Source organism: Eptatretus burgeri, chromosome 8 (genome assembly GCF_056783735.1).
Source record: "Eptatretus burgeri isolate ZD-2024b chromosome 8, Ebu_testis_v1, whole genome shotgun sequence".
NCBI classification, from domain to species: Eukaryota; Metazoa; Chordata; class Myxini; order Myxiniformes; family Myxinidae; genus Eptatretus; species Eptatretus burgeri.
In genome coordinates this window covers 97236247-97308335 of record NC_140968.1, presented here as the reverse complement: position 1 = coordinate 97308335, position 72089 = coordinate 97236247, and the positions used below count along the sequence as shown (strand labels likewise).

General features: G+C 46.7%; 2 protein-coding genes across 10 annotated transcripts in view; both read right to left on the bottom strand.

The window, feature by feature from the left end:
• The window catches only part of LOC147022342 (kinesin-like protein KIF9), a 147453-nt gene extending 135354 nt beyond the window's left edge, over positions 1-12099 (bottom strand). For 3 of the 6 annotated variants that reach the window (XR_015061196.1, XM_085893133.1, XM_085893134.1), the window contains exon 1: positions 11654-12099. Coding sequence is in view for 3 of the 6 variants with exons in the window: in XM_085893133.1 (XP_085749259.1) it covers positions 11654-11809 (156 nt within the window). In the remaining 3 variants the exon portion in view is untranslated. Of the gene's footprint in view, positions 1-10784; positions 10919-10963; positions 11594-11653 lie in introns of those variants that run through there. The other 3 variants (XM_085893132.1, XM_085893135.1, XM_085893136.1) reach the window with 3 other exon arrangements.
• A 15823-nt stretch (positions 12100-27922) lies between these two features.
• On the bottom strand, positions 27923-68769 carry MTPAP (mitochondrial poly(A) polymerase). 4 transcript variants are annotated; one of them, XM_085893128.1, is made up of 9 exons: positions 68594-68767; positions 62915-63078; positions 56383-56595; positions 44160-44384; positions 39139-39353; positions 35834-36060; positions 32400-32492; positions 29641-29714; positions 27923-29346 (listed from the first exon to the last, which is right to left on the bottom strand). In XM_085893128.1, the coding sequence occupies exons 1-9, from the start codon at positions 68733-68735 to the stop codon at positions 28963-28965; spliced, it is 1737 nt and encodes a 578-aa protein (XP_085749254.1). In that variant the 5' UTR covers positions 68736-68767; the 3' UTR covers positions 27923-28962. The 4 variants fall into 4 exon arrangements, with proteins under 4 accessions (XP_085749254.1, XP_085749257.1, XP_085749256.1 ...); XM_085893131.1 differs by lacking the exon at positions 62915-63078 and having other exon boundaries at positions 68594-68769; XM_085893130.1 differs by lacking the exon at positions 56383-56595.
• Between the last annotated feature and the right edge of the window lie 3320 nt (positions 68770-72089).

The window sequence follows — 72089 nt, the reverse complement described above, 5'->3', positions numbered from 1 at the left end:
AGACAGAGAAGAGCCCTCAGAACTGCGACAGGTCATCAGTTGTGGCCAAATTGGCAAAGGTAGCTTAACAATTCGGTGCAAGATTGCCGGCGTAGGGGTAGACGCCGTGGTGGACACAGGAGCAAGCGCCACGATCATCAGCCCTGTGGTCCTTGATTCGAGTGTAGACGGTTGGGATGAGATCCACCGTCTGCAAAACCATAGTTTGCAGCTAGCTACCGGGGCAACGGCCCCTATCATAGGACGTGGTTTCATGTCGTTTAAATTGGGCACTGTGAAAACCAAGATAGAGGTTTGGGTGGCAGAGGTGTACAACCCATGTCTAATAGGGTTGGATGTGCTGACGGCCGGTGGTTGTAAGATCGACTTGGGCCGGGGGGTCATGCAGTTGGGTGGTGAGGAGTTGCCGTTAGGAGGCGTGAGCACGGATGAGAGGGTGGAGCTGGAGGCTCCTGACTCCGTGGTCATTCCCCCGGGTGCCGAGGCGGTGGTCCCGGCCCGGTGGCGAGCACCCCCAACGTGGCAGGGCCCCTGCGGCCTAGCGGAACTACCGGCAGGGCCGTCAACCCCGGGCTTAGTCGTGGGCCGCACCCTGGTAAGTACCGACGGGCCAGTAGTGCCCGTACGGGTGATAAATGTTAGCACGGAACCACGCACTATCAGGAAGGGCACGAAGGTGGCAGATTGCATCCCAGTAAAAGAGGTCGCAGAGCTGAGGGACGATAACGTCGAGCCGGACCGGCCCCAGAAGGAGTCTCCAGACTCGATTAGGAATTGGCCCGGTCCCATTTGTGAGATGGTAAATCGGAGTAGTGTAGATTTGGAGGAGGCCCAGCGGGAGGCCTTATACAAGCTGGTCGACCGACACATCGGGATCTTCTCCTTGTCACCCGAGGATATTGGACGTACGGGCCTGGTGCAACATCAGATCCACACCAATGGGGCCCGGCCTGTCCGTCAGCCTGCTCGAAGGCTCCCATGGAGCAAAAGAGAGGAGGCTGATGAACAGGTTGAGAAGATGCTCAATGCAGGTGTCATCGAGCCCTCGGGAAGTCCTTGGATGTCACCAGTTGTGCTGGTTAAAAAGAAGGATGGGACCACGCGTTTCTGTGTGGACTATCGCCAGCTGAACAACGTGACACTCAAAGACTCCTATCCCCTGCCTAGAATTGACGATACCCTCGACGCCGTTGCAGGCTCTAAATGGTTCTCAACTCTGGACCTCAAGAGTGGGTATTGGCAGGTGGAGATGGATAAGACGGGGAAGGAGAAAACAGCATTTTCCACAGGGAAGGGACTGTATCAGTTCACTGTGATGCCGTTCGGCTTGTGTAACGCCCCCGCCACCTTTGAGAGACTGATGGAGCGTGTACTCGGCGGCATGCCGTGGCAGTCATGCCTGGTGTATCTGGATGACGTCCTGGTACACGCTAAAACATTCACCCAGGAGATAGCCAATTTGGACCAGGTGTTTGGGCACCTCAGGCAGGCAGGGCTGAAATTGAGCCCAGAGAAATGCACTTTGTTCGCGACAGAGGTGGCCTATCTCGGACACGTGATAGGCCACGAGGGGGTGAAGACCGACCCCGGAAAAATTACAGCGGTAGAGGAGTGGCCCGTACCTACAACTGTCAAACAGGTGTGGGGCGTTTTGGGACTTTGCTCCTACTACCGGCGTTTCGTGGCAAACTTTGCGGAGATAGCCAGGCCCCTTCACCGGTTGACGGAGAAGGGGTTGAGATTTAATTGGACGGAGGAGTGCCAGGAGGCCTTCCTCAAATTAAAGGGGTGTTTGACATCCGCACCTGTTTTAGCGTACCCCACCGATGACGGGATGTATACCCTGGACACGGATGCAAGCCAGGAAGGATTGGGAGCAGTCTTGTCCCAGACACAGGGGGGCGTGGAAAGAGTGATCGCGTATTACAGTCGGGCCATGAGTAGGCCCGAACGAAATTATTGCGTAACTCGCAAGGAACTATTGGCTATGCTGTCTGCCGTGGGCCATTTCCACCCGTACTTGTACGGGAGGAAATTTTTGGTTCGAACTGACCATTCCTCCTTGCAATGGCTCTTACGGTTCAAGGAACCGGAAGGCCAAATTGCAAGGTGGTTGGAAAAATTGCAGCAGTACGATTTCAGTGTGGTCCATAGAGCCGGTAAGGCTCATGGGAATGCCGATGCGCTCTCTCGACGCCCCTGTCTGAGGGAAAACTGCAAATATTGTACGAGACATGAGGAGAGGGACCAATTGGCAGACGCCTCCCCGAAACTCCCAGTCCGTGCGGCCCGGGTGGTAGGCCCAACTTTGCCACTAACCGCGGGAGAGGAATTTGGTGGATTGGCATGGAGCACGGCCCAGCGGGAAGACCCCGTGCTAGGGCCAGTGTACAAATGGGTTCAGGAAAACAGGAGGCCCAGTGGGGAGGAAATCGCCCCATTCGGGGCGCGAACAAAGGCATACTGGGCTCAGTGGAGGACCCTAGAAATGAGGGACAACATCTTGTATCGCAAGTGGGTGGAAATTCCTTCTGAACAAACTTCTTGGCTGGTGATAGTCCCTGATGGGTTTAAGACCCAAATTTTGAAACAGGTGCACGGTACCCGCGTCGGCGGCCATTTGGGCAGGACCAAAACAAAATCTCGGGCCCGCCGGCGGTTCTATTGGGTTAACATGGGGTGCGATGTACAGGACTGGTGTCGAGCATGCGACGCCTGTACTGCAAAAAAGGGACCGCCACAGAGGATGAGGGCCCCACTCCAACTACATCAGGTTGGGGCTCCCCTGGAGCGAGTGGCCATGGACATTTTGGGACCACTGCCCCCCACTCGCCAGGGTAATAAGTACGTCCTCGTAATTATGGACTATTTCACCAAATGGCCAGAAGCCTTTGCCCTTCCCAGCCAGGAAGCAGGGGTTGTGGCCAAGGCCTTCGTAGAAGGATTTACATGCCGGTATGGGATTCCGCAGGAGCTGCACACGGACCAGGGACGAAATTTTGAGAGTGAATTACTAAAAGAGGTGTGCAGGCTCCTGGAAATTCGAAAAACACGGACAACGCCCCTGAGACCACAGTCTGATGGCATGGTGGAGAGGTTCAACAGGACCCTGGTCCAACAGTTGGCCCTCTTCACCGCCACTAACCAGGAGGACTGGGACGAACACCTTCCGTACCTCCTGATGGCCTATCGCGCGTCCCAGCACGGGTCTACCGCATGTAGTCCGGCGCTGTTGATGTATGGACGGGAGCTGAGAAGCCCCGTCGATTTATTGTGCGGTCCGACGCCTAAGCGGCTTGATAGGCCCCCGGGGGAGGGCTATGCCCGTCGGTTGGAGGAGGGCTTGGAGAAGGTCCACGCCTTCGCACGACACCAGCTCCAACAGGCGGGCATAAAAATGAAGCGCAGGTACGACCACCGGAGCCAGGTGAGCAAATACCCACCGGGGGCAAAGATTTGGTTCTTTAACCCCCGGCGAAGGAAGGGCAGATGCCCGAAGCTCACCTCACCTTGGCAGGGCCCGGGGGTCGTCCTGGCGCAAGTCAGTGACGTGGTCCTAAAAATTAAAATGGGACCACGAGCCCTCCCTCGGATCGTCCACGCGGACCGCCTGAGGCCTTACAAGGGCGACCTTACGCCCTCATGGATGTGTCTTGCCGGAGGAGTCGGTGCTGGAATAGCCGCTCCCGCAGAGGCGCAGGGCTCTCAGAGTCTTGCAACGAGTTCACGAGCCCAGTAGGAAGGGAGGAAATTCCCCCCCTGGGAAATTGATTAATGGGGTATTTGGAGACAGTGACTGACAGTGAGTGTGTAGAGGGGACGTAGTTTAGCTACGTAGTGTTAAAAGGAACGTGCTGTAGTATAAGGGACGACGAGGGAGCACGAGTGAGTGAGGGGAAGTAGTCAGGAGGATGGCAGAGTTCAGTGGTGTGTGTGTTGAAGAGTAGTTGGTGAGTTGTGAGGTGAGTACTTGGCGAGTGAGTGAGGCCAGCGGGTCTGTGTGTATGGAGCGAATGGGGAATGCATGGTGCGATGAGTGATTGGGGGGAGGAGTGACTCCCGCCCAAGGGACCCCGGGGTCAGTGTAGATTGAGTTAGCTGGGTTAGTCAAATTGAAAAATGGAGGTCGTTTTGTTGTTGGTGGGAAAGTAGGCTCGAGACCCATTTGGAGGGGTGCAGGAGCCCTGTTGACGGGCTTGGGAGCGTGGCTGCGAAAGGTGAGTATCGCTGAGTGGGTACCCCGGGCACCAGGCTAGTCGGCCGCGGTAGGCCAAGGGCCCATGGGAGGCCGGGATAGCGTAGTGGGCACGGGTGCGCCTGCTTGGTGCGGGGGCCCGGGGCGCCATTAGCCGCGTGGGCAGTGTTGTGGGCACGGGTGACCCTCGGAAAGGGGCCCGGGAGGCCGGCCTGCCACGTGTGCGTTTCAGGGGAGGTGCCATGGGGGGCACTCCCCGGTGTTAGGGAGCTGGTAGGCTCGGAGGCAGTGTAGTGCCCGGGGGTGCCATAGCGGGAGATTCGGCAGAGGGTCGTGCCTGCCAAAGGGAGCCACGTGTCCCAGCCATGAGACCGTGTGAGGGCACGGAGAGAAAATTGGGGGCGAGGCCCGAAATTGTGAGGACACCAACACAGGCGACGGGAATCTGGGTTGTTAGAACCAATAGTTTAAGCGAGAGGCGCTTGTTGAAAGCCCCGGGGTAGTTTAACAGTTAAATGGTTAGGGTAGATTAGGAGATGTACCCCTCCGCACCATCCATCCCCTCGCTGTCGTTGTGGGCCGCTGGACCCACTTGGTGTTAAGATCGCTGAACTCTGGGGAGGCCATTCTGAGGCTTCGTTGGGCCTCGGCACAGGACGTTAGCTCTCCCTTGTTCCCCTCCGGGAAGGGAACGTAGGGGTTGGGAGTAGGCTAGGTGACAGGATAGGTTAGCCGAACAAGGACGATAAAGGGGGTTAGGGGACGATTTATAGTGGGGGAGTAAAAATAAAAACAACAAAAAAATTTAAGTTGGGGCTCAATTGGGGTTTGACAAATTAAGGGAGTGGGTATGTACAGTGACAGGCAAAGGCGATAGGTGGGAGGGAGACAGGTAGGTAGGTCCGAGCCCGCCCTCCAAGTGGCCAGCACCACCGCACTCCCTCCACCAACCTCCACTGAACGGCAAGAGCTGGCCAACTTCATCGGCTGGCCGTGTTTTGCTTCAAGGCGGAGGCCGGCCAACTTCATCGGCAGCTGTTGTTTTGCTGCAAGGCCTGTGCCGGCCAGTTCATCTGCCCGCTATGTTTGCCTGCAGCGGCCTTCTTCTGCGGGCTGTGTTTGCCTGCTCACCTTTGCCATGCCATGCCCACTGCCCATGTTCACCAGCCCCGTTCAATTTTGCTTTGCCCCCCCCCCCTGTTCATTGCCATGTGCGCCAGGATCGTAAAAGCAACAGTTTGCAAGCTGCGAGAACTGCCCCGTTGGCAGCTACAACACGGGCCTGCAGTGGCGGCCCGTGCACCGTGTTTGTGTTCATGCATCCATTCGTTGTGCTCATTGCGTGTGCCACTTGAGCTGGCACGGAGACTGCGTTTGTGCAGCCCATGCACCGTTGTGGTTCACTGCGTTCAGTTCAAAAGGGAAGGCCTTGGACTGCGTGTGAGCAGCCAGCCACGTTCCCTGTCACCTGCATTGTTTGAGCCAGAGACTGCATGCGGGCAGCCTGGCTCCCTGCTAACTGCTTTCTTTTTGCAGAGTTCAATGATCCTGGGCCATGGTTTAGTGTAAAATTTGTAAGTTAAGGTTAAGATGTACTGTAAATATGAGTGCGCCCCCCGGCATGTCTGTCTAGCGCCGGCAATTTTATTTAAGTCGTCCGTGTGAGTGAGTTTGTTTAGGTAGTTACGCAGCCCTCAGGTTATTTATTTTGGGGACACGAATACCATGAATGTCGCACTCAGGGATCCGTAGGTAAAATGTACTAGGGGAAAACTACACATGATGGCACACGAAAATTTGACGACTCGGGACGAGTCTGTAAAAAGGGGAGGGGGTAGTGTTGTGGTTACCAAATTCGCAAACCACCATTCAGGTCCCTTAGGTGAGGTATCTCGGTAAGTACATGTGTAGTTAGGTCCAAACCCGTTGTCTAGTGGGAATACATGTCATTCATGCGTGCTGCGACTCTTCAGGATAGCCGTTTTTCTTTTGCTATCTTTATTTTGGACCAACCGCCATGATTACCACCACAACCACAACATCAACCACCAACCACAACGCCTCTTCACCACAACTGCCACGACCTTCACGTCACACCTCGCAACCGTCGCATCGCCACCGTTCTTGCGCCGCCTGTGGGTGCCGGTGTTGGACTCGTGCAGGGCGCGCGCCGAACAGCGTGTACAAAATCACGGATTTTGTGCTTCAAAAACGGATCAAAAACGACACACGCCCACTTTTTGCCGTCCAATCGGTGAGCGAGGGGCGATTTGGCCCCGCCTCCAGGGCGTTGGAGGGCGATCGATATATGCAAATTTATGGATCAAAAAGCATTCACGCCCACTTTTTCTCGGGCCAATGGGGAGCGAGGTGAAAGGTCGAAGGGAGGGGGGTCAAAGGCGAAGCTACGGGGCTGATAAAAGCGACCGTGTTCGTCAGTCCAGTGAGTAGGAGAGTCGAGAGGGAACAGAGAGTCAAGACTTCGCGGGCGGTGGAGTTGGCAAGAAGGAGCTGGTCGTCGTGTGCGTTGGAGTCGGAACGGAGGGGACGGAGCTGTGGAGAGGCGGCGAGGGCAGACGAGGGGGTGCTCGCGTCGTGCAGGGAGCTGCACCCCAGGGAGGCCGACAGCGCGACCTGGCCGAGGTGGAGACGCTCGTCGCGGGACAATAAAAATCCTCTATACCCCGAGCATCAGCAACCCCCTCCTGTTTCCCCCCGCGCTGAGATAGTGCGACCAAGGGGGCCCCTTTCCCACCCCCTACCAGACACTGTCCGCGAGGCCCGCGGAGTTGAGGCACCATCGCCGCTCCGCGTCTCATCACCAGACGGGTAGGCCCGACCCGGTCTCGGCCTCAGGCCCGCCTCATCCTTGAGGGTATTCTTTCCTTGGTTTTGGGTATGTGTTGTCGGCGCCGTCTGTGAAGTAAAATTGTATAAGTGTTGCCGTGTGCTCGTGTAATCGGTATTAGATCTGCATTGTCGCATTTGCTTTTTGTGTAAATTGAATTGTGTTTTTCTTTTCTGTGTGCTTTTGGTGGAATTGAATATGTGTGCTTCCCGTGTGCCGCGAATAAATGTGCTTTGTGTTGAACTGTTTCCCGCTTCGCTTCGTCATTTCTTTCTTTGAATCCTCATCTTGCTTCACGTAAAGGGTTGGTAGTGGGCTGAATACGCCCGATAATTAATCGAACCGTCGAGGTCGACGATAACACCGCTCGGTTATCCCGATAGTACGGAACGGGTCGCTTAAGTGGCCCGTGTCCGAAGTCGACCTGCAGCGAGGTGCGATCGCCCGGTCTACCCTCCGCGTGGGTACTTAGGTAGGTCGAATTTGGCGAGCAACCCTATCCCACGCGGGGGCTGATTGGCTCGATCGCGGTGAGACCGAAAGGTCCACCCGTGACTGGTTCCCGGCGTTAGTCCGAGAGGGTCACGACTGGATTGTCCGTCCGGTGGGCGACGTGCCGCGATTCGAGTTACGTGGCCGTCAGCACGCCGGCGGGCGCGAATTCGCAACAATATATTGTTTGTTTGTGTTTTAAATAAAAAGAAGGTGCTTCTAACCAAAAGTAAGAAACGACATCGACTCTGCTGATTTGAGCAAAAAAGTGAGAGCAGACCTGGTCTCAGGCAACATTTCACCGGCTTCACAGCCGGTTTCATCAGGCACAAGTATTGAGTGTTGTTTTTTGCCCACCTTATCCAGCCGTTTGCACCATCCAGTTTTCGCCAATTGCATCAGATGGCGAAATTTGCATCACTGATGCAAATGGCTAAAACTGAATGGTGTAAATGGCTGGATAGTGGTTAGAAAGACATATACAGTATATATATATATATATATATATATATATATATATATATATATATATATATATATATATATATATATATATATATATATATATATATATATATATATATATATATATATATATATATATATTGTTGCGAATTCGCACCCGCCGGCGTGCAAACGGCCACATAAATCGAATCGCGGCACGTCGCCCACCGGACGGACAATTCTGTCGTGACCCTCTCGGACCAAGGCCGGAGCTAGTCACGGGTGGGCCTTTCGACCTCACCACAATCGTGCCAATTGGCCACCCGCGTAGGATAGGGTTGTTCGCCAAACTCGACCTACCGAAGTACCCACACGGATGGTAAACCGGGAGATCGTACCTCGCCGCAGGTCGACTCCGGACACGAGCCGCTTGGGCGGCCCGTTCCGTACTATTGGGATAACCGAGAGGTGTTATCGTCGACCTGGACGGTTCAGATTAATTACCGGGATGTTGCACCCACTACGAACCCCTTACGTGAAGCAGGATGGAGAGTCAATAGAGAAAAGACAAAGCGAAACGGGCACAGTTCAACAAGCAAGCATTTCATTTCCTGGCACACGGAAAGCACGTATATACAGCCATACAGAATCAAAATGCACATAAAGCAAATGTAAGAGTTAAAACCGACTACGTGCACACACGGCAACACTTATACAGTTTTACTTCACAGACGGTGCCAACACACATTTACACAAAAGCAAAGGAAAGAAGCCACCCTCACAGACAGGGAGGCAGACAGGCCCATAGGCCAAATGTGCGCGTGACCTGGAGGAGCGGCCAGGTCCGTGAGACCGGGGAAGTCTTACCCGCGTCCTCGTGAAGCATTGGCGGGCAAGCCGCAAATGTGGCCGTGCCGCTGTGCCCCGACTCCGTGCCCCTTGGCGGGTTTCGTTGGCACCACGTTTGGGGTGGGGTGGGAACGGAGCCCCCTTTTTGCACTATCTCAGCGCGGGGGAAAGGGGGAATTGTTGATGTCCTGGGGGAGGGAGTGGCTGGCTGGCTTGGGTCCCGCGACGAGACGAGCGATCCCCCACACCGCAACCTCATCGCCGACCGCCGTCCTTCCTGCCTCGGACCTGAGCTCCCTTGCTTGCAGTTCCACCGCGCGCACTCGACTCCACTCTGCCAACGCACGCTCCTTGTCCCCCAAGAGCAACCTCTCGACGACACTCTCCAAGCAACTCCAAAACCCAACTCGCTCCAATTCACCTTGCGCTCGCCTTTTTATAGGCAGCAGGAGCAGCCAATAAGCAAATTTTAGGATCAGAACGGGATTGGAGTGGGGGCCACGCCGCCCCACCCCCCCCCCTGGTCAGCCATTGGTCAGGCAAAAATGGACGTGAACCTCTCCTGATCCTAAAATTTGCATATACGGACTTCACATACACACGCTTGGAGGCGGGGCCAAGCCGCCCCGCGCTCGCCAATTGGACGGAGGAGAAGTGGGTGTGAAGCATTTCTGATCCGAATTTTCCCCTCGGAAAGGCCACCATTCGCGCTCGCGGCTCGGTGTGTTCGGCACCAATCGCCGAACGGGCCCGAGACAGCCCGACGTTCAGTGTTCACAGGTGGTGCGGGAATGGCCGTCGAAGCGATGATGTGGGATAAAGTGGTGAAGGTAAAGGCGAAGGTGGTGGAGGGTCTTATGTGGTGAGGGTTGGCGTTGTGGTTGTTGTTTGCGGGTTGGAGCGTGGTTGTAGTTGGTGACGATGGCTGGTGTGGTGGTTAAGGTGGTTGTTGTGTGATGGCGGTTGAGACGTGGTTGGTTCAAAATAACGACAGAAAAGAAAAAATGGCTAACTCAAAGCGTCGCAGCCCGGATGAATCACATAAATTCCCTCTATACAATGGGTTTGGGCTAACTCCACATGTACCTCTGAAGATATCTCACCTGAGGGCCCTTTATGGTGTAATGTGAATTTCCACAGCTGTAACAATATGTATATGTATATGTATATATATATATATATATATATATATATATATATATATATATATATATATATATATATATATATATATATATATATGGGCGTACCTCGTGGGCAGAGTCCCTTGCCTCCCTTGCCCTTGTGGGCGGAGTCGGCTCTGGATCGAGGGGTCCCACCCACGTCCGCAGCCAGAAAAACGTGCACTATGTAGTCGGTGAGCGAGGTGACGGTGTTGCTGTTGTTATAAGTGTAAAAATCCTAACTATAAAATAATTTCGCAGCACATGCACATTTAATTACCATTCGATTAGGGACGGGACCCTAACTAGAAACATGTACTTACCGATATAACTGATCTGTCGGACCTGGCTGTTGTGTGTTCATGGCTTCCAGATTCGCAACAATATTGTTTATGTTGTTGCGTATGCAGTCTGTGCCTGATGGTTGTATCATTTTTTTTTTCTGTAAGTACGATTGCGCCGCTGATGCAGTGCCCCCGTTACTCGTGAGCTTGTACTCATTTTGCGGATATCCGAATTGATGACGGACTGAGTCAACCCACCTGGTGTTACTTCAACGCCACAAAGTAAACATTTGAGATGACTTCTGAACGGCTGCAACACCACCTCGTCAATGAACGACGATCTGGGTATCTTGGTGTATTTTGTGTCACCGACAAACAGCTGGAATAACCAACGTTTTTTTACCACATTTGGTAAGAAAGAAATAAAGAAAAATTAATTAATTAATAATAATTTTTTTTAAATAATAATAAATAAATAAAATTAAAACCCGCTTTCGATTCCGACGAACCCGTTTTTCGTCACCTCCAACTTGCCACGTTCTGTGGAGATCGGAACGTGAAAAAAAATTAAATCGGTTAATAAAACATGCACGGGGAGGGAAGATGAAGTGAACGTAACTGGGAGGAAGGAAGGACAATGATAAAGGATGAAGGCCCGAGGCCTGTCGGCCCTCGGGCCTAGACTTGCCTGGTGGCGGGAAGTGCAGGCGTGCTGTTCCCCACCGTCCTGCTAGCTCGAGCAGGGTGACGTACGTCTTCAGGCCCACGACGGACCAGACTGTCCCGTCCCGTCCCGTGTAGTGGAGGGAAAAACGATTCAGGCAAATCAACTTCTGCTGCTAACTACACCGACTGCCTTCGACTCCGTGCGATGCCACGAAAACACCCAGAGGAACTTTAATGGAGACCGAGAGATCCGTTCTCTCCTCAGAAAACACGCTTACTTAGTACCGTCCAAGGCGGGAGAAACACCTCCCTGAACTAGTACTGAGGGGATATTTGATGAACCCACCACGCTTGCCAAGACCAGGGCTGCATTCGGTTACTAAATGTCTTTTGAGAGCTCGCCGGGTGGCTTAAGCACTCAACCAGACACTCTGTTCGAAACCGTTCATAAGGAACGGCTGGCTTGGCAAGCGCTAGCGAGCTGCTTGGGAGGTCAACACCCCCTGTTGATGGTGAGCGAGTCTGGGCGGCACGTGGTGTGAACTTAAAGAAGAAGATCCGACGAAATCGATGCCAATTGTGTGAAGAAAGGGAACGGAGCTCTCTATTGGAGTTCAGGTTCACTTCAGCAAATATCGGATAACATGTTGTTTCGACTTCATTCACAACACTCGGCTCCATCGCTCGTCGCGTACACGGCACCACGTCAAACCTGGCGAAGGGCAAGACGACGACGACGGCGACGACGGCGATGACGACGACGACGACGACGACGACGGCGACGACGACGACGACAATCCAACACAGGGGGAGGTCGTCCAGCCCATCGTGCCTGCGCGAACACCGAACCACACCAACCCAAGATCATTTTAATTAATGAAAGAAAAAAAATGTTATTTTTGTTTTTGTAGTTTTTTTGTTGTAATTATTTTGCTTTTTCTTTTTCTTCCCCTCGGGGAGGGGGCATGGGCATGGTTAAAAACACATCAACCACACAACCCCCCCCTAACAAGACCCCCACCAACAGCACTCCGTACACAATAACCCATCAACACCAAAACTACCGAAAAATCTTATCAACATCCCCACACCCCTCTATCTCCATAACTTCCAGGTACCTATCTAATGATAATTTAAACTTTGCTACTTTTTCTGTTGCAACTACCTTTCCAGGGAGACCATTCCATGTATGAACTACTCTCTGAGTGAAAGTCCCCTTCCTTACTACCGTCTTAACTCTCCTTTACTCTCAGTCTATGGCCCCTGGTTCTGTCACTGTCTACTCTGTTGAATATAATTCATCTTCACTTATTTTATCTCTACCTTTAATTATCTTAAACATCTCCATCATATTACCTCATAACCGCCTTTCTGCATATTCTTTCAGTATATTCATAACTATTCTTTCTCGTGTGTAAATCCCTGTCTCCTTCAACCGCTCCTCATAGCTGAGTCTGGCGAGGCCCGGAATCAATCTGGTATCCCTACACTGAACCTTCTCTATGGCATCTTTGTCCTTCTGGAACTGTGGTGATCACAGATGTGTCAGGCTTTTTGTGATGATCGAGGGTGTGTGGAAGGGCTCGTGATGATGCAGATGGAAAAGTAACACAAGCTAAGTTTCGAGGATTGTCCAAGCCCATGCACCCTCCCCTGGGGGGGAAGAAAAGGAAAAAAAAAAATATATATATATATATATATATATAAATATAATACAAAAACGACAAAAACCCCAAAAAACAAACAAACAAATAAAAACCAATGTCACCCACAAGGTGACCCGTATCTTGCCAAAAGGTGACCACGTGTGACTTCTTTAAGGTCACACTGACGTGAACAGAGCTGCAATCCACCAGGAGCGACTCCTTGAGGAATATCTGCCTATGAGAGATTCCGATGAGAATCGTTCTACAGAGTAACTATGAAAAATATGCGTTTTCCTCATAACGTCACCAAATGACGTCATAATGTCTCAAGCTTGACATATCTAGAAAGCACTCATAGAGGTGTTCAATTTGAGGTACTACACGATATGGTTCCTAAAACTTGAAAATTTGACCTTGGGGTCAAATATGTTTGACCTCAGGCGCTAACCATGAAGGTCAAGGCCAATCGCCACCAAAAATTAATCAGCTGAGTGCCAGACCATATACCACATTCCCATGAAGTTTGAAGACGATCCGATCAAAATTACTCAATAATAAGGGTTTCGTCGACTCCCCTGATTTGCGACAAAGTGACCTTGCCTTTGACCTTGACCTTCAAAATTTTATGCGCTGAAAGGGACCTCCTATAAGCCTCTGATATGCGAAGTTACAAAAATTTCCAATGACAACTGTGCTCTGCAGAGTGATTTATACGTGATTGCAGACCAAAAAAAAAAACAACACCAAAAAAAAACCATATGAAGGTCAAGGCCAATCGCCACCAAAAATTAATCAGCTGAGCGCCAGACCATGAACTATATTCCCATGAAGTTTGAAGACGATCCGATCAAAATTACTCAATAATAAGGGTTTCGTCGACTCCCCTGATTTGCGACAAAGTGACCTTGCCTTTGACCTTGACCTTCAAAATTTTATGCGCTGAAAGGGACCTCCTATAAGCCTCTGATATGCGAAGTTACAAAAATTTCCAATGATAACTGTGCTCTGCAGAGTGATTTATACGTGATTACAGACAAAAAAAACAACATATGAAGGTCAAGGCCAATCGCCACCAAAAATTAATCAGCTGAGCGCCAGACCATGAACTATATTCCCATGAAGTTTGAAGACGATCCGATCAAAATTACTCAATAATAAGGGTTTCGTCGACTCCCCTGATTTGCGACAAAGTGACCTTGACCTTTGACCTTGACCTTCAAAATTTTGTGCGCTGAAAGGGACCTCTATAGGCCTCTGATATGCAAAGTTACAAAAATTTCCAATGATAACTGTGCTCTGCAGAATTTTTTATACGTGATTACGGACAAAAATAAAAATAAAAAATAAAAAAACATACAAGCTGACTAACATATCTTGCAAAAACTTCGTTTTGGCAAGATAAAAATATTATTGCATGAATTAAAAACATTTTTTTGTATTTTCTTTCTTGGATCTTGTGTAGCTGGGTTGGTGTGGTGTTCGTGAACGCACGATGGGCTGAATAGCCTGCACCTGTGTTGGATTTCCTATATATATATATATATATATATATATATATATATATATATATATATATATATATATATATATATATATATATATATATATATGAGCCTGGTGTTGGCGCAGTGGTTTGGGCAGCGGCTTGGGATCCAAAAGGTCCTGAGTTCAAGCTCCGTTGGGCCACTGAATTAATACACCAAGGGGTTGACTCAGCCTGTCATCCTTCCGAGGTCAGAGAAATGAGTACCAGTGTACTGGGCCGGTGTATACCCCGGTTGAAATAGGTGTACCATATCCCTGTGTTGTAAGAGGCAACCAGGGTTGTGTCAGGAAGGGCATCCGGCGTAAAACATGTGCCAAATCACTATGCGGATCATACGGATGATCCGCTGTGGCGACCCCTTATGGGAGCAGCCGAAAGAAGAAGAAGAAGATATATTTATATATATATATATATATATATATATATATATATATATATATATATAATTTATATGTGTACTTATCCCCTTACCCCAACCCATCACCTTCCTCATTGTACCCTTTGGAAACACATGGTGGTTTTGACTCCAAGTTGGTCAATAAGCAATAAGCATACACAGTTTTACGATGTAATACTTTGTTTAGTTCTCGGTCAACCCATTGACGTCACAGTTTCCCCACAATTCAATCATCAATGTGCGTAATCACTGAATAATCCAGGATGGTCACGAACAAAGATCACCGAGCCAGGAAGATCCGCCAGTGCGGCTCCGTCTGTGACTCCTTGCCTTCCATTCTGTCTTCCACTTGGACTATAAAGCCCAGAAGGTTGTGCATACATTGTACGAGATTAACAGTCGATTTGTCGAAATGTGCATTGTGACATCACGTCCTGCTTTTACAGCTGAGGACAGCCACCTGAAAATTGCATTCCCCACCCTGTGAGTGGACAACAAATGGGTGTTTGACTCTTCATCAATACTGAGCTTAACATGTCCTGTAAAAAAGGCTTCTTTGCATGGATGACTTTCCTCATTGTTACAACTGGTAAAGGTCGTTGACAGCTTCATGGGGCCGAAGCATTCAGACAAGATTAAGTGCCAGAACTTCCTGGAGCATAGACATTAAATCTTCCATCATCTGTATCACACTTTAGCACATTGATGACGATATTTTTGTGCTTGCTTGGCTTGCTTGTTCTTGTCGGATCATGATCTTACCAATGCTGGGCCTTCCAACGGTGACAAAATAACAGATTGATGCTCATGACTGCAAAGGTCAACACCGAATGGAATTCTTGTGAGTCACAGTCAGGCCTCAAGCAGCTGATGAATCTTGCATAACCGTTAGCACTTTGCCCCACCTTCCTCTTACCCTTAATCCCCTCCCGTGGCTCCAATGGGCACCATCATTCTTCTGATGGCACAATATGCTGAATGCTTCACTGTCTGCTGGCTAAGGAAAACCCGAAGAGACGACAAAGGCCCCCCGTGTGCCGCTGCTTAGTGCTCAGGGCTAAACAGCTGGCTGCAGGCCTCTTACTAGTTTCCACTTCCAAGTAACTGGTTATCATTAATAGTAAATAGCCTGCCTTCACCAAGAGTGTGTACAATATATATATATATATATATATATATATATATATATATATATATATATATATATATATGTATATATGTTGTTGTGGAAATGACTTCCAGGTGAGCGACTCCATAGTGATTCGGATCACTTTTTAGCAATCCTGGAGGGGTAAAGGTTGAAAATATATCATCAAATATATATAATCAATTTAAGTAAAGGTTGAAAGACATATAAATAAATAAATTCTGGGTTTTACTGCCATTTACCCAATGTCTGTTACATCACAATGATTTAACACATTACATTAGTTCTTCATCCCTGTTGTTTGTGTCCTTTATAACATCTTTTAAAAAGAGTAAGTTTTCTGTTTGGAATAATTTTCAATTCTGGTTGACTGCCAAGCAGGCAGACGGAGTAAAAAAAATATTATCTCACTCCTCTCTGCGAGTGCACGATCGGGACAAATTCGGTTGGGTATCAGTGAGAGGAGAAGAGAACAGGAGTGGACATGAGAGAAAGCATAAGGTGACGATGGGCAGCACACTTGGAAAGATGGAGAGAGAGAGGAGCAATACACAACAATCAGAGGGAGTCGGTTCCACAGCCTAGATAATAGAGTGATAAAGGAATGGAGGTGAGTGGTCAACTTAAAATTGGGGATGCGAGCTTACCAGGTATGGGATTCTAGAGGAACGCGTACAACCTGAGCATGCTGAGGGAGGACGGACTGACAGTGTGAGGCCAGAAGTAAGACAATAGAAGATTAAGAGTCCACCAACCTGCCTGCAGTGTGTGACAAGCAGATCTTGGGTCTCAGCTTCCTGCTGAGGACACAGTTCTGTTATGACGGCATCACAAAACGACTTCAACAGTGGCGGAAATGTGTTGAGCACAGCGGTGATTATGTTGAGAAGTAAATATGCACCATGGTGGAATAAAGACAGATGTGAGTATCCGTTTTGAAATGAATTTTTTTTTTAAAAAACGACGACACATTACCTTTCAACCTGCCATTGTACTAATGAACCCTCAATGGTGAAAAAACCGCAGCATCAGCACCCAAAAGACTAGATCTGATCAAGTTTGTGGTGAGTAAGGTAGAGTGTTGGAATGGGCTTTACTTCTTCAGCTGTGCCGTAGTGTTGGTATGAGTGGGGCGGTTTTGAAGATTGGCCTCGGGTGGCAGAGAAGGTAAATTCAGCACTGGTCATGCCGACACGTGTCACGTGACTGAGTCAAATCCAGGCCGAGCAAACCTGACACACGTGACGCGGTATTACTAGCGGTGTGGACTGCATCCAATGAATCCCTTAACGGGTCAATATTAGACCACTGAAGGAAGCACGCACCACAGCCAGAATCGCTATTTTCTCATACGGATCATCACCGGGATTCCGAATCCAAACCTCTGTCGGAAACTGGTTGAAAAGCCAGACCTCGACCTTAAAAAAGCAACCGTTACATGCCGACAAGAGGAGGCAGGTAAAGAGGCTGACGTGATGGTTTCTGGGACTCATGGGACTAACCTGAAATCGGTTGCCAAGGCAGCACCCCGAACCAGCAAGCCAGCAGTATAATCGACCTACACGTGACAGCCACAGTTGTGACAGGTGTGGTGGCAATCCACATCCTAACATGACAAAGTGTCCTGCAAAAGGCAAGAAGTGTCGAAATTGCAGTATTTTGGACATTTTGGAAAAGTGTGCTGAAAATCCAGAGCCACAGGGACAACAACGTTCAAATCATCCATTCGTCACGTGGTGCTGTATTAGGCACCACTCAGGTTAACCTGGGCAGTCCACCACATATTCAGATCGATGTCTCAGATTTTGACGATGACCCCCTCGGACAAATGACTTTTCTGTCTGATACTGAAGTCATGGTTATTGGTCCTCTGCATCTAAAGCTGCTGGATATCAACATAGAGAATCTGGATGATGTACCTGGTGATGTGAGAGCTTCCAGTGCAGACGGTGCCTCAATGCAGTGCTTGGGAACAATCGACACGATCCTTCACAGGCATGATGAGTCAACGTCGGAGAAAATGTATGTGTGCAACGGTGTGCAGCCGGCATGTTTAGCTTATCAGCGCCGACATGATCTACATGGGTGTTTGTGCGAGAAGCAGACAACCGGTACAACCACGCATTCGGTATGGGTCCTGGACCTCAGCCCAGATACTGACCCATCACCCGAGCTATGGAACCAGGTCACGGCAGACCTTGTGGCTGAATTCACCGATGTGTTCGAAGCTACGGTCCTACATCCGATGAAAAGCACACCGATGATCATTTATCTCTGCAATGACATGGTGCCATTCCAGAAACGAAGGGCATGGCCAATTCCACTCACCTGGAGAGACCAGGTAAAATCCAACTTGGATAGTAGGTACAAAAAAGGCATCATTGCACCGATGGGCAGTGAACCATTGGAGTGGTGCCATCCCCTCGTCGTCACACCCAAGGCTAATGGGAATGTTCGGATGCGTGTCGATTTCCGTAATTTTAACCGTCATGTCGAGTGCCCCATACACCCGATGACACCGCCAGTAGAAGCAATATCGTGCATCTCCGCTTCCAGATTCTTTGGAATGACTGACGTGACCCACGGTTACTGACAACAACCCCTATCCCCCCCCCCCGAGGAAAACAGCCAGCTCACCACAGTCTTCAGCACACCATGGGGTAGATACAAATAACTATGGACCCACATGGGATTAAATGCAAGTGGCAACGAATATTGCTACCGTGGCGACATTGCCTTGGATGGTCTTCGCAACACTGTAAAAGTGGTCGACATCATCCTGATGTTTGAAAATTAAGTCCCCAAACACATACAGCAGGTACGGCAGTTCTTGATGCGCCGTTTCATGCAAGGAATCACAGTGAATCCTCAGAAATTCCAGATTGCTCAGGCCCAGGTGAAGTTCTGTGGACATGCTGTTGGACGGAATAGGTATCGCATCAGATCCTAATAAGCTGAACGCGATTGCAGATTTCCCTACTTCAACCGTCATAACAGATCTTCGCTCGTTTCTCGGCAATGGTTCACCAGCTGGACAATTTTTCGGTAGACATTGCCAGTGCATCGGCATCGCTACGTGGACTGCTCAAGAAAGGATCCCAGGCCGCTTCCGCTTATTCCTCCTTCTCGTCCCGGCAGGTACATTCTCGTGATGCATTGATTCTTGCAGAACATTTTGTGGATGGTGAGGAGTTTTCTTGTTTTGATATCTAGTTTTTATTGATTTCTACTTGTGGCCAGTTATTATTCTGCAGCTCGACTGGGAATACTGGTATTGTGAGTTGCTTTGTGGCTTTGATTTTGTTCCTTGGAGAAAGGGATGCGTTTCGGATCAGCCTCGTTCTACGCAGGTATTCCTTTGGTAATTGTTTTTCAGATTTGTGACATATTTGGTGGCCCTCTTCAACTCCGAGGTATTTGTATGATGCTTCATTGTCTAGCTTCTGTATTGTTGTATTTGTGTCAATGTTTATGTAGCCCGTTTTTATTGGTCTACTTCCCTTGTACGAATGTGCACTTGGCACACTTATCTAAGCCAAATTCCATTTGAATGTCGGTAGCGTACCGTTTCACTAATTTGAGTTGTTCTGCCAATTTTTCATTGTTTGGTGCAAATAGTTAAAAAAAAAATCCATGTACAGTAGACGTGTCACCTTTCTTGCCTCTGGAAGTTCTCTTATTGGACATTAGGTTTTATCCACGTCCTTGCTCATCAATGAGGTTGCTCAATTGGTCCAGGACAAGGCAAAATATGAGGGGCGAAAGGCTATCACCCTGGAAGATCCGACAACATATCTTCACTCCTGGTATTTAGACCTTTCCTTTTGAGTGCTGTAATATCAATGTGGTATTCCAGAGCTCCATTGGCTTCTCAATCAGTTTGATTATTCGGGAGTAGATCTTGTTCAATTGCATGAATTTTATCATCCATGAATGTAGAACACGATCAAAAGTCCATCGATGCTGTGAATAATTTGCTTCCTCTCGTATTGCAATTTTTGAGTACGGCATTGTTTAGTCGTGGGTGGACTTTTGTTGCATAGCATCCTCTCTTGCATCCCTTCTGTTCTGCTCCTAGACCTCGTTACTGTATTAGGTGGTGGCACATCATTTCTGTGATGACTCCCTTAAGAAGTTTGTATGTTGTTGTTGTATATGTTATTGGTCTATCCGTGTGAGGTAGTTGAGTTTCTTCAAATTTTGGGATGAGGAAGGTATTACCTACTGTGAGCCACACTCCCCTTGGATAAGTTTTTTGAATGCTCGAGCATAGTGATTGTGCAGAGCATCCAGTTGCTTTAGCCAGAAGTTTGGAATTCCATCTGGGCCTGGCCTTTTAAAGTTTGGCATTTTTGCAAGTTTTTCTTTATTTTTTCTTCATCAAATATCAGTGGACGCATTTCCTTTAGATGTTTTGTGTTATTTTACCTCCAAGTTTTGGTTCCAATCTGCATGTGTTTGACTGTACAACAGAAACTGTGTAATTTGTTGACAAGTTGCTTCCCTCCCCAGGAAAAGTCTCATGTGTTGGACTGTAAATAAATTGTTTTTGTACCTACTTTCAGTTTAAGGCTGAATAATAAAAAAAATACAGGAGTGTCGCCCGTCATTTTGACGGCCTTTTCTGCTCGTACATTACGATCCCTTGTTTGTCTGACCCCGTTTATCTTGTCCCTCGGCCCTGCTGTGCTGTGGCATTTCCCCCCTTCTCCTTTTGCTGTTCCTTTTGGTATGTTGCATCATGATCCGTTCTGTGTTCTGGCTCTTCTACGAGCCTTGACTGTTAAGGCTTGTGGAACTCTGTATACCAAACAAAAATGTCTGAGTTATCATAATACAAGCTATGATGCTAAGTATAGTGCATTTAACATTGTGTTAAGCAAAACAATATTTGCATTACAAACCTTGTTCTTGTAAAAAAAAAAAAACTATTTGTTTAGTTTCCAATCATTTTGGTTCGACACAGTACTCATGCCCCCCAAAAATGTCAGGTTTTTCAAGCTTCCCACAATATTGTTATGGATCTGGTCCGGGGAGTAAAATGGGGGAAAGATTAGAATAGTTATTCCATCGTACATGTAAGAGTGAAGTAGTGTAATTCCCATCAGTGATAAAGTGTGTCGAGCGTGTTTAGAAAGATCTCGTCCCCCTGCCCAAGTACGGTACCTGTATTTGAAGCCTGCATTTGCCCTCTCCCGACATTATTGAACCTACCCTGATTCGGACAAGGAGTTACATGCCATCTTCGACAAGGATTTCCCCGGGTTTAGCTGAAAAGCTTCATCAAATCCAAATGTCCCTTTTCAGGGCCAAAAATCCAGAAGAAATAGGTATGATACCGGTATAAATCCCTTTTCTTCCTTTTTCTAGGAACAAAAAATAATAATAACAAGCCGGGAGGTGACGATGGTTCACGAGCGGTATTTGACGATGTAGATTGTTTCAGAAGTCAAGGATGAGACAATGTGATAATTTTTGACCAAGTTATAAAAATGATCAACATGATGTGGTACGAGTGACGGGTTATTAGCTGCAAAATGTCGAAAACCCGGTTTCGTTCAACAACTTTCAAAATCTGACCTTTGTATAACCTTTAAAGGTCCCAAAACAATGTTGTGGACATTAAAATAAGGAAACAGGATACGTGCTATAGCTTATTGGAGTTAGTTTATCTAAGAAGGTCGAAAACCCGGTTCGATTCCCACAACTTTGAAAACCTTTGTGGCCTTTAAAGGTCAAAGGTCAAGGATTATGACTGTTGGTGCAAAACTTCCTCTGGAAAATTCCAGTAACAATATAACGTCATATTGGCTATATGGCATTTCGCACTCATCGGATTATCCATACTTTGATGAAATCAGCGTAAAAACAAAGTTGAAGGGGACGCCACGGGCAAGGTGTTCGAGATAGAGCAAAATGGTTTCAAGACTTTAGGTGGGGAATGACCTCAAGGTTATGCATAAAAAATATTGTCATCCGAGCTCTCAAAGTTTGGGCGGTCGCATGATTTTTATGTCAAAATTCGCAATTTTCTAAGTTTTGACCTTGGGACGAAAATGAAAAATCGGACAATGACAAGTTTTAGATTATTCATTTTGCTATTCAAATACCGAAGAACCCATTCCATTCAGTCAATTCCCCAGGAGAAGATAGATTTTTAATCCGACTACCCCCTAAAAATGGCTATTGTTTGGGCGTGGCTTCGCCCACAATGAGCGTGGCATGCGCTCATCCAGAAAAACACAACTAGACATTGATATCGAACACATAACCAAGTTTCATCAAGATCGGATCAAAGTCCATGGAGTTATGCTCTGGACAGACAGACACACAGACATAACGAATATAGTGGTCACTCTGGCTGGCGCTCGTGAACCAATAACCCCAAGGGACACGGGTACGAATCTAGATTTCAAATTCAAAGGTCGAAAGACTCCGACATTGAAATAAGATACAAATGAATGCATAATATATTATGATGTCAGTAGTCAGTTAAGCCTAGGTCACATTTGCCACGGCGGCCGTGGGGTCTCCAAAATCTACGGCCACTAGCAATTATAGGGTGGCCACAGTATTTCCACGGTCACACAATGTAGCAGTCACATATGTTTTTATTTTTCGGGGAGCCGCACGGCATATTTATAAATTGTGGAGACCGAAAACGTGGGGTTGCCGTACGGTCTTTGATTTGATGTCGCACGGTGACCTTAGGGCGTTCCTGCGGCGGCCATAGAATTTTCAAGGCAGACGCAAGGTAGCCTCAAGGTGCCCGCAAGGCGACCGACCGCAGGGGGCCCTAAGGCGAATGTGCGGCCAGACGGACGGTAACGAATGGGTTAATTTATTTTTTATTTTTTTTTACATTTCTTTTGTTTCGGCTTGTCGAATGGCTACGGCGAACATACAAATGAAAAAAGTTATAACTCCGCGTTATAATTCTACGGCGACCTTACGGCCTGTAAAATATAGCCAAACGGCGTAGGGCCACCGCAGAAACTCTGCGGCCGCCACACGTTTCTGTCAATTCAGAGGGCGTACGGCCGCCGTATCCTCGCCATAGAGCAAATGTAACTTAGGCCTTAGCTACACAATACCGAAAATCCAGTTCGATTCAGACAATTTTGAAATTTTGACCTATAGCACTTTTTTCGGCCGTTGCTAGACAACGGAGATGGCCATAGCAACGGTTGTCATGGTGTGTGGTAGAGGTCATGGTATGAACCTACCACTCGAGTTTCATCGAAATCGACAACGAATTGCGAAATCCTAAGCGTAGTTCGCCTTTTTATTTTTTGACCTTCGAGGGGACGCCACGGGCAAACTGGCGGGAATCGGGAAAAACGTAAATGATGAAAGTTGTAGTACTCGAAGAGCACGACTTGCATACCAACTTTCATTCGAAACAGTTGAAACCCTAGGAGCTCGATGCCCAATTTATTGATTTTTTTTGACATTTTCTAAGTTCATGACCTTGATCTTGGGACGAAAATGAAAAATCGAGCTCCGTGGGGCTATGCAGGTGCCATTGGGCTAACCAAATACCGAAAACCCCTGCCAGATTCGACAAACCCCCTCGGAGAGGATGTAACTTGAAACCGGCTACCCCGTAAAAACACATGTTTTTGGGGCGTGGCTCCGCCCATAATGGGCGCAGTACGCCCATTCTCTGGAAAACACAACTAGATCATGATACAAACCTCACACCCTAATTTTATCAAGATCGGATCAAAACCCACGGAGCTATGCTCGGGACATAGATACAGACAGACAGACAGACACACACCCATAACGAATATAGTGGTCACTTGCTCGTGAACCAATAAAAATCCTCTTTATAATATTAAAAAATTAGAAAGAAAAATATAAACTTCTTGGTATCATCTCCTCTCTCTTCAAATTCTTGAAAATGAGAATAAGACAAAGCTCGGAACAAGTGTGTATCTACCCTCAGGAGAGCCAGAAAACAACAACTTTCTCATCTCAAGTCTGAACTCTCAAACCTCTCTCCCTCCTCAATATCCTGGTGGCGTTTAATCAAATCTGTTTCTGGTGTATGTTCCCGCTCCATCCCCTCCCTTACCTCAAATGGCCGCACTGCTGATTCCACACGTGATAAAGCTGAATGTCTAAACTCGATGTTTGCAGCTAAATCTTGTGCCCTAAACCCATCACTATCTCTACCCACTTTACCCAGTCGCACCCAACTGTCCCTGGACTCTGTATCCTTTTCTCCTGACAAGGTGGAGAGCTTGCTTTCAAACCTCGAGTCAGATTCTGCAACCGGTCCAGACGGCATCAGCCCACGTGTCCTCAAAGCCTGCTCTTCTGCTCTTGATGTTCTATTCTCTCTCTCTGTTCTATTCACCCTCTCATTTTCCCAAGGTCATCTGCCATCTGCTTGGAAATCTGCTAACATCACTGCCCTGCATAAAAAAGGTGCAAAAACAGATCCCTGTAACTACAGACCAATCAGCCTTCTCCCAATCATCAGCAAGGTTGTGGAATCCATCATCGCTTCAGACATGAAATCCTTCCTCTTCTCTAATGGCTTGATTTCCAATCATCAATTTGGTTTCAGACCAGGTCACTCTACCCTGGATATGCTGCTTCTGCTCTCCCATCAATGGATGGAGGTCCTCAATGCCAGACAGGAAATCCGAGCCGTATCCCTGGACATATCATGTGCTTTTGACACAGTCTGGCACCCTGCCCTACTCACCAAACTCTCTTCCCATGGTATTCAAGGCCATCTCCACTCATGGCTCGCAGACTTCCTCTCCTGTCACAGTCACCGTGTGGCCCTAAATGGAGTTCTTTCATCCCCTCTTCCTGTCCAGGCTGGAGTTCCTCAAGGTAGCGTTCTGGGCCCTGTTCTTTTTCTGGTTTTCATCAATGATCTCTCCGACTCTCTGGAAAATCCTCTATTTCTCTTTGCCGACGACTCCACCCTCTGCCGTACCATCTGTCATCCTCAGACCGGCAAGCAGCAGCTTCTTCGCTCACTGCAGATCTGGATAAAATCACAAACTGGTCCAACACGTGGAACATGTCTTTCAATCCAGACAAATCTCACATTCTCACTATGTCTCTTCGAAAGGACCGTTTAGAAAACCCCCCCATCCACTTTCTCAACAATCCTCTGGAAGAAGTCTTTTCTTTCAAGCTTCTAGGTCTCACTATCAGCCATGACCTTTCCTGGGAAAGTCACATTTCCAACCTCGCCTCAAAAGCCAGTCGCCAAGTCCTTCCTCAGCCCTCTTGAGCTCCTGACCACTTACAAAGCTTTTGTCCGTAGCCTGATGGAGTACTGCTCTCCCCTCTGGGCTGGTGCTCCTGCCTCCCACCTTTCTCGGCTTCACGCTGTCGAAACCAGGGCATTTAAGATCATCGGCATCTCCCGCAATGAAGCTGAGTCTTTGGGCCTCTCACTCAATCACCGCAGGTTGGTCGGTGGTCTTTCTGTCTTCTACCGACTCCTCTCCAGCCTTGCCCCCCTGCTCTCTCTGCGATTTGTCCCCACCACATTTCCACAGGGCGCTCAAGGTCCGCCAACAACCCCCTTCTGGTAAAACTACCAAAATCACGAATCACTGCTCATCTTCACTCTTTCATTCCTCTTTTTTCCCACCTTTGGAATAAACTTCCTCACTCTATTCTTTCCCATTCTTCCCTCCAGGCTTTCAAAACAGCTGTTCACCACCACCTCTTATCTTCCCCCATCCAAATCCTCGATCTTTTCTACCCCCGATAATCCACCCAAGTCCACTTCCTTCAATTCCCCTGCTTTCCTTCCTGAAAGTCCCTGTAATGTCCATCTTCTCTTCGCCATGTTCCCCGTCCCATCCCCATCCCTTCCACAGTTCACCTAATGTGTCTGTTCCCCACTGTTTTGTCCCTTCCACTCCCGCCCCTCTTGTCTCATGCCCCCTTGCTGTGAGTTGTGTGTTAGCTCTCATACGAGCCTTGACAATGTATACAAAAAAAAAAAAGACTGTAAGACGAAATTAAGCGGACATGGGAGTAAGCATGTTAATACCTCCGTCACTTTGTTCCGTACAAAGTTAATGTACAAAAACCTATTTAGATCTCGATCAGAAAATAAAATGATCAATATATTCATTTCTTTTGAGGGTGAAAAACAGGAGTGCGGTTAATACACGGCCGTGATTGAGACAGTATCCAGTTTTTCCTTCCTGAGAATTTGCATCTTTATTCATCTTGTCCATCTATGTCCTCCCCTAAACCTTATTCTTCCCCACATCCCTTACGTCTCCAAATCTCCCAATGTTTTATACCTCCTCCCTGCTGTTAAGCGTTTCCCCCACACTCTTTCTAATGTTCCTTTTGTTCTGTTACATCCTGATCCGTTCTATGTTCCATCTCCTCCATGAGCAAGATATTACTGAAGATCATTCAACACAGAATACAAGACTTCATGAAGCGATAAATGCCTGTTGAGCGAAGCAGGTTTCAGAAGAGGAAAAGGAACGAGAGATCAAATCGCAAATCTGAGGTGGGTCATGGAAAAAGCAAGGGAATATCAAAGGAAGATGTATCTCTCTTTGACAGATTACAGCAAAGCCTTTAATTATGTTGATGATTAATTGATGTGGATTATGCTGAGAGAATGAGGATGTCGGAGCATCCGATGTGTGTGATAAGAGGCCCGTACATGAAACAAGAAGTTACAGTAAGAACAGAGTATGGAGAGACAGGATGGTTTGGAATTGGAAAGGGAGTTAGACAGGGGTGTTTCTCTCCCCTTACTTGTTCAATCTGTATAGCATGTACATCATGAGGAAAATCAAACATGGATGACAATGGCTGGAGTCAGGGTTGAAGGAAGATGTATCATCAATCAACGGTATGCTGATGACACCACTCTGTTGGCAGAAAGGAAAGAGGAGTTGTTGAAACTGCTGCAGACAGTGAAAAAGGAAAGTGAAAAGCCGATCTTTATTTAAGCCTAAAAAAAAGGAAAAGAAAATAAGAACAAAATATCGTTAACTGAGTAGATCGACGTGTTCAGGTTGGGAGATGATCATGTAAAAATTGTGGAAAGTTTCGTCTTCCTGGGTTCTAAGATTGAAGGAGTGGAGAATGCGGAGGAGAAATTCATAGACGGTTGGTGTTGGGAGGAACAGCAATGTCAGGATTGACAAAGATGTGACAAAACAAACCCAGGAGGCTGGTGTTGCTCTGGTATTTCCAGTTGCAATGTGTGGATGTGAGTCTTCGACAATGAAGAAAGAAAGAAAGAAAGAAAGAAAGACAGGAAGAAGATTGATAGTTTTGAAATGTGGAGTTGGAGAGAAATGTTAAAAATCCATGGACTGCAAGAAGAACAAACAAATCGGTGCTTGAAGAAACTAGAAGGGCACTTGGTGGAAGAGTGCATACCTCCCTCCGCCAGGCTGATTAGTTTACGTTTTGTATCGCACTGGTCGCACTTACGGATCTGCATCCGGACCTGAACTACAATGTAATCAGCTTCTTCTCGTCACCGAACCAACTCATCCACCAAGTTTCGTCTGAATCCGTCACAACTTTGAGATATTTTGTTCGCAAACAAACAGACAGACAGACGGGGGTGAAAACAACCTCCATCCATCTTCGGTGACGGAGGTAATTAGACCATAATGTACATTATAAGCGGTGATGCTTAAACAGAAACTGTCATACTTTCGCCACATCATACATGGATAAAACACAAGTGTGAAGAAATCAACCATGCTGGGTAGGGTTGAGGGAAGGAGGAGGAATATGAAGACCTTGTACGTGCTTGATAAATGAAGTAATGGGATGCATCCTAGTTGTTCCTGCCGGAGCTTTGGGAAGAAGCGCAGGATAGGGATGTTTGGAGAAATCTGATCATGAACATGAATGTTAATGAGACGTCAGCCATGACTTGATGGAACCAGATAAGTAGATGCAACAAGTTGTGTCACCCAATCAAGATTAGGTTATTCAGACTTTAGTAAACCATGAAGAAGATCGACGTTTAAAGCTGGAGCCACGCTTCCTTGTTTGAGGTCGTACAACATCGTGCAATGACGATTTACACTCGGTGTAGTCCGATGGCAACTGTGGATCCTTTGTATATTAATTTCCATTCTGCGTACAAATAATTCACCTTTGAATGCAACGCGGAAGGGCTGAGGCGGAAGCCAAACTTCACCCTTCTCCCTGCCGAGGGGTATGGATTTGTACAAGAACCGAAGAAAAGACTTTACACTAGACACAAATCGCTCATGTATATGTATTCTGCTCAAAGTCCTCCACGCACATTATGCACTATACACATTAAAGTGTAAAAATGGGGATGTAGGGAGGGTGAGGGTTTGAAAAGTAATGTATCCTCTTATCCAATTATCAGGCCTTGTAATGTGAAACAATTGGTTCGACAACACACGATAAGAAAAACTGGCTTGGCACATTTGGTGTTCCCATCTGAGCACACAGCTTATGCTGCTGGGATCCCAGGTTCAAATCCCACGTGCTGTGTTAATTTGTTTATCGTTTCCTAATGTCTTTGTCCTTCATGTGATTAATCTCCAAGCTTACACTATGAGCCGCAGCAGTTGTTTTTTTTTTAATGTAGGAAAGCTTCAAAGTTTGTCGATAAAACGAGGCAATCAAGTTGAAAACCTAATTCCAGGGAATACAAGGTCAACCTGAAGAATACACGGAGGGTCAAGCACAAGTGACGATTCGGATAGTTTTCTTCCTTCACAGCACACGCGGAGCCATTTGAACCGGAAGGATCACGAGGTTGGGCTCAGACATCAATAAAAATCCAGGAGTGTCACTCTATCGTAATCCAAGGTCAATTATGCTGTTTCCCTCCAAAAACACTTCTCTGCAAGTACGGAAAACTCAATTACCCTAAATTCGAAAAAAAAAATAATAAAGTTACTTGCAAGAGAAAATAAGAAAACAAAAAATATCAAAACTGCGACATGATAAGGCCATGAAACACGATCTGTTCAAAAACCTTTATGATGTTCGCAAAAATGAAGTTTCCATTCAAGTGTCAATGGGTGATATGACATCGGGCGTGTCGTTACTGGAATGCATGTCACATATGCAGTTTGCATGCAGACATTGCTTCCCAGAGGACGTAAAACCATATTTGTACAAAAAAAAAAGACGTTTGACATTGATAAGAACGAGTCTTTTCTGCAACCACCTGACAGCAAGGACGATCTATCTGCCGGTTTCAATCAACATGCCTTCTTGGTGTCCAATACATTTGCTGCCGCTGCGCATCGACTTCAAGACGACTCTACTCGCTCTGTCCTTTCTGCTTTGATTCTGGAGGTGAAGAGTTTCCGGTTTGCTGTTTCGCCTCAGGATTTCCCTGCTTTGTGCTCCACAACGAATGAAAAAGGTCGGTGAACCGTTCTACCTTTGGCGTGGGGTGGATGGAGGCGGCACCATCCGTCGCACGAGCCTGCTGGGTAGGCCCGTGCTGGAGCAGAGTCATCAGCCCCCAGGACTGATTGGACGACAATTGGTGCTGCTTCTCCAACTTCAACGACGCATTCTGGGAAAGCTCGACGAAGTGAAGCAGTTGTCTCTTGTTAACGTTTTTGCTCACATTTAAATTTTCTTCGAATGGGTTAATTATTTCCATTGGAGAGTCGTCACTCCTCCTCTGCACCTGGCCCTGCAAAAGAAATACACGTGTGGTCACACCTTGGAGAAAAAAAATAAAAATAAAAAACAACAACCACCAACACCACCACCAAGTAACAAAATGCTGATCTCTTACAAGCCAATGACCAGGCCAATCGTAATCTCTACCAAAAGTTGAGGAACACAGTAAACTCCCATAAAGCTGGGCACAGGTGTATCCTGAACAGGTATGAGAATGCTTCAGTTACAATGTGTCCTGTTGTATGATGACTGCTGAGTTGTTTCGCGAAGAAGACAATAGAAATAAAGTCACAAGTCCGCATACCGTCCGTATGTTAATAGATTTCTTTTGAAAAGGGAAAGATCCGTAGAAGTCGAAGAATCCGTGGAGGAGGTCTTCTGTAAAACAACGGGAAAAGAATAATCCATATTAGTTAGCTCGTACAAGATTCATTAAAGGACAGGTGAGTCGTACACCTGCACCCATTGCCTTAGTGTTACTTTAACTTCGGTGAGATGACCTGAAACTTGAGTATTCATCGATGAGTATTCATGAACCGCTTTTTCTTCGGATTTCCTCCTTCACAGAACATTCACCAGATGCTCTGTATACGTCTCACCAAATGTGAGATATCAAATGTTGAAAGTTATATTTTGCACATTATTAACTTGTACCTTTCTTTTCTTCCCTAACTCTCCACTTCACTGCTAAACTGTTAACCATAAACATTTGATTTTGGTACCAATTGTATGTTTACACTTATTTGGCTTTCTCTTGCCCATCTTACACAAGACAGTGAGTTCCAAAGCTACGGAAAGCCTCAATTTGTTCATGTCATGTTTTTTGACACAGATGCCTGATTTTTGCTTTCTTGCAGAGTCGCATTAGTGTGTCTATACAAAGAGACAAAGGGAATATTTGATCGTCTCCATTGTAGAGTCACGCTTACATACCGCTCTGAGTCTGGTAGGTCAGATGTTCAATTCTGACCCTGGTTCAGTCATATGAAGGACTCAAAAATAGTATGTGCTGCTTCCACGCTTGACGCTCAGCATTTAGGGGATAGAACACGGACAAACCCTTTGGGTTAGCATCTCCCATCGGGTTGGGATGGGAGAGGAGATGTTGGGAAATATCTAGCCTTTAAAATATGTCCTACTGACTGCAGAGAGAAAAACTGACGCCACGTAGACCGAGAATGACCGAGATAGTTACTTCCCCAAGGCCAACCGTCGTATTTGTCTCATGTTAAAAAACACAAGTCCTTGCGGTGTTTGGTGTCTCTGCCTACATGTGTGTATGTGTGACTGCTTTTCCATGATGCTAAGACCATGCAGGAAATAAACAGCATATCAAAAGATAATTTGACAAAAACAGCATATTTGGGTTCCGGCTCTTGAGCGACAGTGGCGGCTCCTCTTCAGGGTCTCTGCCGACTTTCTCAAAGATAAGTTTTCTGGTCGTTTTTACTGTTATTTTGTTACCACCGCCGAAGGTGAAGGAGGTTATGTTTTCACCCCTTTATGTCTGTTTCTTTGTCTGCAGGATTTCTCAAATAGTTGTTAATGGATTCGGATGAAACTTGGTGGACAGGTTGGGTGTGTGAAAAGGAAGAATCGATTCAATTTTGGTGAAGATCCGAATCCGGATTTGATAATTTTTTCATTGATTCTTCACCTTTGAGAGATTGGGCTTCACTGATATGTAGCATGACATCTCAAAAAGTTGTGGACGGATTCAGATGAAACTTGGTGGACTGGTGGGTGTGTGACAAGGAAGACTTGATTCAATTTTGGTGAAGATCCAAATCCGGACATGGGCGGAGTCTAGGAGTGGAAAATTTGATTGGTCGTGATGATGTTAAATGCCATAATATTTTGTCCAAGTACTGCTAAACGGGAGGGTTATAAAAGTGTCAAAAAGGCGATTTATGTTCTCCACTGTTCAAGTATATAATTCAATTGAAGAAAAATAAAGATTTTAAATGTCGCAGAAAAACTTTTTTCGGAACTTTACTGCTGTTGATGCAGCGTCTTTTACACCACCCTATCGAACGCGTTACATCAGTTCTTTGTGCCCGTTGTTTGTGTCCTTTACGACATCCTTAAAAACAGTTTCCTGTTTGGAATGATTTTGAATTTTGTTTCACTGCCAGACAGGCAGGACAAGAGTAAGAAATAAAAATTATCTCACTCCTCTCTGTTGATGTGTGATCAGGACGAAATCAGTCAAAGTACTGCTAAACTACAGGTTCCTTTATCCGATTCATGTTCTGAATGGTGGTCAAAATATAACGTTCAAGTGAAATAAAGTTGCTCCTCGATCATAATAAACTGACGTTTGTAGACACACAGAGGTGAATCGATCGCTTAATCTCGCTTTTCGCTTCTTACGATTACGTGCGGTAATTATTTGCTGATGTACATGTGCTGTACATCACAGACATCAATATAGTGTTTTAGAAACAGAATTAACAAACCAACATTTTGCAACAATACCTTTGTGTAACATTTCCGTGGGGCACAGGCAACACGAAAGCAAACTGGAAAACTGCCGCAATTTCTCCCAGGGAAAACGGCCCAGGGTCCGCAAAAATATCCCCAGGTCCCGGACGGCCTCTACCCGGGACCGGGCGGACTCCGCGTAACTGGTCCCAGTTGCCTACCGGTCAGCATGTTGTTTTACCAAAGCCCCACAAGAAACCCCCCCCCCCAAAGGGGTCCATTTTGCCCCAATGCGTCTTCTTCTTTTTCACGGGCCTCTCCCCAGGACTGGCCGGGGAATTTGATTGACTTTAATTCCACAAGCATCAACCCATCATCATCACGTCCATAATGATTTCATTTAAAACCACCATCCCTTCAAAAAATGGATCCTGGTGAGACCCTTGTAGTCACAAGAGCAACGGCTCATTTGGACTTCCACGCTCGGCCGAATGACCTGACAGAGTAATCTGAGCTTAGAACGCGTTTAAAGCTCGAAAGTTCAGGCCAATCCACCAAGCACGATTCATGATTGGAAGAAAGGTTTGAGACCCACTCAATCAGGCCTTACAGTAGGAATGAAAATAATGCTGAGCTCACCCAAAGACTGCTTATTATTTGAAGGCGTGATCTTGGAAAGGTCGCTGACAATAGTACAGTTGACCGAGTCGATGACACGATGATCTATACGATCTGCAGACATCAGACAAACAGGTACGGGCTGCATCAATGGAAGAACGTAAACAGCAGATTAAAATGGCAAAAAAAAAATTTCAAAAAATAGAAACATGCATTTTATACTATCAAATATAATTAAAATACAAATATGGCAATAACTTTTGCTCAGATGAGGAGTTCAGTGAACATTGAAACATCATTTTGGATCAAGCAAATAAATTGATTTTACGGCTGACGCATGTTGTAGGGCCATTGTTCAACGAGAAGCAGAAATGCTGAGCTGCAAAAGGAGATCATTTTATAAAATAAGAACACAAGTTACAATGTAGAGTTCAGTACCAAGAAACTGCTCATGAGAGGGTTGACAGGATGGGTCGAGAGGTACGCACAATCGTCTCTATGCTGTCGAGCCTGGGATTGAATCCTGACCCAGCTATAAACTGTTATCCTGGTGTTTCACCAATGTGTGTGGTGTCCATCGGATGGACGTTAAACAAGCCGTCCTGTCTTCCGGAATTCGTTGGTGGACGTGAAAGATCCCACGGTGTCTTTCGTGAAACGTAGGTGAATATCTGCCGACACCGAGGCCAGAAAATTCCAAATTCCTGCCCTAACCGTCCCCCGCGTCAGCCCATCATCATCACGTCCATGATTATTTATTAGCCCGTTCCCCGCACAACAGAAGACGTGTGTGTGCGTGTGTGCCCCAGGCCGTAACTTTTTGCTTTTGAGCTTTTGTCATGAAATTTTGAACAAAACTTTATTTATGAGATTGTGGAGAACACAAATTAATGAAATATCCAATTTTTATTTTTTTAATTTTTTTGTCCCCACTGTCATTTTCGTAAAATTTAGTTCGAGTACAAAACGGACGCGGACAGGGTTTGCATTTTGAGATGGTTTCTATTTAAATGGGCCGTATTAAATAAAAGCCAATGCGATTATGTTAATCACTGTGGAAAGCAAGGTACGGTTGACATTTCGAGCATTAGCCCTTCGTCAGAGGAACAGAGGATGCATAATCCTTTCGTCAAAGCAAAAGAAAAACCTTTCACCTTTCAGTTGATGGAATCCATCGTTGAACTCGATTGCCGACGGAGACTTGCGCTAGCTTTCATGGAGACTAACATTCAAACATACCAGCTTCCACACCCAAGCCATGTGTATCCGTTTATTATGATCACCTCGAGAATTCATTCATTTGTGACAACACCAGCAGTCACCTTCGGAGCCTTTATGCCACCTCGATAAGTGTCATGTCTTGAAGTTTGGGATGGGCTGCCATCTGTTGGTTAATTTGGAGAATAATGCCAAATATAATTGCCCTGTTCTCTTATTGTCTCGCAGAGGTCATATGATCTAAGGGTCACAGCGCAGATGCTCCATTATGAAAAGCTGTCTTAGTTTAGAGTTGAAGATAAATGTCAGACAGTGCAATCTTTCTCCACCTGCTCCAATTTCTGCCTTGGAAAGCTTTTTTCTTTTATCACATTATGAATTGATGAATGAATGAATGAATCAAAACAATCCCGTAAAGAAATCTACATTTACAACCTGGTTTGGGTCCTTCATTCAAGTTCTTGTTTAGCTATCTGTCTACCTGTGTAGAGCTACGTGCATACAGGGCAGAATAATAAGCCTGGTGTTGGCGTAATGGTCAAGGCGGCTGACTCAAGATCTTAAGGTCTTGAGTTTAAGCCCCTGTCGGCCGTTGAATTAACACCAGGTGCAGTTCACTCAGCCTGTCTTCCTCCTGAGGTCAGCGAAATGGGTACTGGTGTACTGGCAATAGAGGGCACTGCATCAGTGGCACTGCCGCGCCCCCCAGAAGACGATGCAACCAGCAGTCACAGGCTGCACACAATAGCTATTCCATCTTGATGAAGATAAGTACTCCTTAAACTACAATGGTACTCGGTAGAGTGCATACCTTCGCCAGGCTGAAGAACAGTAGCTGCATCCATACCGTAACCAAAATCTAATCGCCTTGTTCTTGTCACCGACCCAACTCATCCACCAAATTTCGTCCGAACCCGTCCATAACTTTTTGAGATATTGTGCGGTTTCATTTTTGGCCCTATCTCTCAATTGGTAAGAAGGACTTAAAAAAAATTCTTGTATCCGGATCTCGATCTGGATCTTCAGTAATAATGGAATCAATTCGTCCTTGTCACACACCCAATCTGCCCACCAAGTTTCGTCCAAATTTGTCCGTAATGTTTTGGCACAGACAGACACAGACGTCCAGACAGACAGGAATGAAAACACAACCTCCCATCCACCTTCGGTGGCGGAGGTAATGACGTTTGAAGGCAACTCTAGGAAAGTCATTCTGAAGATCTCTCGGTTCATCATCCAATTAGATCTATGCTCTGATGTCTCTGGACTTCCCTCAGAACATCTTCTTGGTTATAGGAGTGATTCCATCTGCTAGAATACCTTAAGACACCAAAATAACCAGATAGGGTAGCTGGTTATGGCATCTTTTAAATGGTCATTCTGTTTCCCTTCACTATACCGAGGGCAATCAGGAATGTGCTAAATTGTGCGTTTCAGACTCCTCCGCTCCCAACTTCAATGGGGAAGTAATGTGCATACCAGCCATTGCTCTCGTAGTCAGCAATCAAATCCTGAAAAATTTGCATTTATTTCTGACATGAGCATCGGCCAACACTTTCTTACAATGGGAGAGTCAGTTATATAAAGATGACATCCTTTGTGTTTCCAGAGTAGATGATTATATCTGACCTCTTGGTAGTTTCAACTATTTTCAGATGGAAGACTATCGGTCCGTGTTCATTATCTACCAAGCCAGTCCAGTTGTTATCTCTTTCCAAAATACCGGATCACCTTTATTTTTCTCGAGAATGGCAGTGCCGAATCCTTATTAACAACACCCGCAGCCGTGCAAAAAGGGATTGTGGAGACCAACACTGGCATATTTTAAACATAATTATCTCTTTTATTGACTTCCTCCACATACGGTAGTAACCCAGTTACAACAGCTTTCGGTATTCGGTCATCGCACCAGTTGTCCCACCACTTTGTGACAAGTTAGAGCCATTAAGAATATGAAAGAACGTAAAGGGATTGTGATCATATAACTGGTAAAACCTTTACCATGGGATGTTCTCGTTGTAATCACTTTTTTTTTTTTTTGCTTTCTGAAGCCTCGGCCTTCCTGAAACAGGAATACCGCGGTCGTCAATTCAATTATATTTGTTCACCAATCAACTGCACTTCCTACCACCACTCTTCCTGGCAAACAACTGTATACCAAGTATTTCAAAAGAAAATAAAAATTCCACAAAGTAACACAAGTGTCATTTTATTGAGAATTCAGAACTTGGCTGTACCTGCAAGCTTCCGAAGGTGACTTATAGTGGGAATGACTGAAGGACTGCACTGCTGCAGGAAGAACAGGACGAGTAGTGTGAGCGAAAAGTTGGTGATCCATGCTCCGGACACAGTGCTTGTCAAATTCTGAGCACGTGCCCAGCAACGAATGGCGAACACGAGAGGGCGCACACGCGCATCGACTTGAGCAAAAGCGTTGAGTGTCTCAGACATGCATAGTGCAATGCTGTAGGTGAGAGTGTTGAGGGAGAGAGAGAGAGAGAGAGACAGACAGACAGACAGACAGACAGAGAGAGAGAGAGAGAGAGAGAGAGAGAGAGAGAGAGAGAGAGAGAGAGAGAGAGAGAGAGAGAGAGAGAGAGAGAGAGAGAGAGACAGACAGACAGACAGACAGACAGACAGACAGACAGAGAGGAGTTCATTGTATCAAGATATGTTGTGAAAACAAACAAACAGACAAAAATAAAAGATTAAAAAAACAAATAAAACAAACAGAGCAAAAATCTATACTGTCTTTGTCACTGTCAAAAATATATCCCCTCTCGTCTTCAGTTGTCCTCCCCTTCCTCCCGCCCTTGGTTCACTGAAGCTTGTGGCGAGGCAGTTGTCCTGAAACAACTTGCCTTTGCCTCACGGAAAGCAAACCCAACTGAGGGCAATCTCAGTTCCTTCCATAAAGCTCGGAACAAGTGTGTATCTACCATCAGGAGAGTCAGAAAACAACATCTTTCTCATCTCAAGTCTGAACTCTCAAACCTCTCTCCCTCCTCAAAATCCTGGTGGCGTTTAATCAAATCTGTTTCTGGTGTATGTTCCCCCTCCATCCCTCCCTTACCTCAAATGGCCGCACTGCTGATACCGCACGTGAAAAAGCTGAATGTCTAAACTCGGTGTTTAGAGCTAAATATTGTGTCCAAAACCCGTCACTTTCTCTACCCACGTTACCCAGTCCCACCCAACTGTTCCTGGACTCTGTGTCCTTTTCTCCTGACAAGGTGGAGAGCTTGCTGTCAAACCTCGAGTCAGATTCTGCAACCGGTCCAGACGGCATCAGCCCACGTGTCCTCAAAGCTGCTCTTCTGCTCTTGTTCACCCTCTCTGTTCTATTCACCCTCTCATTTGCTCAAGGTAATCTGCCATCTGCTTGGAAATCTGCAAACATCACTGCCCTTCCAAAAAAGGTGCAAAAACAGATCCCTGTAACTACAGACCAATCAGCCTTCTCCCAATCATCAGCAAGGTTATGGAATCCATCATCGCTTCAGACATTAAATCCTTCCTCTTCTCCAATGGCTTGATTTACAATCATCTTGAATTGAATCATGGATTCAGACAAGGTCACTCTACCCTGGATATGCTGCTTCTGCTCTCCCAACAATGGATGGAGGTACTCAATGCCAGACATGACATCAGAGCCATCTCCCTAGACATATCGCATGCCTTGGATATGGTCTGGCACCCTGCCCTGCTCACCAAACTCTCTTCCTATGGTATCCAAGGACATCTCCACTCATGGCTCACAGACTTCCTCTCCTGTCGCAGCCAATGTGCGGCCCTAAATGGAGTTCTTTCATCCCCTCTTCCTGTCCAGGCTGGAGTTCCTCAAGGTAGCGTTCTGGGTCCTGATCTTTTTTCTGGTTTTCATTAATGATCTCTCCGACTCTCTGGAAAATCCTCTTTATCACTTTGCTGATGACTGCACCCTCTACCGTACCATCTGTCATCCCTCAGACCGGCAAGAAGCAGCCTCTCCGCTCTCTGCAGATCTTGGTAAAATCACAAATTGGTCCAACATGTGAAACATGTCTTTCAATCGTGACAAATCTCACACTCTAACTATGTCTCTCCGAAAGGACTGTCTGGAACCCCCCCTCCCCCCCATATACTCTCTCAACGATCCGCTTGAAGAAGTCATTTCATTCAAGCTTCTGGGTTTCACCATCTGCCATGATCTTTCCTGGGAAAGCCACATTTCCAAGCTGGCCTCCAATGCCAGCCGCCGACTGGGAATCCTCCGTGTTGCAAAGTCCTTCCTTGGCACACCTGAGCTCCTGATCACGTACAAAGCTTTCGTCCACAGCTTGATGGAGTACTGCTCTCCTCTCTGGGCTGGTGCTCCCGCCTCTCACTTTTCTCGGCTTCATGCTGTGGAAACCAAGGCATTTAGGATCATTGGTATCTCCCGCGATGAGCCTGAGTCTTTGAGCCTCTCACTCTCTCACCCCAGGCAGGTCGCTGGTCTTTCTGTCTTCCACAGTCTCCTCTCCGGCCTCGCCCCCCCCAACCCCCTGCTCCATCTGATATATGTCCCACCCATATTTCCGCAGGGCCCTCAAGGTCTGCCAGCAACCCCCTGCTGGTAAAACTACCAAAATCAAGAATCACTGCTCACCTTCACCCTTTCATTCCTCTATTCTTCCGCCACCTTTGGAACAAACTCCCACACTTACCCCCTACCCAAATTGGCTGATTCTTGTGTGGTGCTGATTGGCTGTTCATTGTGTGTTTCTGATTGGCTGGTGTGGTTTTTCTCATCATGGTTCATTGTCCTTGGTGTATTGCTTGCTGTGATTGTAGGTGTCAGCTTGTCAATGAGGGAGAGCCAGATGTCACACATGGGTCGCCCGTTTTCCTGGGGGTACCATGTAATGTAAATGTTATCTGCATAGCTTCTCTGATTCTCCTTGTGTTCGAGCAGTGACTAATGCATGTGAGTAGTTTGCTATCTGACCACAACATGTGATTAATATTCTGTACATGACTAACTATTGCTGATTTTTCCCATTAGCCTCGTCTATCATGTGCTTGATGTTCTTTCAATCTTTCAAATTGAACACATTGCATGAGTTCTTCACGCCTGTTTGTGTCCTTTACGACGTCCTTAAAACATCAAGTTTCCTATTTGGAATGATTTTCAATTTTGGTGAACTGCGAGGCAGGCAGACAGTGTAAAAATACACCTCTCTGCGCACGTGCGATCAGGACAAATTCAGAGCCAAAGTACAGCTAGACAACAGGTGAGTTTTCCAATTATTGTTCAAAATATAACATTCAATTGGAATCAAGTTGTTTGTCAATCATAAACTGACAGAAGTGAACAAACAGCTTAATTCCGCTTTTTGCTTCGCATGCGCGGGGTAAAAATGGAGTCAGGCAAGCATGGTTTTTGGTTTTGGCGTCGCGTTGTATTCAGAGGCGTGAATGCAACAAATGCAATGCAGTGGCATTAGTGTAAAACAGTAATGGTATATGCAACAAGGGCACACAAAACTACAACCGTAAAAATGTGCATCAAGGTCCTCACCGATTGCTTGCCGTGAGGTCACAGTTCAGGTTAGACGGCGAGTGGCAGAACCGTAAAACAGGGCAGCGAGCATTAAGCACTTTCTGAATACTGTCAAAACTCGGCGATATGTGCTGCAACAGGTTTCCCACGACAGAGAGGATTGTCTGTGTTGCCACTCGTTCACAACGAAACATCTTCACCTGGAACTCCAGTGAAGAGTCTCGCTGAACTCTCTGCTTCCACGAACAACAACAACCACCACGGTGAAGAAAAACAAGAGAAATGTGAAAGAGATCATCAAAGTAGTACAGTATTTTTTTTTTCTTCTTCTTACCAAAATGGTACGTGACACTGCAGCTTATGGCATGATGAATATAACCATTCCTTTCATGCCACTTGGCACACAGAGCTGCCGAGGCAGTTTCATTTGGTTAAGGAGTAGTCCTGGATGTGTCGCCACTCCGACGCAGGATACTCAAATGGCTTATTACCCCAGTAAGCTGGTCCTCATTTTACCGACCTTGGAAAGAGTCAACCCACCTGGTGGCATTTAACGGCAGGACAGGGGCTCAAACTCAAGACCCTAAGATCTTAAGCCTGCCACCTTAACCGTTAAGCCAACACCAGGCTGGTGATTGGCACTGAAACCTGATCATCCACTTACATTTGTAATCTCTTTCCCATTTGCATTGTCATCTTGAACAACACATTTTGGCTGAAGTTGGTGATGAAATCAAAAAGTAGAGGAAACACTACAATAGGTTCAGGCCTGATGTTCATCCGAACAATGCAATGGTGTGCAACCATTTTGTAGTTTGTGGGACTTTCCTGTATCCGAATCATATCCTGGACCCTCGACTCATGTTTGATGGGAGTTAATAAGTGAGATGTGGTGTTAATAGGTTATGGTAGTTAATAGGTGGTAGATGGTAGTGAATCAACCGCGTTGGTTGGCATCCATGGCGAGGAAAAAATTCCTCCTTAATTGCCCCGCTGAGTGTGGAGATGAAAGCGACATCATAAAGATGGTGTCGCCGGTACACACAGTGTTCTCGGAAGTGCACTTCTCACTTCCCCAAAGCTCAGTGAGACTTTGCGCGTCTGGTCGAGTCCGGTGTCATCTCGTGTAGTTTTATCTACACGTCGCATGCGATTTGTGTTGCAGCTCCTCCACGAACCAAACACCCTGTAAAAATTCCTTGCATAGTATCGCTTCATTCTATTGGATTTGTGGTCATTTTAAATCAAGCCCACAGTTACCTGCACCACCGAAGGTGGACGGAGGTAATGTTTTCACCACTGTCTCTCTGTCTAAGAGCAGGATTCTCAAAATATTACAGATAGATTCAGACGAACCTTGGTGGACAGGATGGGTGTGTAACAAGGATGAATTGATTTGATTTTGATGAAGATCCAGAGCCTGATGTGAGAATTTATTAATTTTCTAAATGAATCTTCACCACTGAAATATGGGGCCAAAAACGATAAACAAATAGCATGATATCTCAAAACATGGTGGATGAGTTGGGTAGGTGACAAGAACAAGCCGATTCGATTTTGGTTCAGGTCCGGATGCAGATCCGGCCTATAAGTTCGATACAAAATGTAAACTGTTCAGCCTGGCGGAGTTATGCGCTCTACCAAGTGCTGTTCTAATTGGCAATGAAACATACCCCACAGAACTTGCGATCAGACTTGAATAGTGTACTTGATCACCACGCCTCCCCAGACATCTTTGCCGTACCATAGAGTCGTGATGTGATGAAAAAAAAATCATCTGATCTATGACAATCCATCACAGGGTTCTCCTCACTCTCAAGGTAATTAATGATAGTCTCCCAAAATCCAGGTAAGTCTGGGTTAGTGTTGTTTGCAGTCTTCCACTTCATAAAGACATTCTCCACTGCTGATATGGTCAGGTCAGGGTCAGGTATGGGAGCATGTGCCAGAACAGCGCGTCGCTGCGTCCACTTTCCGCCGGTACTCCAGGGGCCTCCGTCTGGCCATCCCCCAGGCAGATGCCAGGCCCATCCCCATCTCCTTGAGATGATGGTCAACCTGCTGCAACCATGAGGCACGTGGTCGGCCCACTGGCCTCCTCCACTCATGAGACTCCCTCGCTGAGAGAATCTGGTGAGCAGGATCAGCGTCAGGAAAACGAGCCACATGTCCATACAGCCGCAGCTGACGCTCACGGACTATGCAGGTAACAAATCTCATCCGAGTCTCTCTCAGCAACCGCTCGTTGGACACAAAATCCGACCAGCGATAGCCAAGGATTCTCCGAAGAGACCTGGTACCAAAGGAATTAAGTCTCCGTCTCAGATCCTTGGTCAAAGTCCAAGTCTCGCACCCATAGAGCAAGACTGGAAGTACCAAGGACCTGAAGACTCGGACTTTCGTCCTCCCGCACAGGTACCGGCAGCGCCACACCCCATGATCCAGTGAATCCATGACTCCCCAGGCCCGACCCAGACGTCTATTGACCTCCGGCTCACAACCTGCGGAGACATGAATATCACTGCCAAGGTAAGTGAATCTATCCACGACCTCAACATCCTCACCACAAACAGACACAGACAGGACAGCAGCATCCAAGATGTCACCGAAAGCCTGGATCTTTGTTTTGACCCAAGAAATCCGTAATCCCAACGGCTCCGACTCCTCATTCAGCACCTCGAGGGCCCCCAAGAGGATGTCTAAAGTCTCCGCAAAGATGACTGCATCATCTGCAAAATCAAGGTCCGAGATCTTGACATTGCCAAACGATGCACCGCAACTTGATCTCTCCGACATCCTCCCAAAAATCCAGTCCATACAAGTGCTGAAAAGTGTGGGGGCAAGTACACATCCCTGACGAACTCCAGTAACAACTGGAAATAAGTCAGAGGCGGTACCACCACACTTCACAGCACTCTCAGTACCAGAGTAGAGTTCAGACATCAGATCGATCAGTTTCGGTGGCACCCCACGAAGACCAAGAATCCTCCAGAGGACATCCCGATTCACTGAATCGAACGCTTTACAGAGATCAACATAGGCTGCAAGCAGCCCCTGCCGAAACTCTCGTCTGCGTTCAGTGAGGACACGAAGTGCAAGGATACGGTCAATCGTTGACCTCTTTGGTGTAAAGCCTGACTGCTCTGGACGCTGGTGCTCAAGCAGATGGTGGCGAACCCTATCAAGAATTATCCGAGCAAAGACCTTGCCCGGCACTGAGAGCAGCGTCACCCCTCGGTAGTTGTTGCAGTCTTGGCGATCACCCTTCCCTTTCCAGAGAGGGACAACAAGGCCCCTCTTCCAGTCAGTTGGGATGATGCCTGTGTTCCAGGCAGAGCACAAAACTGCATGCAACGACGCGAGTGCAGCATTTCCACCAGCCTTGAGAAGTTCAGCATGGATGCCACAGATCCCTGGAGCTTTGCCCCGTTTCAACTGGTTCACCGCAGCCCGTGTTTCCACAAGCGATGGTGGACCACAGTTGATTCGAGGGTCAGCAACAGGGATTGTAACACCCTTGACGTCCAACTCGACAGCTGGGGGATCAGCCTGGTACAACCGCTCAAAGTAACCGGCCCAGCGGGCCTTCACTTCAGACTCCTCTGTCAAGAGCCTACCACTCTCTGCTCGAACTGCAGTGCTCCGAGGGATGGGCTTGGATGAACGTAATGCGCGAATTCCCCTGTAAGCGGGACGAGAATCACCTGTCCACAGGTGATGCTCTACCCCCTCACAGATTCCTCGCACATAGGCCTCCTTGTCCACCCTCAGTGCACGTACAGTTTTACGCCTCAGCTCCCTGAACAGCTCAGCTCTGCCATTCAGCCTGGCCCTGCGACTCTGGTCAATGGTATCCAGTGTCCCTTGAGAGACAAAATTCTTCTTTGCCCTGCGGTGAACTCCAAGGCATCCACCGGCAACATCAAGGACGGTGGTCTTGAAGGTGCTCCACAACTCTTCAGGACCCCCAAAGCACCCAGACCCCCCAAGTGTCCACTCAGCCTGTTCGCAAACTCCTCAGCTACTCTCTCATCCCTGAGCTTGGCAACATCCAGCCTAGGCTGGGATGGTACCATTCTCCAGGATTTAAGGTGCAGCTTTAGAGTTGCTACAACAAGCCTGTGGTCAGTATTGAGGAACTGAGCACTCCGGTAGACCCTGCAGTTCTGGATCATCCTCCAACGACCGTCAATGAGGACATGGTCAATCTCCTTTGCCACACCGCCAGCGTTGGAATACCAAGTCCAGCGATGAGCTTGCGGGCGCTGAAACCATGAACCAGCCACCCTAAGTCCATGACTTCTTGCAAAGTCAAGGAACTTAGTGCTATTCTGGTTCATAGTTCCTGACCCATGGGGACCAACACACACCTCATAACCATCCCTATCAGTTCCAGTCGATGCATTGAAATCCCCCAAGACTAGAAGTGTATCTCGTCTGGGGCACTGATCAACCACAGACTCGAGTGTGGCGTAGAATGCATCCTTCACGGTAAGATCACTCGCCTCAGTCGGAGCATAAATAGAGACCAGGGAAATGACACCTAAGGAGTGACGAATCCTTAATCTCATAATACGCTCGTTGACCGGTGTTACCTCAATTATCATTGGGGTCAGCTTATTGGACACAGCTACAGCAACTCCTTGGGTATGGTAACCATCAGAGCGACCAGACCAATAGTAGGTGTAACCACCCACCATTATCTCGCCGCAATCCGGTCTCCGAACCTCAGAGAGAGCTGCAATCCCGATGTCCAAACGTGATATGGGGATGACTAGCTTTGTTTAGATCATTCCAATGGAAGTGTCCTCTCTCTCAACAGTTGATTGTTTTGATTCATTGTTGAAACTCCGTCGACTCCTTCATATATTTGGGATTTGATCCTTTGAGGCTGAGCAATGAGTATGGTCCCTATTTATACAGTACTGTGTGTGTACCGACGTGACATTTTCAAAAACGCACTTTCTCGTGTTTCCACGGACATTTGACATTCCTGAATATGTTCAATCTGTTATATTGTGATGTGCATGGTCCCTCACCGTCCTCTTTCTCTCAATGTTCAGGTTACCAAGGTCCAGAAACATGTCGAGGTCACAGCCAACACGGCCAAACAGGTTTACCGAGGAGCCAAAGGGTTGTATCTGGACACTAGGCAGAATAGCAGTGCACAGGTCCTGAAGCAATGAACACACAAGGAAGCGCAGTCGAATATCTTCTTCTGTGAGCTGCATGTGTTGTACCAGTCCTTCGAGTTGGCCATCTACCTGTGGGTGTGACACAGACTTGGATGAACTTCAAAAAGGCTCGGCAAAAAATAAAAAATAAAAAATATATTTTTTTAAACCACCAATGAATTATATAATATTTACACATTGAGTACAAAAAATGCTGATAACATATATTTGAGATAAAATGATAGATCATGTCACGGGTAAGGACTATGTTAACCGTTCACCTGCAACCACAACCGCAGGTGGCATGGAGACTGAACCCAACAGAGATCCCTGATGACAAATTTAAACAGTGATCATGCCCAAGCAGTATTTAGCACGTCGCAATTTTTTTTGTAAACCACGTTGATTATCAATATTAGAAGGAACTTTAATTAAATCCTCCAGAAGTGCTCAATAAAACAAAAATCGGTGGATGCTGGAAAGATGGTATGAATGGCGCACATGCAGGCTTTAGAAATCTAATTTAATAAGCACAGGAGACAGATGGAAAACGATACGAAGACATAATAAACTGTAAGGGCACTCGTAGAGCGCATCACCCTCGCCACGCAATGCCTGATCCACGAGAACATATCAGGCCAAATACATTTTTGAAATATCATGCTATACATCATTTTTGGCCCCATCTCTCAATGGTGAAGAATCACTTTTAAAATTATCAGATCCTGATCCGGATTCGGATCTTCACCAAAAATGAATCAATTCTTCCTTGTCACACCCAGCATGTCCACCTAGTTTCATCCGAGTCCGTCCACAACTTTTTGAGATATCATGCTATGTATCATTTTAGCCCTATCTCTCAATGGTGAAGAATCACTTTAAAAATTCTAGTCCTCGGATCCGGATCTGAATGTAATCAGTCCGTCCTTGTCACACACCCAACCTGTCCACAACTTTTTGAGATATCCTGCGCACAAACAAAGACAAACAGACAGAAAGGGGTGAAAACATAACCTCCTTCACCTTTGGTGGCGGAGGAAATAAACACTATATTTAAACACCAAGCAAAGAAACGAAGCACCCAATGGGCCCACTAACAGAACCAGGTGAGTGATTAGGGCTGGCAGTTCATCGCAGAATAGTACAGCGGATAAGCTCTCATATTTTTACTAATTGTGCATTTTATGAGAAAAGCATGAAATTTCTAGCATAGTTATGTCATACCATAATGTTTATTTTCGGATGTGGAGGGAAGTCCGATTTGACCGCTGAGGGGACAGTGAGAGGTCAAATCCAAGATGGCCGCTAGTCACCCGGTCTAATGTTCAAACGTCCTTAATTTTGGAACCAGACTGCGCAGAAAAACATTTACGGTGTCATTTCCAACTAACTTGGGGATGCCCATTCATTTTGTGATACATTTGAGAATGTCAGAATTCAAGGAAATGAATTTAGGTCAAGGTCAAGGTCAAAATTTATCAAAAAATAAGCAATCAGTTGAAATTTGCAAATGAATACAGAGTGGTGTCATTGTGGCAAATTTAGTTATTTAGCCCCTCACAGGGTATGCTTGAGGTGTGCCTCTGGCTGATGCAACAATTCTTGATGGTGCAGCTGTGGTTCAAATGCTAAATCCGGGAACATCAAGAACATTTCAAGAGTATGGAGAAAGAGTGTTTGCACCATACATCTCTGCTCAACTTGAGAAAAGCAGCCGCATCGACCTTGTCTGGGATGTATACCTACCCGCCAGCCTCAAAGCCTCAACCAGACAGAAGAGGGGAAAAGGCACCAGGAAAAGAGTGGCTCCTTCTACTGTGATGCCAAAGAACTGGAAGGACTTCCTTCGATGCGATGATAACAAAACCGAATTGTTTGCTTTCCTGTCACACGTAGTTGTTCATCTTCCTCTAGCAGAGGGCAAGGAACTGCATGCAACAGATGGAAGTGGAGTCCTTTGCTCTCCGGCTGAGTCATACTTGGCCTGCCTTGCCCCCATGCTAGCAGGAGGAGGCCGACACTCGTCTACTTATGCATGTGGCAGATACTGTGCAAAATGGGTGTAAGAAGGTGACCATACGTACCGTTGATACTGATGTGGTAGTACTGGCTGTAGCTTCATTCAGGAAGACAGCTCCTAATGAGCTGTGCATTGCCCTTGGTGTCAGGTCAAGCTTTCGTTACATAGCTGTTCACGAAATGGTTGCTACAATGAATCCAACACAGTGTCCGACTCTCCCAGTCCTTCACGCTTTCACCGGGTGTGACACTGTATCTGCATTCGCTGACAGAGGAAAGAAGACTGCCTGGGAAACTTGGAAGTCTTTCCCAGAGGTGAATGACGCTTTCAATGAACTCCTATGCATGCCAAGTGAGGTCAGTGAAGGATCAATGTTGCTGCTGGAGCGATTTGTGGTGCTAATGTACGACCGAACCAGTGAGAGCACGGAAGTGAATCATGCCAGGAAACGGCTCTTCACACAGAAGTCTAGAACTCTAGAGAACATTCCTTCAACCCAGGCAGCACTCAAACAGCACATCAAGCGCACTTGCTACCAGGCCAACTGTTGGAACCAGACATTGGTCCTGGATCCAGAGATGCCAGAGCAATCTGACTGGGGCTGGACAAAGGAAACAACTGGGTGGCAGCCGCTTTGGACCACTATCCCCGAAGCATCAAAATCGTGCCATGAATTGATCTGCTGTCGCTGTGAGAAAGGATGCACTGGACGGTGCAAGTGTGCCAAAGCTGTGCTCAAGTGCACTGCACTGTGCTTCTGTTCTGGAGGCTGTTAGATTTTGATCACTACCATTACCATCATCATCATTGCTATTAATAAAGTATTAAATAGACTAGCAGCATGGGACTATTCTGTTAATTTTTTGTATTATTATCCCTATAGTGTCAAAATGGAAGCGAAGTTTCGCTATATTACATAGGTCCAATCCATTGTCTTTACCAAAAGAATGTCCAAAAGTTTTTAATATAATTTTACCTTGACGTTGATCGAAATGCATTTCCTTGGCTCCTGGCGATCTCAAAAGTATCACCAAACGAATGGCCATTCCAAACTTAGTTGGAAATGACACCTTAAATGTTTTTTTACACTGTTTAGTTCCAAAATTCAACGCGTTTGAACATTAGACCCGGTGGACTGGCGGCCATCTTGGATTTGACCTCACGGTCCTCAGATATGATGGTCCTTTGACCACGGTCCTCACGGTCCAAAATAAACCATATGGTATTCACTAACTATGTCAGAAAATTCATGCTTTTCTCATCAAACGCACAATTATTGTGCTTATCCGCTGTACGAGAATGACCATAGTGGGCTGGAGGTGAAGAGGTTCATGGCTGCAGCTTGGAAAGTGACATACCTCATGGTGAACAGACAGCAAGCCAGACAGCCAAACACCAGAATGAAGCATGCAGAAGAGCAGGAGCCCTGCCATTATTGACGTGCCCCCAAAGCAGTTCCCAGCTGGTGGCAGCCAATCATGTGCCACAACTGCGCATGACAACTGCACACAGCCTGGGTTCTTTAAAGTCCACCAACTAATGCCGGCAGATGGGATGCCCAGTTTAATGTCCATCTGAGGGACCTTCAGCGTTGGAGTGGTCCTGCAGCACCTGTAACAGATTCTGGAGCCTCTCGTTCTCAATTGATCTCTTATCTGGAAACTCAACCTTGCCAGCGACAAGTTCATTGTGCTTGGTCATCAAAAGCAACCGAAACCTGTTAGGGGAAAGGGAACCTCTTTCCTAGTCTTGGCACACTGCAGCTTTGTTGCACAGAAAGGATGCCATCCCACCTTTCAACAAACAAACATATTGATGAAGGTGCCACCACACACACAATGATGAATCACCCTGCCAGTGATACACCAGGATATGTTTATAGCTGAGCTGAGATGCAAACCCAGGATAGACAGCTTAGAGTTGAGTGCGAGGTCAAATAAATACAGAATTTGAACGGCACTCCATATGCCTCCGCAACAGCGACAGATATGCCTCTGCCCACATTATTATTAAAGGCTTTTAGGTTTTAAAAAAAATATGGCTGCCAAACCACGTGACCGATAATGTCTTCAATTTTTGTTTCCCCCTATACAATTTAGCCCGAGATAACCCTCAACATTTTTCATATTGGTCGGATAAAGCGTTTGACATCATCAAAAAAAATTAAAAATAAAAAATCACTGCCATGGGGAGTACTTGACATCTATCTATAATTCCAGCAATCTCTGTGTGTGTGTGTGTGTGTGTGTGTGTGTGTGTGTGTGTGTGTGTGTGTGACCGCTGTTTCTCGACAACCTCTGGTCCGATCTAATTGAAACTTGCCAGGTATATTGTTGGGGACCTGAGGATGTGCCTTTTCAAGGTTTGATATTAATCGGCCAAGTGCTTCCCAAGTTATGGCCATTTATTTACCAAACCAATGGGAAGACACGTTGTTGCGTGGGCGTGGCCGATGGGGAAGGGAAGCTCAGCCGCGTTCCCAATTACGGGTGACAACGTACAGGCTTCCGGAGAGTGATGACTTTGTGTATTCTAATAATTTCTCGATTTCTTATGCGCATTTATAGATAAACACAATGGCCCAAGTTATGATCGTTTTCATATTAGGCAGTGTATAAATTTCGGGAACATCAGAGTGCTGGTATGCTCCGAACCAGGAAGTAAATTTTTTCTCTCTCTTCTCTTCTCTTTTTGTTTTTCCTTGCCACGACATTGCGAAAAGGTAAAATACGTTGGCGCGAATTGAATAATAGGGTATTAAAAATAAATTGCGAATAATCGTAACTGCGAATAATATCAAACTTCCGGGTCACGTACGTACGGGCACGTGAGAGCGAAGAAACGGCCTGTGTGGTTTATTTATTTATTATTTTTATTATTATTATTATTATTATTTTTTTTTACGGGCACGTACTAGTATACCAAGTTTCAATTATTTTCCATGGAGAGGTTTCAGAAAGGTCCAAAGTTTTTCCTTTTTCCAAACATGACTGCCACACCACATGACCTATGATGTCATAATTGTCATGAAAACATTCCACATGAGTCGTCGCACTGATGATGAAAATTTTGTGTCAATCGGATAAGCAGTTGCAGAGAACAGAAAATTAGCACAGACGGACAGACTGACGACCCGAAAACATAATGCCTCCGACGACTGTCAGAGGAAGAATAAAAAAAATTCAAAATAGCTCCAATGTGACTATTCAGCAATGGAACAAGGAAAGGATTGTTTGTAATCAATATGTTTGAGATTGCAAGATTTTGCAAAAATGTTAGATGACATCATTAATTACAAGAACATTTACCTTCATCATAAGGAAATGTAAAGGCAATCGTTAAAACAACATAATACTGCAGGAATCTTGCAAAAAAGAAAAGTCTTCAAGACAAATACTAAACAAGCAGTCATAGACTGGTACTTACGAAATCGTCAACTTGACCTCTGACCTTGTTTAATAAAAGCTGTCTCGAGAGAAGGTAGCGACGCAAACCAGAAGTTTCTACGATGATTCTGTACCAAACCATCAAAAATCGAATGTTTGACCTCACTGTGACCTTGACCTTTGACCGATTTTGACCAAAATCTAATCAGCACTAGCCATCACCATCCTGAATCACGTGGTGTAATTTGACATTGGTAGCTTCTTTCTTTCTCGAGTTATAACTTTTTTTTGGATGTTTGACCTCACTGTGACCTTGACCTTTGACCGATTTTGACCAAAATCTAACCAGCACTAGCCACCACCCTCCTGAATCACGTGGTGTAATTTGACATTGGTAGCTTCTTCCGCTCCCGAGTTATCGTGCCTACAAACAAACACACAAACACACACAAACAAACAAACAAACACACAAACAGAGGACGGAAGTCATAAAGATTTCGTAAATAAAAATTCTTCAACACAAACCTATAAATTGTTAATTAAAATATCGGTAAAAAAACATGAATACAATGAGTTTAACGAGTTTACATTTGGATGTAATATAAACTCTCAATTGGGATTTTTACCTGTGAAGTGTCGCAGGTCTACAAGAGCTCCGGATGGTTGTTGTTGCGATTCTTGTTGGGGGTCGATTTTTGAAATGTGCACCCATTGGTTGGACAGCTGCCGGACCCCACCCACATTTGTCGCTCGACTCCACCCACTATGGCACCCAGACAAAATAATATGGCTGCCATCTTGGTTTTCTGGTGCGCCGAAGACATCAGGCCTGTAAGGCCTCTGCTGATTAAACACTGCCCGGGTTTGTTGCGACAGATTTCCATTACCTTTGTTTGTGTTGAGTGTTACTCACAATGAGGGACCCCAAAAACATCTAACGTTGAATAAAAATTAGTATCAAGGTTTAATCAAGCCAGTCAGCACGCATGGTACGCGTCTCCCTCGAAAGTTGCGTTATGTGATTTTTGAACGGCCCCATATTTGGGTTAAACAATCTGTAACCATGTGACAAATCAGCTCGTGCTGATATAACTGCGGCGGAAGCTAACATGGACGAGAGGTGTCGAGTTGATATTTTAATAGCGCATAAAATGTGTTTCCCAATCGCGCTGTTCATTTTTTAAGAGCGCTTTAAATGCGCATTTGCCAAGTGGCCGCCCATTACCGGATTTTGTCGCAGATTGTGACCACGGTGCGATCATTTTGTTTTTAATAATCATAGAAGTGTCAGGTACAAGAGGGGGGGGGGGAATGTAACATACTGTGGGGCCACAGTTGGTCACAAGCAAGGGAATGAAAAGAGAGATAAAGAGGGGAAAGAGGAAGGGGGGAGGAAACACAGTATCCTGTGAGTTAGATGGTAGTATTAGTTAGGGATAATGAGAGTGGATCATGGATATGGATTGGGGGGTCACATGAGATGGTTATGCATTGTTTGCTCCCTGGAGTGAAGAGTGTGATTGAACCAACTACGGAAGGCTGTTCCAAGAATGGGAGAAATGAGGAACAAACAAAAAAACAACCCATCAGAAAGCCTCCATTTTTGGAGTTGAACCCAGAGGATTACATGGAGAATGTGAGTTTCCTGGAGGAGCTGAGGAGGGTCAGAGGGAAGACAAAATAAAGGAAGCAAGACCAGAGGAGGAGTTAAGCGTTTGAGGCCACCAACCTATCTGCGATGTGGGAGCAACAGGCCTTGTGCTTTTGCCTTATCTCAGGAGATGCCAATAATGGTGTGAGCTTCACATCACAGACAGTAAGCCTGAGAAGCAAAGCCACGTGCCAGACTGTGTTGAATTACCAAGATACATCCACCTCTTGTTTGAGATGTTGGACATCAAACTTTTGCTGACGTCCAAAGTTGAGTGACCGGGAGTGAATCCAAACCGATGGTCAAAGGTCAGCCGGTTTGTAAAGAGGAAATCATTGACATCTCCAGTTATGATTGAACCCATGACTTTTCTTGTATTTGAAAGCAAGCTTGCTGGACTAGAGTGAAGAGGATACATTTTTTCACCCTTCCTCTGAATGAGAATGATACTGGCAGACTTCCATGCTCACCTACAATCGTTCTTTCCTCTTTTTTTCCCCACATGTGAAACAAACCTCCACATTCTCTTCAATCTCATTCTTCCCTCCAGGTATTCTAGACAGCTGTTCACCACCATCTCAGATCATCCCCCATCCAAAACCATGATGTTTTCTACCCCAATCAACACTCCCCAAGCAGACCTCTGTCCAAGTTTCCAATATTTCCTTCCTGAGAGTTTGCAACTGTACCCATCTTAACCACTCCATGCATTGTCCCCTTCCCCTCATTCTTCCCCACATCCCTTATATCTCCAAGTGTCCCTTCACTTTGTCCCTTCACCCTGCAATTGGTGCCTTCCTTTCTACCCCCCCCCCACTCTTTTTGTTCTATTACATCGTAATATTTCTACAAGCTTCAACTTTGTGTAAAAAAGGGGGCAGCTAAAGATGGCCAGGCTGTAGAGCACAGACAGAGGAGAAGAAAGAGCAGTAGAGCTGGATTTGAGAACACAGGCACCTATACCAACTGGGCCAGTTCCCGATGCAAATCCAAAACAGGCTGGACAGAACATTCTATACCTTCACCAGTGAGAAACTATACTCTGGTAAAGATAGTGCTGTGAGGTGTGGTGGTTCCATCTCCGACCTATTTCCAGTTCTTACTGGAGTTCGTCAGGGGTGTATATTCACCCCCACACGATTCAACACTGGCAGGGACTGGATTCTGGGGAAAATGTCTGAGAGATCGAGCTGTGGTGCATCGCTTGGGAATGTGAAGATCTCTGACGCCGATTTCGCAAAGGATGCAGTCATCTTTTCGGAGACTCTGGATATCCTTTTGGGGGTCCTCGGGGCACTGAATGAGGAATCAGAGGCGCTGGGATTACGGGTTTCCTGGGTCAAAACTAAGATCCAGGCTTTCAATGGCATCTTGGATGCTGCCATCTTTTCTGTACTGTTTGTGGTGAGGATGTTGAAGTCACGGAGAGATTCACTTACCTTGGCAGTGATATTCATGTCTTTGAATGTTGAGCCAGAGGTCAACAGATGTCTGTGTCGGGCCTGGGGAGTCATGGGTTCACTGCATCATGGGGTGTGGCGCTGTCGGTACATATGCAGGACGAAAGTCCGAGTCTTCAAGTCCTTGGTGCTTCCAGTCTTGCTCTACGGATGTGAGACTTGGACTCTAACCATGGATCTGAGATGAAGACTTAACTCCTTCGGTACCAGGTCTCTTCGGAGAATCCTTGGTTATCGCTGGCCAGACTGTGTCCAACAAGCGGTTGCTGAGAGAGACTCAAATGAGATTTATTACCTGTATAGTCTGTGAGCATCAGCTGCAGCTGTATTGACATGTGGTTCAATTTTCTGATGCCGATCCTGCTCACCAGATTCTCTCAGCGAAGGACTCTCATGAGTGGAGAAGGCCAAAGGGACGACCACATGCATCGAAATGCTGATTAACGTGCTGCAACCACAAGGAGATGGGGATGGGCCAGGCATCTGCCTGGGGGATGGCCAGACGGAGGCCCCTGGAGTACCGGCATAAAGTGGACGCAGTGACGCACTGCTCCGGCACATGCTCCCATACCTATCCTAACCTACCCAGTGAGAAAGACATACACTGCATTAGATAGTGGGTCCGAGAGAGTTAAGATGGGAACAAAATAGATCGGGTTGGACACATAAAATTTGGAAGCAAACAATGAGTTGCAACATTATGCCATATTTACAGCAGAATCCGTGGTGACATAATTTGAGGGGAGTGAGAGGATGGAGAGGAGACCATTCACCAGAGATGAACTTGGCAAGGTGCCACCATAACTTTGAGGAAGGAGACTGGTTAGAGATTTCAGCTTTGAGATTTGCAAAGTTATGTTTGCCAGCTTGCCTAAGGATGGACAAACCCTCATTAAGAGTTTTACAGATTGAAGTTCATTTACCCTCAGTGGATTAGATATCTATGTTGAGAAAGCATGCCGCTTGACTGCAACTACCTTGTCACAGGATTCAGTGTACCAAGGTGGAAACGATAGAAAGAACAGCTGCCGACAGGGTGGGATAAACCGGTGCATGAGAGATAGTATACATTTGTGACAGTATTGCCATGATGAGTAAATATTGCGGGCCGGGGTTCGGCAGCGAGGACGACCGCTAGATGGAGCAGTAAGGCCATCTCCCACCGAACACCGGAATGGAAGGTCGTAACCCTTGGGTAACTCCAAAGGTCACAGGTCCCGTAGCGGACCGTGGACGCCAATATTTTGACCGCGTGGCGTCGGGTTAATTGTCTCGATCTCCAATATACCTAAATAACCATGCAGTCTAGGTACCGGGGAAACCACACCCTCGGCCGACTTTGTCCAAACCAAGTCGCTGTTACCGACTCGGATCCGGCGTAACCGAGTGGAAGTTACCAAAGCCGCGCCGGACCAAATGAATGATTTACGGCACCGACGGCCTCACTAATTCTCAATACGCACCGTGCTGGGTCAATGGGTGAAAGCACAGAAAACGAGCTGGAACATTTAACACGGGGGTTTATTTCTAAACAACAATCGGGGAGGGGAGCACACAAAGAGAACAGAGTTATCCGAATAAAAGAAATGCAGGCAATGTACAGCGAGCGAAAAGCAATTAACAGTTCTACTTAAAAGACTGGCGCCACACACACACACACACACACACACACACACGCACACGCACACGCACACACACACACACACGCACACGCACACGCACACGCACACGCACACGCACACGCACACGCACACGCACACGCACACGCACACGCACACCCAAATAAATGGTGGCTGCGGCCTTTATTTGGCCCTTCAGCTCGGGAGGGAAAGGCGAGCTGAGGGCAGGGACCTATTCTTGCACCTGTCCGCCTCGTGCAGTCTGGTCGAGCTTGTCTGGTGGCGGGACTCGAACCCGCCGCCACAACGCAGCACCAAGCACCAGGGACCAGGGACGACGCAACGGACGTCAGCCAGCACGGGAACGGACCAGACGAGACGAGCACCCGCGGGTAGACGAGAACGCCAGCAGGCAAGACAAGGCTTCTTCTCTTTCTCCTTCTTTTTTCCTTCACGAAGGGGCGAACCTTCTCTTCCTCAACGACTTGCCACCTACTCTTATCCTTCCCCTCCCCCACGGGTCAAGGGAACCGCTCTGAGGGACTCGCCTCCAGATTGGACGAGGGGTTGTCAGGCGACTAGTGGCCGCCCCTCATTGGTCGGGACGAACACTCCATCTGGCCAAGGCGGAGCCAGCCCTGAGGTGATGAGCTTCCCTGAATGGACAAGGGGTGGTCCGGTAGGAGGGGAAACGACCACCCTCCCCACGTGCGTGTCTGAGAACCCAGACGGAACAACCAGGGGAGCACCCTATTCTCCATCCACCCTTGTAGCGGGGAGGGGGCGACCTTGGGTCGGCTGTCGGGCCGGCCGCCATTGATTGGACGAGCTCACGGTGGGCGGAGAGAACCTCACCCCTGTACGTGACATGCTGTACATGGGCGATGGATGGTGATGGTGCGAAAACGAAGGATGATTGAAGATGTAAAAAAACCTGACTATAAAAGTACCTCGTAGCTCACACATGTAATTAACCCATGAGACAGAAGGACGGGACCCCGACTATAAATACATACTTATCGAAATAACTGAACTTAGGGACTGCTGTCTATCTGTGTGCAAATGGCTTCCAGATTCGTAACAATATTACATGTTGTGGAGATGACAACCCAATCCTTTTGTGGATGGGCAGATTAGAGTCCCTGACAGTTGGCCTGCACATACAGCCATAATCTGTGGCATTGAGGTTGCTCTCTTGTAATAACCAGAGATATTGGCTTTCACAAAAACTGGTCAGAGGAGTCAAGATAGGCAGAGGAGGAACATGAGAAGTTGGATGGAATGCTCATCATTAACGAGTCCAAAAGGGAGGACATGCCATTACCAGAGAAGCAGTTTGGGAAGGTAACACATTGCGTCAGACCCACAGATTTGCAAAAAGCCAGAACTACAGTATTATAGCTGGTTGTTGCATCATTGACACCAATCCAACTGGAATAACGGCAGTTGAAACCACCACTGATGAAGACCAATGAGTTGGAATCTATGGTTACATATGGGTTGATCCATATAAGTGGAAATAGAGGTACATGGAGAGTCATCACGATTCGGTGGATATTACATCACACAAACATTAAATGGGTGTGGAAAGTAATGTGTAGCCAAAGGCATTCCAGTGGGCTAGAAAGGGTCAACACGGACAATGGAATGGAGCTATCGCCCCGAACAGCAACACCACCTCCAGGATGGGGAAGGGACCTGTTTGAACCTGGGATCTCAGAATTACAAGTTGTGTTCACATGAGAATGCCAAACAGACCAATTACCTATTACAGTATATGGTTGAGGTTTAGATTGTACCAACATTTTAAAACATCTGGGATAAGAAAACAATGATCACAATTCATTCAGCCAAACAGATTAGACAGGTTTTTCTTTTCCTTCAAAAATGCTTTGATCTGATTCTATAAGGAGGAAGAATTGCTTATGAAAATTCTACAAGGGCATACTCACATTGGAGTGGTCCTTCAGCATCTGTAACAGGTTATGGGGTCTCTCGTTCTCAGCTGATCTCTTATCTGGAAACTCATCATTGTGCTTGGACATCAAAAGGAACCGGGACCTGTTCGGTAAAAGGAACCTCTTTCCTGGTCTTGGCATATTGCAGCTTTGTTGCACAGAAAGGACGCCATCCCGCCTTTCAAATTGCAAAAGCAGCATTGTTTTCTACAGAAGGAGAATACGCATAATATCACAAACTATCTTCACATGCAGGATATCTATCCATGATGGAACAGATGCATATCTGGTTATGCACTGTATTGAAATGTGTTGTCAAGAAATTATTACCAGTTCATGATATCCATGTATCTCTTATCTTGTATACATATATCATCTGGGTTGGAAAAACCGGTTTAGAGAAATGTTGGTTAGTTGGACGTGGAGGCCACGTGACCATTTACGTGTTTTATTTTAAACCAACCAATCAGATCGCCCACTTTTATCCTGGGGGAACACTACCAGGCTGAACACTTTAATGCTGAACACTGGGAACAGCATTTCTGGGCTGTTAAGGTCCAGACGTGATGCAATATTATTTGGCACCCATTACCAGATATTACACAATTATGCACAATCTACCTTACATTACGACACATAACATTACCTGGCTCGTCGCATCCCGTGGTGAGCAGTGAAAGCGTTTTAAAATTTATTTCATAAAATATTCCATCCTTCATGTTTTTGTGGCTGTTGCTGTATTTGAATTCCATTTGGTTCCACTTACTGGTTTAAGGAATAATTTAATCTGCTCACTGTAGCTCCTTGCCTTAGCACTGGACTATCAGTTTAATTCCACTGATAAGTGCAGTGCTGTGCTGTGCTGTGTGTGGTGCCTTGATTATCAAATACAACTATATCACATACTATGATTAGCAACGTCGCAATCAAAGAAAGGCATTCACACAATGTGAAATGGAAATCATAGGGGACCAGATAGAGAGAAAATATATGAGCGTGTGTGTGTGTTTTGACTTATGTGCACTCATAAACCGATGGACGGAATGAGTTGAAGTTTAGTGGTTGTAATTTGGGTGTGCCCAGAAAGTTTTTGTAGGCATTAAAAAAAAATTAAGTCATGGGAATTCGGGAAGGGGTGAGTGGTAAGGGTGGGGGGGGGTGCAAATTCTCGAAATAAATATTGATCGTATTGCGCCACTTATTGTATTGTATATTGTATTATCAGTTCATCCGTATTGTATCGTAAAGTTTGGTGGTTGCATTCCAATTCCCAACGGTTTACGGTATTATAATCGTATCTCGATATGAAAACCTTATATAATCGAAAAATACCTGGCCGATTTACATAAATGCACTGTACTTAATGCAGTCCTAAAGCACTGGACGAAATGAGTTGATAAGTGTTGGTTGTACTCTGGGTGTGCATGGGAACGTTCTACTAAGTTGGAATGGTTACCTCCAGCTTCAGTTTTTACTTTTCTGTGATCATGCAGAATTATCATAAGAAGTGGGTGAATCATCATACCTGATAATGCACTCCTGCACCGCTGGAAAGAATAATTTGAAAACTGGAAGTTATCGTGAAAAAATTAATCCAACTCCCAGAAGTTGAACAAATCATTCTAAAATATGCCAATTATCTGTTATAGTAGGTTGAAAACTATAGTTATCATCAATGTGGGGAGAATGCGATGAAACAGATGTTTGTTTGTTTGTAGGGAAAAAAAATACATTGAAACTTGATGGTTGTACTCAGGGTGTGGGTGGGAACATTCCACTAAGTTGGGATGGCCACCGCCAACTTAAAATTTTCGATTCTCAGACACTGCTTTGTTCCTTACCGTTTGTTATACACGTTGGATTTTTTTTTCAAATTACAGCAATTTTGGCTGTCGGAATAATCTCACAAATTATGTAATAAGTTTGGGCAAAATGTCTTTGTGTTTCAGCATTTCAATTTGGAACCTTTGTCACAATGTGTGTACTTAATATAAATAAATATATATGTGCATATGTATATGTAATATATATATATATATATATATATATATATATATATATATATATATATATATATATATATATATATATATATCTCTATTATAATACCAAGCTTGCACACTAAAAACTCGGCTTGCCGTCACACGATCCCTATGAAATTACTGTGGCACTTAGCGGACATGCCGACAATCTTTGGGAAGTCTTGGCGTTCCATAGTACCACTTGCATTTTGCACTATGCGTATTTTTGTCATTCCCCGTGTACGGTCTGTCGTCTGCTACCAGCTATGTTGTACTGCTATCCCGTACATGTGCACGGGTATCGCTAGTACATACATATATATATATATATATATATATATATATATATATATATATATATATATATATATATATATATATATATATATATATATATATATATATATATATATATATATATATATATACATATATATTTGGCCGGTCTGTCTGTTTGTCTATCGTGTTACAACTTGAGAACAGATTAACAGATTTCAATAAATTGAACTACATTGGATTCAGGGAACTTCCAGAAAGGTTTATGATAAAAACACAAAATAATTTTTTTAATTTTTTATGATATACATATCTATATTATAAATGGAGCAGTGTTTCTTTGTTTGTACGTCGTGTTATAACTTGAGAATGAATTAACGGATTTCAATAAATTGAACTACGGTGGATTCAAGGAACTCCCGGGAAGGTTTGTGATGAAAAAAAAAAAAAGATATTTATTGAAATTTTTTATATGGGTACGTGGGTACACGTGGCGAAACTGAAAACGCCAACTTGCGACGCTGGTTATCCCTGCACTCGGAATCCTTTTTCTTCTTGCCCTATTGATGAGCCATCACAGCAAAGATTGGTATTTCTGTCAGTGAAGCGACGGGTCCAATATTCCAGTTAAACATATAATGTAAAATGACGTTTTGCTGAATAAAGTTGTTTTTTGGTGATTTTTTCACTGGACAATTATGTATATGGCCTGTGTTTACCTGTGAGATTGTAATTCCAGTCTTACAGCAGAGTTTGTCATTGTTTGTCCTTCAGCAGGGTTCCAAGGCTGGACCTTGAAACCCTGCTGAAAGAGTAAGCGAACAATTAGTACCTGCCTCGATGTATATTAAAAATTTGATCAGATCATTTCATTGTGGTGTATACGGCCTGTGTTTACCTGTGAGATTGCAATTGAAAAATAATGTCTTTGATCATTAAATTTGTGTCCAATAAATAGTTCCTCATCTTTTCTTCCCCCCACCCATCACGAGAATTGACCACAAAGACTACTTCGATAGATTTAATGATAAACTTACTTCGTTACTTGTAATATTGTAAAAAAAAGGGCTATGTATACACATCTGTGTAATCATGTGACATATGTTCCCTTTTCTGACATGGTGTTTCCTGTCACTTGGTGAATTAAACTTAAACTCGAACTTTGATCGGTATTCGAGACTTCAATCAATGAAAGAGTATTTGTGGCCTGAAAACACCCCAAAATGATAACCCATTAAGCTCTGTATTGGTGTGCATAGCATCCCATAATGGGAATGATGGTGCTGCACAATCATGCTCTCAGCTGTCCAATTTTTTGAAACTTCGCACTCCCAATCGAAAATCCTGCGTTCGGGCCTGGAGTGAGATTACGTTTTTCGGTTTTCTGCCTGTCTGGCAGTCAAACAAAATTTAAAATAACTGGCGGGTTGCCCGTGCCTGCACGGGATTCGAAACTGGGTAGGGATGGAGGTTGCAAAGATGCAAATGGTGTCTTCTGTCACAGCCAATAAGCTGGGAGCAGCAATTTGTATTTATTGCCACATGAGATGCCATTTAAATGCTCTAATGGTGGTGAGGTGCTCTAATTGAAACTGGTTGTTCGATATACATATTGTTACGGATTCGCGCCCGCCGGCGTGCTGACGGCCACGTAACTCGAATCGCGGCACGTCGCCCACCGGACGGACAATCCAGTCGTGACCCTCTCGGACTAACGCCGGGAACCAGTCACGGGTGGACCTTTCGGTCTCACCGCGATCGAGCCAATCGGCCCCCGCGTGGGATAGGGTTGCTCGCCAAATCCGACCTACCTAAGTACCCAAACGGAGGGTAGACCGGGCGATCGCACCTCGCCGCAGGTCGACTTCGGACACGGGCCACTTAAGCGACCCGTTCCGTACTATCGGGATAACCGAGCGGTGTTATCGTCGGCCTCGACGGTTCGATTAATTATCGGGCGTATTCAGCCCACTACCAACCCATTACGTGAAGCAAGATGAGGATTCAATGAAAGAAATGACGAAGCGAAGCGGGAAACAGTTCAACATAAAGCACATTTATTCGCGATGAACGGAAAGCACACATATTCAATTCCACCAAAAGCACATAGAAAAGAAGAGAAACACAATGCCATTTTACACAAAAAGCAAATGTAAAAGCGAAGACACAATGCAGAGCTAATACAGACTACCGAGCACACGGCAACACTTATACAATTCTACTTCACAGACGGCGCCGACAACACATACCCAAAACCAAGAAAAAGAACACCCTCAAGGATGAGGCGGGCCTGAGGCCGAGACCGGGTCGGGCCTACCCGTCTGGTGATGAGACGCAGAGCGGCGATGGTGCCTCAACTCCGCGGGCCTCGCGGGCAGTGTCTGGTAGGGGGTGGGAAAGGGGCCCCCTTGGTCGCACTATCTCAGCGCGGGGGGAAACAGGAGGGGGTTGCTGATGCTCGGGGGAAAGGAGGATTTTTACTCTGCCTCGAGTCCCGCGACGAGCGTCTCCACCTCGACCAGGTCGCGCCGTCGGCCTCCCTGGTGTGCAGCTCCCGGCACGACGCGAGCACCCCCTCGTCTGCCCTCGCCGCCTCTCCACAGCTCCGTCCTCTTCGCTCCGACTCCAATGCACACGACGACGACGACGACCAACTCCTTCTTGCTTCTTCTTCCCAACTCCACCGACTGCGAAGTCTTAACTCACTGGACTGACGAACGCAGTCGCTAAAGCCCCGTGGCTTCGCTCTCTCTCATCTTTGACCCCCTGCCTTCGACCTTTCACCTCGCTCCCCATTGGCCCGAGAAAAAGTGGGCGTGAATGCATTTTGATCCATAAATTTGCATATAGCGACCGCCCTCCAACGCCCTGGAGGCGGGGCCAAATCGCCCCTCGCTCACCGATTGGACGGCACAAAAGTGGGCGTGTGTCGTTTTTGATCCGTTTTTGGAGCGGAAAATCCGTGGTTTTGTACACGCTGTTCGGCGCGCGCCCTGCACGAGTCCAACACCGGTACCCACAAGCGGCGCAAGAACGGTGGCGATGCGACGGTTGCGAGGTGTGACGTGAAGCGGCGCCGCGGTGGGTGGTTGATGTTGTGGTTGGTGGTGGTAACAATGGTGGTTGGTCCAAAATAAAGATAGTAAAAGAAAAACGGCTATCCTGAAGAGTCGCAGCACGCATAAATGACATGTATTCCCACTAGACAACGGGTTTGGGCCTAACTACACATATACTTACCGAGATATCTCACCTAAGGGACCTGAATGGTGGTTTGCGAATTTGGTAACCACAACAATATATACCTTTTTGATGCCTCGAGTAGGTATTAAAAATTTGTATTGGTGTTAAAGCCAGTGACCAATTGCAAATTAATAGTTGGATTCCAAACAGGAAGCTTACTGTTCTTAGGGACATCACAAAGGACATAAACAACAGGCACAAATAACTAATGTTACCGGTTAAATAAGGTGGTTTAAAATATGCCTCTGAGCCAATGGTAAACTTCCGAGATTATATTTGAACATTGCAGAACACAAATCACCTTTTTGGCACTTTCAAAATCCTTCCGCTTAGCAGTTTCGGACAAAGTGTTGCAGCATTTTACATCATCACGACCAATCAGATTTTCCGCTCGTAGACTCCTCCCACATCCTTGTTTTTCCAAGACTGCGTGGGGTCAGGTGTTCTCTGAACTCTACTTTGAAAAGGAATCACATCCTTTCTTTTAAGTTTATCCTTGAAAAACTCCATGAAGATCGACTTCCCTTTACAGACAGGTGTGCTCTTTTTTGTTAATCTGTGACGTAAACTTCACTACGTCCTTTAAAAGCTTTATCGACTGTGCTATCAAACATGGCTACGAGTTTATGGTGTGGAATGTTAGTGCACAATGGGTAGGAATCATAGGTTGACATGTACTGTATTTAACTTTACCTATGTTGTGAATGTTGTTGATGTGATCATTGAAGGCTTACAGTCATGTACAATCCAGAGGATGATTACAATCAAAAATTGAGGCAAAGAAGCAGAAATCATACGGATAAAGGAAGTCTGACATCTGTATAACAGCTACAGGTGGCAATTCAACATGACCTTAAGAAAGGAACTGAAAAAAAATCAGAAGCAACAGTTGTGAGGACAAACATCAGTTCCACACAAATGTGCATCAGGAGGGCAGAATAAAGAAATAAAGCAACACTTTGAGAAGTGGTGCCTTCTCAACTCACAAAAGGCTCAAAGAAGTGGTAGTGGGCAATGTTGCCATGCCTTTCCAATGACTTGAGCAGCTGGTGTTGGTTGACCTTTTGAGGGCACTTTATAAGGATACTGTTGTTAGCTTGTTCCAGGCGATCAGCTTGTTCCTGAACAAACGTTTTCCTTTGACATGTCCCTATCAAACACACACACACACACCAAAAAGACAGCTTGGTGGGATGCTCAATGCAACTGTGATTTGTTCTTATGATCCCTACTTCATCTTCTTCTTGCGTATGGCAGCTTGGCTGCCAGGTAGCTGTCATTTTGCTGGGGCACGACTATGCTGCTGATGCTGTGCCCCTATACCAGTACACTGGTACTCATTTTGCCAACCTCAGAAGGATGACAGGCTGAGCCAACCACACCTGGTGATATTTAAGTGACCAGTGGGGCTCAAACTCAGGACCCTAAGATCCCAAGCCAGCCACCCTAACCACAAAGCCAACACCAGGCTTATGATCCCTACTGATAATATTGTTGTGGGCCGGGGGTCGGTGGTGAGGACGACCGCTAGACGGAGCAGTCGGGTCGTCTCCAACCGAACACCGGAATTGAAAGGTCATCACCCCGGATAACTCCGGAGACGACGGGTCACTTAAAGGACCGTGGTCGCCAATATTTTGATGGCGTGAGGTAGGGTCCACTTGTCTAATTCCAATTTACCTAAGTACCCACGCCGTCTAACTACCGGGGAAGCCACACCCTCGGCCGACTCTGTCCGAACCGAGTCACATGTACTGACTCGGATCCAGCGTAACCGAGCGGAAGTCACCAAAGCCGTGCCGGACCAAATGAACAATTTACGGCACAAACGGCCTTACTACTTCTCAAGCCCGCACCGTGCTGGGTCAATGAAAGAAAACACGGACAACGAACTAGAATATTTAACACGGGGGCTTATTTATAATGGGGAGAGGGAGACACAGAGCAGACTTAATCACGACTATAATGCAATGTACAATGAGCAAAAGCACTTAACAGTTTCTACTTACAGGATGGGCACCACACACACACACACACACACACACACACACACACACACACACACACACACACACACACACACACACACACACACACACACACACACACAAGAAATGGACCGCGTCGGGTCTTTATTGGACCCTTCAGCTTGGGAGGGAAGGCGAGCTGAGGGAAAGAGTTCGGTCGGGCACCTTTCCGTCTCGTGCGGTCTGGTCGAGACGAGCTGGTTCGGGGGGGGGGGGACTCGAACCCACACCTTCGTCGCCGCACCAAGCACCAGGGATCGGGAATGACGCAACGGATGCCAGCCAGCACGAGAACGGACTAGACGAGACGAGCACTTGCAGGCAAGACGAGAACACCAGCAGATAAAGCGAGAGCAAAAAAAGGCGACGAGGCTTCTTCTTCTGCCAGCCGGATCGCCCCCACTATTATTCATTCCTCACGTGAGGTGAGAACGATCCGTCCTGAGGTCACTCTCCTCCTCATTGGACGGGGGCATGTCGGGGGTGTGTCTGGGCGTCTCGGTGGCTCGCCACCCGAAGAGGCTCTGTAGTATTTTCTGGCATTCTGGCTTCCCATTGGCTGGAAGAAACACTCCATGCCCTTCTTCGGAGCAGAGCCTTGATCTGAGGCGATGGGAGGCTCCGCCCACGCCTTCAGTCAAAAACACGTGGGCAATGGAGTCGGTGGTGCGGAGAAGTGAAGGGAATTGATGGACAAAACCAAATAGAAAATTACTCGCAGTGCACACATGAAATTCCCGTTAGACACAGGGGATGGATTCTAACTATACACATATACTTAACGAAATAACTAAACTTTGGGACTGCTGACTGTCTGTGTGCAAGAGGCTTCCAAATCCGTAACAATATAAATGTGCAAGTTATAAATTTGGAGGCTGATTCATGACCTCGAGGTATGCACACTCATCTCTAAGCTGTTTGGCCTCGGTTTGAATCCCAGCCCAACTGTTGTCAAAATCCCACGTGTTCCTCTTTTTTCCCCACCTATGAAATCAACTTCCACATCCTCTTCAATTTTGGTCTTCTCTCCAGGTCTTCAAAACAGCTGTTCACCACCATCTCAGATAGTCCACAATCAAAAACCATGATCTTTTCTACACTCGTTAAACCACCACCCACCCCCCCCCCCCCCACAATTTTTGTTTTGTTTTGCTTCTGTATCCATCTTGTCCATCCCTTGCATTCTCCCAACCCATTATCCACATTCCTTGCTTGTCCATCTCCGTATATTTTGGCCCTCCGCCATTCTCTTGGCATTCCCCTTTTCTCCTTCTGCTGTTGCTTTTGTTATGTTGCGTCCTGATATGTTCTGTGTCCTCACTCTTCCAAGAGCCTTGACTCTGTATATGTGTATATATATATATATATATATATATATATATATATATATATATATATATATATATATATATATATATATATATATATATATATATATATATATATATATATATAAAAAGTCATCCCGATGTTTCACGGGAACGATAATTCATCAAAGTGTGTGCGCCACCCCTCGGATGGATGTTAAACTCAGCATCCCGTTTACCGGCATTAGTTGACAGACATTAAAGATCCCACGATGGAGGTGAGTGGGTGAGCGATCACGAGCAGCCTGTCTAAAGTCAAAATTCCTGCCCTAACTACTGCTGGGAGAGAGATGGCAAACCTTGCCAAGAAACTGCTTCAGCAGAACCAACGTTTTGTAACACAGAGTATGGTACATCAGTCGGTATAATTTTAGCCTGATTTTCATCCTTGTGAAGAAGAATCAAAATCTCCAATTTGGATCAATCCTATGCTTTGGGTGGGAGTGAGGATAACACCACCTTGTCTTATCACACTTCCTTCCCTGCAACTGCTGTAGAAGTCCTGTAAGATTTTGGGGATGCCATCGAGCCTCCAACCAGAGATCAGGTCAAAGATTCAGTCTTTAGCCCTACATTATGTGCAAGAGATAATGGACAAAAAAAAAAAAAAAGGAAAAAAAAACTGGGTACATGGGCCATACAACATATATACAAAGTCTAGGCCAATCACACGTACGTGACCAGAGAGTGCAATTTGCATATATTTTCCTGCCACTCCTCTCGGTATGTATATGTATAAGTGGGCTGCGGCTCGAGTCGGGCAGTAAGAGCCAGCATGAGCCGCAAGAGGAGACCTCAATGACTTTAAACGTGGTGTAATTGTTGGTCTGTGTTTGGCAGGAGTTTCAGTGACAAGGCTGCGGTGATTGCTAGCATGCCATGAGGAACTGTCCCGAAGGTTATGTCAGCCTGGGAAAGTGAAGGAAAGACTCGGCAAGCGTTACGCATGGGCATTCGTCCGGACTGCGAGGCAAAACCGGAGAGCAATGGTGGACAAACTGTGTGCGGAGTTCAACGTGGGTCGTGAGCATCCTGTATCGTCAAAACGGTCAGAAGGAAACTTCACAGGGTGGAATACCATGGCTGGGTTGCTATGCACAAACTGCTCATAACATCTGGCAACACCCATTTGCAGGTCCAGTGGTGCAAGGAGCACAGGCAATGGCCGGCTGAGGAGTGAGGGAATGTGATATGGTCTGATGAGTCATCCTTCACCATGTTCTGAACGAATGGATGTGCACATGGTGATGATCCAGGGTGCTCAACAGCCCCGAGTGCCTGTTTCCAACAGTAAAAGGTTCTGGAGGTTCCATAATGGTGTGGGGCATATTTTCCTGGCATGGCCTGGGTCCACTCATTCCATTAGAAGGCAGGATTGATGCAGCATGCTATGTTACCGTCCTGAGCAATCACCTGCATCGCATGATGCAGCATTTCTTCCCTGCTGGGAGGGGTGTCTTTCAGGACAATGATGCTCTGGCCCATGGGGAATGTGTTGTCACGGGGTGGTTTGTGGAGTACGAGGAGCAAGTTACTAATCTTCCATGGCCCTCCCAATCGCCGGACATCAATCCCATAGAGCATTTGTGGGATTGCCTGGAGAGGTGCCTAAGAGAGCGGTTTCCACCTACATCAAACTGACATTATTTGGAGGACTTCCTTGTGGAAGAAGGGTGCCATATTCCTGCAGAACGGTTCCAGAACCTCGTTGATTCCATGTCATGTCATGTCATATCCATGCCGTCCTGCATGCACGTTGTAGCCCAATACTCCACTAAGTGACATTCTGTGGTGTTTCCATTTTTGGGCACTACCTGTATGATGTCAAAACTCCTTTTTCGTGTTTTGCTATTACATTAGGCACCATATATTTATTACATAGGTATACATGGTGAATTTCAACTCTCAAGCCCCCCCCCCCGCAATCCCCTCTTCATACTCTTCAGCCCTCCCATTATCAATCTACCACCCCCTCCCACCAACAGTCTCCTACCACCCTCACCCGACTCGCAACCCTCCCCCAACCCGCCTCCCGCACTCTCGACCAACCCCCACACCCTCGACCAACCCCCACACCCGACCCGCTTCACCCAACTCCCGCCCCTGACTCTCCTCCTGCCTCCCACACCCTCACCCGAGCCACCTCCTTGACCAAGCCGCCTCCCGCATCCTCAACTGATCCTCCTCCCACACCCTCGGCCCGACCAGCCTCCTGCACCCTCGCCCGACCAGCCTCCTGCACCCTCGCCAGACCCGCATCGTCTCCTCCTCCGGCCCGCCTCCTCCCCCAACCCGGCCCCCTCCTCCCCCAACCCGGCCCGCCTCCTCCCCCAACCCGCCTCGCCTCCTCCCCCACCCCCTCGCCTCCTCCCCCACCCCACCTCGCCTCCTCCCCCACCCCTCCTCCTCGCCTCCTCCCCCACCCCTCCTCCTCGCCTCCTCCCCCACCCCTCCTCCTCGCCTCCTCCCCCACCCCTCCTCCTCGCCTCCTCCCCCACCCCACCTCGCCTCCTCCCCCTCCTCCTCGCCTCCTCCCCACCCCTCCCCCACCCCTCCTCCTCGCCTCCTCCCCCACCCCACCTCGCCTCCTCCCCCCTCCTCCTCGCCTCCTCCCCCACCCCTCCCCCACCCCTCCTCCTCGCCTCCTCCCCCACCCCGCCTCCTCCTCCCCACCCCTCCTCCTCGCCTCCTCCCCACCCCTCCTCCTCGCCTCCTCCCCCACCCCTCCTCCTCTCCCAACCCGGCCCGCCTCCTCCCCCACCCCGCCTCCTCCCCACCCCTCCTCCTCTCCCAACCCGGCCCGCCTCCTCCCCCACCCCGACTCGCCTCCTCCCCCACCCCGACTCGCCTCCTCCCCACCCCGCCTCGCCTCCTCCCCCACCCCGCCTCGCCTCCTCCACCCCCACCCCGCCTCGCCTCCTCCACCCCCACCCCGCCTCGCCTCCTCCACCAACCCGGCCCGCCTCCTCCCACCCCCTAACCGCCTCGCCTCCTCCCCCGATGCCCCTCCACACCTTCCCCTGATCTCCCTCCCACCCACTTCTTTTTTCACCATCGAACACCCCTCCCTTCATTCATCTCCAACCAATTCCCCCCAATTCGTGTCATTGTTATTATTTGAAGAATTATCGTTTGTAATGAAACGTTGTAAACGATGAAACATGTGTTTAATTTAAGGAACCGATGACGGTGGATTTGATAAAAGCTTTGGTCCAACACATGCACCAGCGATGGTTCCATGTTCAATGGAGTACCACGTGTCCAACTCTACCTTGCCGCTTGCTCTCCGGCAGCACCTCTGGTTTCCGGACAACCTTGGAGGTCGAACAGCGTTTTCCATCGGAGAAAACCCGAAATCTGAATCCACAGGCTCCACAACGAAGCCGGCCCAAACATCGCATGTACATCGCCATGTTCACTGTGACCTCCCACCTCGAGGGACAGCCCATTGATTTGTTGTCGTTGTTGTTGTTGTTGTTGTCGTTTTAAGGTTTAACGATAGTTCGACCGAAACCCGAAAATCGACTCCAAATTCGAGACACGTCGCACGAATCCTTTGGGTTTTTCTTTGTCCCTAAAACTCGAAGACCCGAAATATGATGTTCGTTCCCCAGGGAGATTTTACACTGCATGTTATTTTCACCTTTGACCCTTCCACCATTTAATCGAAAACTACTCCCTTGGGTTTGTTTCTCTCAGCACTTCATGAAATGAAGCATTTTCTGAATTTCTGAAATTTTCTGAGAATATGGAGATCCTCCCGCTAAGAACGTTTTCGTCCGTTAATACTTCGGATGAATGTTTTTAGTACGTCCGCAAATACGGACCAAGTCCCTTGTCGAACCATAAACGAACCATTTCCCTCAATTTTATTCCCGATCTTCGAAATCCTTTTCTTTCTCACTTTATATTATCCTCTCACAATTGTCTTCATTTTTCTCTCAATTTCGTCTTCCCTGATTACATAATAAATATATGGGGTAATTAATTATTTACATAGGAAACGGTTTCATAATGTGAGGTAAATTAAATGTTGAAAACATCCAAGTAGTTGATTATTCCTGTTTTTATGTCCTGTCGAACTCCCATTCTCATTTATCGTTCCCGTATCGTTTGGTTTTTCCTCGATAAATGAACAACAAGAGCGAGAATTGCTTTGCACCACATTCATCATACATGTCCCCGGTAACGATGTGATATTCACTAAAAAGGGGAAAACTGAAAAATTGATGAAACGCCCTGAAACTCATCAAAACAAAACCACGGACCAAGTTTCAGTTCAATATGTTAAAGGGGATGAGAAAAAGTCCGAAAAACCACGGACGGACGGACGGACGGACCGAAGGAGGAACCAACTGACGGACTGACCGACCGACGGACGGACCGACCGACGGACAGACCGACGGAGCAACCAACCGACGGACTGACCGACCGACGGACTGACCGACCGACGGACGGACCGACCGACGGACAGACCGACGGAGCAACCAACCGACCGACCAACCGACAGACTGACCGACTGACGGACGGACCGACGGATCGACCGACGGACTGACGGACCGACAGACTGACGGACGGACCGACCGACAGAGCAACCAACCGACCGACCAACCGACGGACTGACCGACCGACGGACCGACAGACTGACGGACCGACGGACCGACCAACGGAGCAACCGACCGACGGACAGACCGACCGACCGACGGACGGACCGACCAACCGACCGATGGACTGACCAGCGGACCGACCGGCGGACCGACCGACCAACCGATGCACCGACCGAGAGACGGACCGACCGACAGACAGACGGACGGACCGACAGACGGACGGACCGACAGACAGACGGACGGACCGACTGACCGACCTATAATCACCTCCGGTGAAACCAGAAGTGGACTGAACGGGATTCCCTCCCCAATTAATGGATGTTTATTACCCTCATGATATATTAATTTAGTACGGATGATGTTGACGTTAAAACAAAAACTGGCGATGACGACTTCCACCAAGACCACGACCACTACGTGGAAGAAAAAGTAATTATATTAATGTACTCTCAATTATAATTGTTGCTGGTGCTTTATAAATTTAATTTTTATGCTATAAGTCGAATTGGCTGTCAGTGATGTTTCCCTTTACCCAAGAGTCTTTTGACCTACATATTGATAAAAGGAATGTCGTACGATGGAACAAGGTGACCTGGTTGATAACGCTGCAACTTTTGCCATGATTATGTCATTCTCTTTCACCCAGTGGGCACCTATTGCAGTTGGAGTTCTTTTGCCTCATGCTTATCAGCCTCCTCCACTCCCACAAAAGCATATAAATAAATGCCAGGAAATGTAATCTCAGCTTCGTGCAAATCATTGTGGATGTATACCATCTCAGTGGTTTGGACTCCGTGGTACCATGTTAAGAATAAAGGTTCTCTGATCAAAAGTACTTTTGGTTGTGGACAGTGAATTAATTGTTTCTTACAAATTGTGTAACAGAATTTACACCAGGTCGGTTAATAGAACTTATCAGAAAATTCCACAGCAACTTCAATCACAAATTCCACCACCACCATCACACCAGTAAGAGGTATAGAGCAGAAAGAGGTTGTAGCAACTCTGGGGGAAACTCAAGAATGGAAAAGCCGTTGGACCAGCAAGGGTGGTGGTCGTGAACATTTACAATGCCTTCAGAAAGTATTCACACCCCTCAACTCCAGTCACATTTTGTTGTTACATCCAGAATTAAAAATGGATTAAATTTTCAAAAAAATTCCACCGATCTACATAAAATGTCTCGTAATACCAAAATGAAAACATGTTTTCAGAATTTTTTACTAATCAATTCAGAAAGAAAAGCTGAAATGTCTTGCACCACTGAATATTCAACCCATCCATCCATCCATCCATCCATCGGGACCCTACTCTGTGTAGAGCGTTGGTTCTGCCGAAGCAGTCTCATTGGCTATTGGGCACAATCCTGGACAGGTCACCACTCTAACGCAGGATACCAGCAAGCTGGTACTCATTTTGTTGACCTCGGAAGGATGACAGGCTGACCTCAGAAGGATCAACCCCACCTGGTATTAATTCGACAGTGAAGCAGGATTTGAACTCAGGAATCCAAGGATCCCAAGCACACCACCCTAACCATTAACCCAATACCAGGCATGGTATTCAACCCCCTGATTCATTACTTTGTAGAAGCGCCTTTGGCAACAATTACAGCTTCGAGTATTCTTGGGTACGTCTGTATCAGCTTTACACATCTGGATTTGGCGATTTCCTCCCATTCTTCCTTGCAGATTTGCTCAAGCTCTGTCGAGTTGGATGGGGAGCATCAGTGAACAGCAATCTTCAAGTCTTTCCACAAATTCTCAATGGGATCCAAGTCTGGGGTTTCTCTGGGACACTCAAGGACTTTCACGTTCTTGTTCTGAAGCCATTCCAGTGTTGCTTTGGGTCATTGTCCTGTTAAATCATGTTTTGGGTCACTGTCCTGTTAGAACGTAAATCTTCGCCGCAGTGTAAGGTGTTTTGCACTCTGAAGCAGGTTCTCCTCAAAGATTTGTCTGTAGTTGGCTCTATTCCTTGTTCCCTCTATCCTTACAAGTCTCTCAGTCCCTGCTGCTGAAAAGCATCTCCATAGCATGATGCTGCCACCACCATGCTTCACGGTAGGGATGGTGTGAGATGGGCGATGAGCTGTGCTCGGTTTCTGACAGACGTAGTGATTTGCATTCAGGCCAAAGAGTTCGATTTTCATCTCGTCAA

What these genes read in the sequence shown, in the direction of transcription:
- MTPAP (XM_085893128.1), bottom strand. Translation starts at nt 68,735, where the DNA reads ATGGCGATGTACATGCGATGTTTGGGCCGGCTTCGTTGTGGAGCCTGT. An exon ending in ACCACTTCTTTGAGCCTTTT is followed by an intron (nt 56,596 to 62,914) that starts GTGAGTTGAGAA and finishes CTCCTTCTGTAG; the next exon opens with AAAACAATGCTGCTTTTGCA. An exon ending in AAATAATAAGCAGTCTTTGG is followed by an intron (nt 29,715 to 32,399) that starts GTGAGCTCAGCA and finishes GTTGTTTTACAG; the next exon opens with AAGACCTCCTCCACGGATTC.